This window comes from Physeter macrocephalus, chromosome 19 (genome assembly GCF_002837175.3).
Source record: "Physeter macrocephalus isolate SW-GA chromosome 19, ASM283717v5, whole genome shotgun sequence".
Lineage (NCBI taxonomy): Eukaryota > Metazoa > Chordata > Mammalia > Artiodactyla > Physeteridae > Physeter > Physeter macrocephalus.
Genome location: NC_041232.1, coordinates 9,103,773 through 9,156,867, shown reverse-complemented (window position 1 = coordinate 9,156,867; position 53,095 = coordinate 9,103,773). Strand labels below are relative to the sequence as shown.

General features: G+C 50.9%; 1 protein-coding gene and 1 non-coding gene across 13 annotated transcripts; both read right to left on the bottom strand.

Moving 5' to 3' along the window:
* Window positions 1-327: 327 nt before the first annotated feature.
* TRNAG-UCC (transfer RNA glycine (anticodon UCC)) lies at window positions 328-400 on the bottom strand. The gene has a single exon. It is a non-coding gene; the product is annotated as a tRNA-Gly (tRNA).
* Window positions 401-23,843: 23,443 nt separating this feature from the next.
* Window positions 23,844-48,483, bottom strand: SSH1 (slingshot protein phosphatase 1). 12 transcript variants are annotated; one of them, XR_008615888.1, is made up of 12 exons: window positions 48,341-48,483; window positions 48,092-48,160; window positions 46,946-47,011; window positions 44,211-44,405; window positions 42,948-43,041; window positions 42,090-42,218; window positions 39,581-39,627; window positions 37,972-38,118; window positions 36,212-36,412; window positions 33,344-33,887; window positions 24,728-30,073; window positions 23,844-23,933 (listed from the first exon to the last, which is right to left on the bottom strand). XR_008615888.1 is itself a non-coding variant. In XM_028480325.2 (11 exons), the coding sequence occupies exons 1-11, from the start codon at window positions 48,442-48,444 to the stop codon at window positions 28,847-28,849; spliced, it is 2,823 nt and encodes a 940-aa protein (XP_028336126.1). In that variant the 5' UTR covers window positions 48,445-48,483; the 3' UTR covers window positions 24,101-28,846. The 12 variants fall into 12 exon arrangements, 1 of the variants encoding a protein (XP_028336126.1); XR_008615897.1 differs by having other exon boundaries at window positions 23,846-23,933; window positions 27,953-30,073; XR_008615896.1 differs by having other exon boundaries at window positions 23,859-23,933; window positions 25,143-30,073.
* Window positions 48,484-53,095: the final 4,612 nt, after the last annotated feature.

Here is a 53,095-nt window from a genome sequence, read left to right as displayed (position 1 = left end):
AATTGGGAGATTAGGATTGACATGTATACACTGATGTGTATAAAATGGATAACTAATAAGAACCTGCTGTATAAAAAATAAATAAAATAAAATTCAAAAAAAATATTGTGTTAATTTCTACTGTACAGCAAAGTGATTCAGTTATACATATATACACATACTTTTTCATATTCTTTTCCATTAGGGTTTATCACAGGATATTGAATATAGTTCCCCGTGCTATACAGTAGGACCCTGTTGTTTATCCATTCTGTATATAATAGTATGGGATGCCTTTTTTTTTTTTTTTTTTGGCCACGCCACAAGGTGAGGCATGTGGGATCTTAGTTCCCTGACCAGGGATCGAACCTGGGCCCCCTGCGGTGGAAGCGCAAAGCCCTAACCACTGGACCACCAGGGAATTCCCTGGGATGCCTCTTTTTAAGTAAATGTTAGATTTTGAGATAACTGTAGGTTCACATGCAAATATAAGAAATAATACAAAGAGATCACATGTACCCTTTACGAGTTTCCCCCAGTGGTTAACATCTTGCAAAACTATAGTATAGGGAGACACGAGAGGGAGGAGATATGGAGATATATGTATACATATAGCTAATTTACTTTGTTATACAGCAGAAACTAACACACCATTGTAAAGCAATTATACTCCAATAAAGATGTTAAAAAAAACTATATTATATAATATCACACTCTGGATATTGATATCTTGATACAATATACAGAACATTTCCATCAACAGGAGCACCTCTCACACCCACACCCATAGCCACACCCACTTCCTTCCGGCCCCCATCCCCTCCTAAGCCTCTGGCAACTGCTCATCTGTTCTCAGTTTCTATAATTTTGTCATTTCAAGAATGACAAATGAAGTCATATAGTGTGCAACCTTTGAGGACTGGCTTTTCTCAGTGTAAATCTCTGGAGATGCATCAAGGTTGTTACACGTTTGTTCCTTATTATTTTTTGTTGCTGTTATCTTTTCATTTTTCTTTTGTTCTTTATTTTTTTTAATTAATTAATTTATTTATTTATTTTTGGCTGCATTGGGTCTTCGTTGCTGCTTTCTCTAGTTGCGGCAAGCAGGAGCTACCCTTTGTTGCGGTGCGTGGGCTTCTCACTGCGGTGGCTTCTTTTGTTGCGGAGCACGGGCTCTAGGCGCGCAGGCTTCAGTAGTTGTGGCACATGGGCTTAGCTGCTCTGCGGCATGTGGGATCTTCCTGGACCAGGGATCCCCGCCCCCCGCATTGGCAGGCAGATTCTTAACCACTGAGCCACCGGGGAAGTCCCTTTTGTTCCTTATTATTGCTGAGAAGTATTCCACAGATAGAGCAGAGTTTGTTTAACCCTTCACCCATTGAAGGACATCTGGGTCGTTTCCAGTTTGGGGCGGTTTATTATGAACAAAGCTGCTATGAACATTATACACATTCATGTACAGGTTTTTGTGTGAACATAAGTCTTCATTTCTTTGTGAAAAATGTCCAGTAGTACTTTTGCTGGTTCGTATGGTACAGGCAGACCTCAGAGATATTGTGGGTTTGGTTCCAGACCACCACAATGAAGAAAATATCACAATAAAGCCAGTCACACAAACTTTTTAGTTTCCCAGCACATATAAAAGTTATGTTTACACTATACTATTGTAGTCTATTAAGTGTGCAATAGCATTATGTCTAAAAAACAATGTACATACCTTAATTTAAAAACACTTTATTGCTAAAATATGCTAACCATCATCTGAGCCTTCAGCGAGTTATAATCTTTTTGCAATAGTCACATCAAAGATCACTGACCACAGATCACCGTAACAAATATAGTAATAATAATGAAGAAGTTTGAAATATTGCAAGAATTACCAAAATGTGACACAGAGACATGAAGTGAACAAATGCTATTGGAAAAATGGCACTGTAGACTTGCTCGATGCAGGGTTGCCACTCACCTTCAATTTGTAAAAAATGCAATAAAGTGAAACACAATAAAATGAGGTATGGGTGTAATTGTATGTTTAATATTTTAAGAAACTGCCAAACTCTTCTCCAGAGTGACCACATCATATTACAGTCCCACACACCTGCAATCTATGAGGGATCCAGTTTCTCCACATCTTCACCAGCCCTTGGTGTTGTCGCTATTTTTTATTTTAGCCTTTCTGATAGGTATATAGTGATACCTCCTTGTGGTTTTAATTTGCATTTCCCTAATGGCTAATGCTGTTGAAAATCTTTTCATGTACTTATTGCCATCTGTATATCTCTTCATGTCTTCTGCCATTTTTACTTTTTATTATTTTTTAAAATAAATTTATTATTTTATTTTATTTATTTTTGGCTGCACTGCGTCTTTGTTGCTGCACGCGGGCTTTTCTCTAGTTGCGGCGAGAGGGGGCTACCCTTCGCTGCGGTGTGCAGGCTTATTGCTGTGGCTTCTCTTGTTGCGAAGCACAGGCTCTAGGTGCGCAGGCTTCAGTAGTTGAGGCATGTGGGCTCAGTAGTTGTGGCTCGTGAGCTCTAGAGCACTGGCTCAGTAGTTGTGGTGCATGGACTTAGTTGCTCCGCAGAATGTGGGATCTTCCTGGGCCAGTGCTCGAACCCATGTCTCCTGCATTGGCACGTGGATTCTTAACCACTGTGACACCAGGGAAGCCCTCTTCTGCCATTTTAAAATGGGACTGTTTGGTTTTTTTACTGTTGAGTTTTGAGCACTATATATATGTATATATTCTACATGCTAGTCCTTTGCTGGGTATGTGGTTTGCAAATATTTTCTCCCAGTCTGTAGTTTGCTTTATGTTTTTCCATCCTCTTAATGGAGTCTTTCACAGAAAAAAATGTTTTCAACTTTGATGAAGACCAATTTATCAATTTTTCCTTTTAGGAATCATGCTTTGGTGTTAGATCTAAGAATGCTTTGCATGTATCCCAAAGATTTTCTCCAAGGCATTTTTTTTTTTTTTGGCCGCACCACACGGCGTGTGGGATCTTACTTCCCTGACCAGGAACTGAGCCCGTGCTCTCTGCCGTGGAAGCACGGAGTCTTAACCACTGGACCACCAGGGATGTCCCTCTCCTATGCTTTCACTAAAAGTTTTACAATTTTACATTTCACATCTAAGTCTGTGATCCATGTTGGATTAATTTTTGTCCTACTGGTGTTGTGGGAGCATCCATGAGAAAATCTATGAAGAAAATGCAACTTGCGTGCTTGGCTTAGGGCCTGGCATGTGCTGGAGGCTGAGTCCATGCACAATAGCCCTGCTGAATTGAGTTGATGGTAGAAGCCCTGATGTAATGACTGGCCCTGCCACTTCCTGGCTCGGACATCTTGGACAAGTTATGTTACCTCCCTGGGCTTCAGTTTCCTCATCTCTTTAATGGGGAGAAATAATACTAACCTGTGATTGTGTTTGTGAGAGTACCTGGCACAGATCTTTAATACAAATAAACACTATGATGGAGCTTGTGCTTAAGTACTTAGTCCTCACAAGGCCCAGTGTTACTAACTTGCTAGGCACTAACTCTTTGAATCCTCATATTAAGCTGATGGGAAACAATATGGCTTTTTACATTTTTTATTTATTTTATTTATTTTTGGCTGTGTTGGGTCTTCGTTGCTATGCGCAGGCTTTCTCTAGTTGCAGTGAGTGGGGGCTACTCTTCATTGCAGTGCGTGGGCTTCTCATTGCAGTAGCTTCTCTTGTTGCGGAGCATGGGCTCTAGGCGTGCAGGCTCAGTAGTTGTGGGGCACGGGCTTAGTTGCCCCATGGCATGTGGGATATTCCCGGACCAGGGCTCGAACCCATGTCCCCTGCATTGGCAGGCGGATTCTTAACCACTGCGCCACCAGGGAAGCCCTAATATGTCTTTTTTAAATCAGCATTTTACAGAGGTGGAAACAGAGGTTTGTTACACAGCAGGAACTAACTGATACAAACTTGACCTCAGAAGAGGTATTCTACTCGGGCTCAGTAATTCCACTGTCAGAAATTTATCCTAAGGCAATAATCATGGTGACATGCAAAGATACACTCAATTCTCATTATTCTATGTAGTTATATTCTATAAAGTCAACAGAAACACTGAGCAAGTGAATATTGAATCATTGCTCCTAGGGGAAATAAAAGGTTAGGTTTCTACAGGCTTCTGGCCACATTTTTGCCAACCAATCAATATATAACCTGGTTTTTTGTGTGCTTTAGTTTAAAGACACCTTATTTAATATGTACTGTACATTGCTGAATTTTATACATATATGTATTTGATTCGTTAACATTGAACTCACAGCCAACAGCACCATAACTCACGTCTGAATGAAGCTAATCTAACACATGTATTTCCTCCATAAGGCACATCACAGCCTTCTTGTCCTTAGGAACCCTAGACAGCACTTTATCACTACACTTAGGCGCCATTTTAAGTAGCTAAGTCATGCCAAAACACACAAAGGCTAAAAATGTGGCACTAAATATACCGGGAAAGGATACTTGTTTACAGTACAAGCTGAAACAAGAAGACAGAGCTTTGCCTCATTCAACCTCAGCTGGCAATGTGTGCACTGGGTGACAAATTTTTCTCCACTCTGTGCATGCACATGCCCACAAATGACTACAAAAGGACCGCAAGTATGGCTTTTGGGGTCACAAATTTTAACGAGGAGTTGTTGAATTTGCAAATAATGAGGATCAACTCTATATGTGGAAGGACGTTTATCACACCACTGTCTGCTAGGGAAACAGCCCTCGACACAAACAACCAGAGGAGATGCATTCCAGGGCAGGAACTGGACAGAATGCGATAAATGAAGGATACGATCAAAAAGATAGATGTGACTAGGCACAGGAGAGAACGCACAGCAGCCAAAAACGTCAGTACCTCTCCCTGGAGGCAAAAATGACTTCCCAGAACCCAAGCACTACCTTCTCCTTTCATGGGATCTGTGATCTCTGCCTCCATGTCTCCACGTAACTCCTGTACAGCACGAATCAGGGAGTGTGGCCTCATCCTTTTCCTCCTATGAATCCTGACTATTTCCAGGCCTCCAGGAGTCACAGGAAGTTTTTAAGCAGGAAAAATAAAAGAATTTCATGGAAGAATATTTGTTGCTTAATGATATGTAAAAATGTTCCAGATGCTGTTAGATGAAAAAGGCAGGCCAGAAAACAGTATGTCCCATTTTTATAAAACACACACATACACACACACACGCACACACACACACACACACACACACATACACACATATTGTAATAGTATTTGGGGGGACTTCCCTGGTGGCGCAGTGGTTAAGAATCCACCTGCCAATGCAGGGCACACGGGTTCGAGCCCTGGTCCGGGAAGATCTCACATGCTGAGGAGCAACTGAGCCCGTGCACCACAACTACTGAGCCTGCACTCTAGAGCCCGCGAGCCACAACTACTGAAGCCCGTGTGCCACAACTGTTGAAGCCCGCGTGCCTAGAGCCTGTGCTCCGCAACGAGAAGCCACCACAGTGAGAAGCCCGCGCACCAGAACGAAGAGTAGCCCCCGCTCACCACAACTAGAGAAAGCCCGTGCGCAGCACCGAAGACCCAACGCAGCCAAAAATAAATAAATAAATTTAATTTAAAAAAATAGTATTTTTGCGTCTGTTCGTCAATGATATTGGCCTCTAATTTTCTTTACACAGGTTGTAACAGAAATCATCTCTGAGTGACAGGATTCCAGTTATGGGTGAGTTTCCTTTTTCCATTTCCTGTCCTGTGTTTTCTACTTCTTTTGCAAAGTGCATTCAACGGTATAAAATTGGAAAAAAATTCTCTTTTTTGAAGGCGGAGGAGGAATTCTATCAATTCAAGGTGTTCTATCAAGACCCCAAGCCCAATGTCACCTTTTGACAACCTCAGCAGAACCTAGCTGGAAGAACATCCAGACAATGCTCCTGTGAAGACTTTTCAAAATTTAAACATGAATCTTGGCACAAAAAGTGCTCACTCATCCGCGTAAATCTCATTATTGATAGTAAACCTTGCAACTGTCTGCAGCGGCATGAGCTGCAGCTTTCAAAGCTCAACCTGGCTGCCCCTCCCAAATCAGATGCCTCAGACTCACACAAAAAGGGAATGAGTGTTCATTAGTAACAAGAATAAAGGCTTAGACCAGAGGTTCTCAACCGGGGGCAGTTTTGCTCCCCACCTCCCCCTCCAAATGTCCCTCCACAGGGACATTTGGCAATGTCTGGAGACATTTTTGGTTGTCACCACTAGGAGGGTGCTACTGGCATCTGGTGTGTATAGGCCAGGGATAGTGCTTGATATCCTGCAATGCACAGGACAGCCTCCATCCCAGTCCACAACAAAGAAATCTTAGGTCCCAGGAGTTGGTAGTGGTGAGACTGAGAAACCCAGGGCTCAGATATATGGAGCCTTATTAAGTCTAGCTGGGCTAGGGGCTTTATAGGAAAGATCTCGTGTAATCCTCACAGCAATCCTAGGAGATAGGGCCTATTACATGCCAATCTTACAGAAGAGGAAACTGAGGCTCCAGGAAAGGAGGGAACTTGAGATTATGACTCCATCTTGCAGAATCAAGATCCTAAGATCCCGCAAGCTGCACAGCGTGGTCAAAAATAAAATAAAATAAAAAAGAATCAAGTTGAGTTTCTGACTTGATGGAAACAAAAGAAACCAACCGCAGGAGGCCCCATGCTTCCCCTCTCCAGCATCAGGGCTGCACTTGGAATTTCAAGGACACCGTGCTCTCCTACGGAATCAGGAATCCCTGAACACGCAGAGAGAAATCACACCAGACTGGGGTCCTCAGGGCCATGGGACCCCCTCTGTCAAGTGGTTTGGATTTTGTTCCCTTTCCATTTACAGGTTTTGATCAGAGCCCCCATCAGCTGCTGCCCTTCCCAGCAGAAGAGGTGGGTGTAAGATCATCTCTCTCCCCAAGGAAGTGCACCTCCTTTTCTGAGAGGTGATAATAAATGGCTTTTCCCAAAGGGAGGCTGAGATGGGAGAACGAACGCTCTGAAACACAGACACTCTTGCCACCAAAATTGCGAGTAGCAGGAAGGAACCGTGAGACGTGGGAGTCTAGGCAGCTCTCCCTCCGCGTCTGCATGATGCTGAAATTCTTAAGGGAATGGGTGGCAGTAGCTTTTATTCAAGCAAATGCTTTCTGGTTTCTACTTTGTGCCAGGCTCGACTGTGTTCAGTCTAGGACTTCAGATGACAAGCTCTTCTTTGAAAGGAGACCAGACCTTCAAGGTGGGACAGGAGAAATGGGGTTTGTAACCCACATAGAGGCTTCTATGAGTCCCTATCCATGACTGTACTGAACTACATTTTCTTCTGAGTTGGGAAAAGCAGCAGAAGGGAAAGCTATGAACGTGAGCTTTGGAATCAGCCCTGGGCTCAGAGTCCAGCTCTTTCACTCTAATTAGCTGTGTGGCTCTAGGTAAGTTATCAACCTCTCTGAACCCCAGTTCCCTCATCTGGAAAGTGAGAATTGTTCATTCAACATGCTTTGAGCCCAGAGGTGCCAATAAATGATTTCTATCATCTTAATTACTGTTCACAATCCCATCATTTTTCATTTGTTCTTCCCAATATCTCTGCCAGGGCCACTGTGGTAGATGTAAAAATGCAAATTATTCTCCTCCATCTAGCCATGCCCTGTGGAGCTAGCTGCTCTCCACTCTGGCTCTGGCTTTGACCATGTGACTGGCCTTGGCCAATGGGACATGAGCAAACACAACACATGGAAATGCTTGAAAACTGTGTGGAGCTTGCCTTGTCTTGTTGTCCTTGGATCCCAGCCGCCCAGGAAGAAGCAGCTAGCCTGCTTGATGGTGAGAGTCCCAAGGCCCAGACATCCCAGCCAGAAGCTGCCAACCACCAGACATATGACTGAGGACATCCTAGACGATCTAGCCATGAGCCAACCTTCCAGCTGACCACAGATGCAAGCACAAACCTACAGCCACCCAGCCCCCAGAATGGTCACCTAAATAATATATATTGTTTTAAGCCACTAACATTTCGGGGTGGTTTGTTATACAGCAGTAGGTAACTGATACATAGCCCTCATCCTCCCACTTTCCAGACAAAGAAATTGAGGCTCAGAGAGGCTTGCCTGAGGTCATGGAGCCAACACACAGTCTCTTTCCCCTACACCATGCAGTGAGGCACCTTCTGACAACCCTGGCCCACTGATGCAGGACCAACTTTTTTTTTTTCCTTTGGCCACGCCGTGTGGCTTACGGGATTTTAGTTCCCTGACCAGGGATGGAACCCAGGCCCTCAGCAGCGAAAGCTCGAAATCCTAACCTCTGGACTGCCAGGGATTTCCCATAGGGCCAATTATTGATAAGACAGCTGGCAGGGTGACAGCTGTGTTCACTGGGTCAGCTCAGTGGTCTGCTGGGAGAGCTGGGCCATGCCCTTGGCCTCATTAGCATGGAAGACCTGTAATCAGCTGCTCAGAAGCTCTGGAGAGATATGTCTAGACTGGTGCATGGGGTGGACACCCACACAACAAGCTAGAGGATGTAAACTCTTTGAGACCCCACCATTCACCGGGGGACCCTCAAATGTTCACCAGTCCCCTCTGCATCCTAGCCGCCTCTTCTGTGTGTCTGATGGCAGCATTAGGGGGACGTATGACCTTTCTAAAATATGTATGAATGAAAAAATACTTTGCTTGTACAAGATGGAATAAAATAGCAAAAAAAGTACCCAGCAACGCCCTTTACAGGGCATAACCTATGTTACAGACTCTGGGTACAGCTCTCTTTATGCGTTGCCTAATTTTATCCTTCCCTAAACCCCACCATCTGGATCTAAAGCTACAGAGTTAAAAGAGCACTGGCTGAGGACTCAGATTGCCTGGGTTTAAATCCTGGCCGGGCCTTTTACTAGCGAGAGATCTAACTTCCCTGTGCCACACCTTCCCCATCTGTAAAATGGGGGTGTGATAATAGCAGCTGCTTCATGGGGCTGGTACGAAGACTAAGCGCATTAATGAATATAAAGTACTGAAAACAAGGTCCGGCACGTAGCTGGCACTCAGTGCATGCCAGCTGTCATCCTTAACACTACTTTACAGATGAAGTAGTGATGAGGCTCAAAGAGGTGACTGCACTGATTAATTTCACTTAGCTAAGTCGATGGCGAGCCAAATCGTGGACCCTAGCCTGACAGACTCTGATGACAACGCCATCATTACTGGAAGTTCCAGGACCATCTGCCCACCACCCAGGGTCCTGCCTCTGCAGCCAGAGTTCCTGCCCTAAAGTCAAATGAGGACTCGCTCTTGAAGTTCCTAGTTACACAAATGGATTGCAGGATGGTTCCTCAGAAATCCACACCCAGCCTTCAAACCCCAAGGGAAAGACCTTGTTACAACATTTATTACACTGCGTTGCAGTAATTTGCTTTTCTGATCATCTTCCCTCACAGAGATAGTACCATATACTACGGGTCTCCCGTGTGCTGAGTGTCCATATGCAGACATTGCCTTATTTAATCTGCACCACCACCCAGCAAGGTACATTGATTATGCCTAGTCTACAGGTCAAGAACTGAGGCTCTGAGTGGTACAAGCATTTGATCCACAGCACACAGTTGGGATTCAAAGAGGAGTCTGTCTTATTTTGTGATGTGGGCTCATTTGAGGCACTGCAGGACCCTTTACTACTAACAGTAATAAACTCAGTACTTGTTAGACTCACAGACATAGAGTACAGACTTGTGGTTGCCAAAGAGGGGAGTGGGGGAAGGATGGATTGGGAGTTTGGGATTAGCAGATGCAAACTATTATAAACAACAAGGTCCTACTGTATAGCACAGGGAACTATATTCAATATCCTGTGATAAACCATAATGGAAAAGAATATGAAAAAGAATGTATATATATGCATAACTGAATCAATTTGCTGTACAGAAGAAATTGACACAACATAGTAAATCAACTATACTTCAATAAAATTAAATATACATACACACACATATATATATGTATATGAGTCTGTCGTATTTTGTGATGTGGGCTCATTCGAGGCATTGTGGGACCTTTTACTACCAACAGTAATAAACTCAGTACTTGTTAATTCATGCCAGGATCCAGGTCCAGTACTGTTTCATAGGCATATCTCATTTAATCCTCAAACCATTGCAAATAAATACTATTATCTTTTCCTTTTAGAAGAGGAAATAGAGTCTCAGAAAGGTGCAGAAACCTGTCCTGGGTCACAAAGTTTGTAGACAGGCTAGCTGGGATTTGAACCCAGTACAAACTATAACAACTGTGGACTTTTTACTCCATTTGCTGCCTCTGTGAATAACTTCAAGCACAAAAACTATAACTTACACTCCTTTGAATTGTCTCAACGGTGTCTGAAATGTTAAATAAATATTTACTGAGCATACCAACGACTGAGTGAATGGAGCGCTTGGTATTTCTCCAAGCTCTCAGGCAGGTTCCTCGGGTCTGTGCATCACGTGGGAAATCTTTTGAGCACATGTGCCAGAGAAATGGAAGCCGCCTTGCCCATGATAACCCATATCCTGGTTGCATGGTCTCTGATGAAATATTCCTTTGCGAGCCAGATGTTTTTGCTTCCACTCCTTAAAAAGCTTTTGAGAATCCAGAGAAAGCAAGGAGCAATTCACTGACAACAGACTGGGCTTTCTCTGCTGCCTGGCTCAGGTTATTAGATGGTTTAGCTGGCCACAGAAGCAAGCTGTGGACATCTCTCCCTGGAAGGGCTCACGGCCACAAATCAAAAACCAATCTTCACATGGGAACAGTTTGGAAAGGGCTGTTGGTCACATACGGGGCTTTCCAAATATACTTCACATGCCCAGAGCTGATAGGATCTCCTATCAAGAGGTCACTTTAGACCACCAGGTCAATTACATGTCAAAGTAAGTGCTGACAATCTGGCAATATAAAAAGGAAAGATGGGGACTTCCCTGGTGGTCCAGTGGTTAAGACTCCCCGCTCCCTATGCAGGGGGCCCGGGTTCGATCCCTGGTCGGGGAACTAAGATCCTACATACCGCAACTAAGCACGCGCGCCACAACTACTGAGCCCATGCACTCTACAGCCCGCACGCAGCAACTAGAGAAGCCCGTGCACCGCAACGAAGACCCAGCACAGCCTAAATAAATACATTAAATTAAAGAAAATAAAGTATATGGTAGCTATACCCCAATAAAAATTTAAAAAAATAATAAGAAGGAAAGAAAAAAATGGCATTCTGCATCATGAGTCTAAAGAATGCTCTAGTCTTTGGTTTAGTATATCAGTTATCTACTGCTGTGAAGCAAATCAACCATAACATATTGGCTTAAAACAGCAAAATCATTTATCATATCTTGTGGGCTGGGGATTTGGAAGCAGCCTCGCTGCGTGGCTCTGGCTCAGGGCTTCTCATGAGGTTGCAGTCAGATGAAAGCCAGTGCTGCAGTCAGCAGAAGGCTTGCCTGAGACCCCACTCCCATTTCCAAGTTGGTCCACCTGCATGGTTGACAAGCAGGTGGGGCTGTTGGTGGGAGGCCTCAGTTCCTCCTCAGGTCTGATTGAGTGTCCTCAGACATGGAGGTTGGCTTTCCCAGATTGAGAGATTCAAGAGACCAAGACAGAAGCTCCAATGCCTTTTATAACTTAGCCTTGAAAGTCACACACTGTTATTTCTGTCCACTCAGGCCAGCAAAATTCAGTATGGAAGGCGACATTAAGGGTGTGAATATTAGGAGGTGTGGATCGCTGGGGCCCCCCCTTGGAGGTAGGCTGCCATTTCTGAGAACCGGGTCTAAGGAAAGACGGCAGGTGCTACAAATGCTTTAGGCATGAAGATATTCATCACAGCATTGTTTACAACAGTAAGAAATCGTAAACAAGCTATGTGTCCTTCTACGTGAGATTGGCTGAGTCGACTTCAGCACAGCCACGCAACAGAATAATGATTACATATGTGCAGATGCCCAGAGGAAAACTGGGAAGACATCATCCCACTCTGAGCGATGGTTATTTCTGTGGGCAGGCATGGGACTGAGTCACAGGGGAAGAAAACTGAGGTTCAGGGTGTCCCAATGTGGGACTGAGTGAAGCAGGAAGGAAGCGAGCTCTTCATTTATAAGTCCATCCTGCCGGGTTCTTTCTCCTCAACACCCCCAGAAAATTGAAGCTGAGCACCTTGGTTTCCGAGTACCTGTGTGGCTGAAACACCCTCTTAACCAGGCTATCATTCCAAACAGAGGTTTAGCAGCCAGCTATAGGGTTTAATCCCAAGTAGCAGACTGCCCAGCTAGATGTCAGGGGTCAGCTCTCATTCACTTCTCTAATCCTCTCCGTCACCTACACCAATTAAGACACTGAGGGTCCTCTCCAGCATCCAGGGTAGGAAGGGCCATAGGAGGCTCCTTCTCCTGTTAATTACTAACAGACGTTCATCCCCTGCTCCCTCCCCCTCCACCGGTTCAGTGGAAAATGATCAGCCACTTTCTTGATCCCCCGACACATTAATTATCCAGGGATGGCAAAGAAAATGAGACCATTTCTGGAAGGAATCTATGGCCCCACGTGTCCCTATTTCCCTACCACTCCTGGATCTCAAAAAGCTTTTAGTGGATGCAAATACAGGTTTCTTCCAGCCAGATTGCTGCAGTCTCCCTGCAGATCAAACTGAGTCCTATCCCAGAGCCTGGGACAATTTTATCCCTAAAGAAGAGGCTGATAGGGTGAGAGAATTGGATGCCAACTCTTCCTCTGCCTCAGTCAGCAAACCAGAGGTGACAGAGAAAACAAAGAAGCCTTCCTGCTATAATCTGGACACAGATGAAGCAGTCTGGCAAATGAGCACAGGTTTTGGCAGCAGACAGACCCCGTTTTGATTTTTGTCTCTGCCAAAGACATGCTGTGTGGTCTCGGGCAGGTCACTGTGTCTCTCTGTGCCTCCCCTGCTGCACTTGAAAAAGGGTAGAGTAATAAGGCCTACCTCTCATGGGTGCTGTGAGGTGCAACGAGATCACATTTAAACGCCTTGCAAAGTGTATGGCACACGATGAGAGCACAGTGAATGGTCGTCAGGATTATACTGTTGGATTATACAGCCACAGGACACCATATTCGGGAACGCGGTGACGACAGGATATATGTGTTGTAAATTTGGAAATACCAGCACTAAATGAGTGGCATTCCTTGCTCCTTCTCTCTGGCTAAATTATTCCCGCTTGGGAATCGTGGTGCTTGTTTATCACTTTGTGGTTTGTTTAGCCCCAAAGGAGGGAGAGTGGGGGACGTACCCCGGAGTCAGAACCAGAGGGGCTGGACTCAAGACCAGGCCCTGCCGGCCTAGACGGACCCCTTGTGGAATTAGGAGAAGGTGCCCAAAGTGACGGGGGCAGATTGCTGAACCCCCCTGACCTCAGTTTCTTCACCTCTGAAATGGGGATAAATAAGACACAGCCACCTTGCTGGGACGTTGAGATCAACTGTTGGATCTGGTGTAGATGGTCAAGCAGGTTTCACACCCCAATTATTGGACCTCACTGAATTAACTGCACCTGCTCTTTCCCCCGGTCTTTAGCACCCCACCCCCATTTCCCCTTAACCTGTGACCAGGTTAGGGTTTTTCCCATCTCGAGGAAAAAATTCCCTTCCCTCCACCCAGCATCGCCTTCAGTAACAGCCTTAACTCTTTCACCAACAAGCTTCTCAAGAACTGTAGCAACTTCTTCACCTCCGGTCGGCCAGGCCAGTTATCGCTGTCCTCTTCTCTCTCTCCCTCCCATTCTCCCGAATCTTCTCTTTCCAAGGTCACCAGCAACCTGGCTGCATCCAGGGCCTGCTGGTCCTGGTCGACAGGTGCCCGGTGATCCCGGACCTTTCGGCACTGCTCACCCCTGGCTTTGCTGCTGATCCTCGGGCTACCTCTCCGATGTCAGCATCTCCAGGGCCCTCCTCCGGCCCCTTCTTCTTGCATCTGCATCCTCTCTCAGGTGTGCCCATCTATTCCCAAATCTCCGCCTAGCCCACACCTCACTGCCAGCCTCCGGGTCCAAATATCCAATGGCCTCCTGGACATCTCCGTGTGGCCACTGCACCAGCACCCCAGACACGAGCTCGTCCTCGTCCCCCACACCCACCTGCCTCCCTCCCAGGTTCCCATCTTAGGCAACAGCCCCTCCATCCACTCAGCTGCCCAAGCCAGAACCGAGGTGCCGTCCTTGGCTCTTGAACCAGTCACCACAATCTATCAATTCAGCCTCCTGCCGGGCTCCTGAGATCATCCTCTCATCTCCATCCCCATCACCTCACTCTCATCCAGCCCATTCATCCATTCAGTGGGCTTTTATTGAGCACCTGTGGTGTTTCTGACACCATGTCAGGCGCTGGCCACCGGCATCTCTCACTGGATTCCCGGCACCCCATCTTCACTGATCTCCTCCTCCGAAAACATTTTCTACCCAGAACCCCGAGTGATCTCTCCAGCACAGTGCCGTCCATAGAACTTTCTGCGATGGTGAAAATGTCCTATATCTGTACTGTCCAATATGGTAGCCACATGTAGGCACTGAACACTTGAAATGTGGCTAGTGCAACTGAGGAACCGAAGTTTTAATTTAATGAGCCATGTGTGTATTAGTTAGCTTGGGCTGCCATAAAAAAAAATCATACTGGGTGGCTTAAACAAAAGAAATTTACTGTCTCACAGTTCCAAAAGCTGGGGAATCCAAATTTAAGGTGCCAGCCAATTCAGTTCCTGGTGAGACCTCTCTTCCTGGCCTGTAAACAGTATCCTCACATGACACAGAGAGAGAGAGAGAGAGAGAGAGAGAGAGAGAGAGAGAGAGAGAGAGAGAGAGAGAGATCTGTGTCTCTTCCTGTTCTTATAAGGGCACCAGCCCTATAGACTTAGGGCCCCACCCTTACAACCTCATTTAACCTTTATCTCCCCTCACAGGCCCCATCTCCAAATACAGTCATGTAATGACTTAGAGCTTCAACATGACTTTGGGGGAGGGTGGCACAAATATTCAGTCCATAACAATGTGGCTAGTGGCTACCATAGTAGACAGTGTGGCTCAGGAGGGAAAACCAACCATGTCCTTCCACAGTTTGCAACCTCCTTGGCTCCCCAGCTCCCTCGGGATGGAGTCCAGACCCCTGACAATGGCCCACAAGGCCCTGCAGGGTCTGCACCTGGCCCACTGCTGTAGGCTCTACCTGTTATACTGACTGCTTAGAGTCTGTAGAGGCCAGAGTGCTGGCCTCCACCTCTGGGCCTCTGCACCAGCACCTCCCTCTGCCTGAACACTGTCACCTCCAGCTGCGCACACAACCCCCACTTCTTCACCTCACTCTGATTCCCAAATCGGGGGTCCCCGTTTATACTTGTGTGAGGGGCCCTCCCCCATCGTGCGTGGAAGGTTTGGGTCACAGACAGGCTGGGCCGGTGATGCAATGTCCACATCAGCTGTCCGTCCTCCCAAGGATGTTCCCCGGGGATACTGCAGAAAGGTGGTCTCAGCGACCTGAAGGTGGTGACCAGAAACAGGAGCAAGGACCCCCTGGCCATTCCTCTGAGAATCCAGCCCTTGCAGCGTTCAAGGAGATGATCTGAGGAGGCAGTGTTTCAGTGGAAAGAGCAAGGGGCTTTGAACTCAGGCCTGCGGGGGGGAAGGGGGGTGCTGGGCCCTATTTCTGCAACTCTCATCCACCCACTCACGACTCTCTTTTCTTTGGGGGGGGGGAGGGGGGAGTGGGAGTGGCAAGTGGGATTTTAGTTCCCCGACCGGGGATCGAACCCACGTCCCCGGCACTGGAAGCACGGAGTCTTAACCACTGGACCGCCAGGGAAGTCCCAGGACCCTCATTTTCACATCAATAAAATGGGGTAACAGCACCTCCTCGGGAGGGTTACTGTGAGAATTCAACAAGGGAAAGGAGGTTTGTATGGACCAGACACTGTTATCATAATCCCGTAACCTTTCACAAAATGAAGTCTTGTCTTTTGAGTTTTATGGGTGGAAGGTCAAAGTCCAAGCCATGGTGGCAGAGATAAGGAAACTGAGGGTCAGAGAGGGCCAGGAGTTTGCCTAAGTCGCTAGCAAATGGGCAGCAGTACTGAGAATGCAGATGTGAGGATGCCCCCGAGGGATAACTGTCCAGTCTGCAGGTCCGATGGAGCGGAGGGACACCACCAAAGGTGCTCACCTTTTCGAGTGGGGGTTCTGCCTTCCTCCTTTCGGACCTTGGAACTAGCGGGTCCTTCCGTGGGGAATCGGAGGCTGAGATGGCTCCCAAGGTCCCCTGCGGGGTGCACTGGAGATGGTGCACCTGGAGGCCGGCAGGCACGCTGGAGGCCGGGGGCTCCGGGAGGCCCACGCAGCGCGCACTCTCCTGAAGACCTTACACTACAGCCGGTGCGGGTCCCGGTGGGCGTCTGCGTGGGGTCGGATGGCGAGGCTCCAGCCGCACCCTGTGGGCGGGGCCGCGGGAGGCAACGCCCCGCCTCCACCTCCCCCAGCACCGCCTCGCCCCGCCCCGCCTCCGGGAGCTGCAGAAGGCTCCTCGACGTCATTCGCCAACCCTGGGAGGCTTCTGGAACCGGGGGTAGGTGGATAAGGGTGACAGGGCTCCCCCTCCCCATACTTTGTGAGCATCTAATAACAGCCCAACCCTAGATGCTACTGACCTTGTGTCTTTCCCCTACCTCTCCTCCCAGGGTCGGGGAGGCGACTGAACTCCCCAAACCGCGGAACTCAGTGTCCCTCGATTGTCCACTGTGTCTTCCTGCATTCAACAAACAGATCTGAGGCTGAAGTCAAGACCCTTCTTCCCACCACTGTGTACTTTGAGCAAGTGACTTCCCCTCTCTGAGCCTCAGTTTACTCATCTGTAAAATGGGGATGACAGTAATACCACTTCCATCGGTTTTTCGGGATTTGATGAGAAAACAAGTAGGCCCTCAGCAAGGGTGTCTGTTATTCTTGTGCTCTCCTCCACTCCCCCCACCCCCTCAACCCAGGAGACCCCTGCCTGGTCTACCCAGACGCCCAGCCCTGCTGGTTATTTGGGGGGGTTGCACGGGGAGAATGGCTAAGGCCAGAGCTGGAATCAGCAAGATATAGGCTCTGCTACGTTGGACAAGACACTGGCCCTCTGTGGGCCTCAGTTTCCCCATCTGTGCAAGACAGGGGCTGTAAAAACTGAGAGACAGCAGTGCCTGGTGCATTTATGGAGTGCCGATGGTATGCTCCACACTTCACCTGCTTCCCAACAACCCTAGGGGGCTGCCAGTGTCAGCAACAGCCCCATTGTACAGGAAGGGAGGCTCAGAGGGGTGGGGTGACATGTCCACAGTCACACAGGTAGGAGTAGGGGTGCTGGGCTTGAAGCCCAGCTCTCCTGTCTGAGGGGTCTGGGCCCCTGGGAAAGCAGGGCTAACCCTGGAGGGACTTCCTCTCCCCCTCCCTCCTCCCTCCTTGCCAGCCTCCAGTGGGAGGTGTGCCCTGGAGGAGCAGCTGCCACCCCACCTCCGCCAGGCTCAGCACAGAGGCAGGGGCAGGGCTGGTGCTCTGTCTCCACCTCATCGGAAATGGGATGGAAAAACACAGGAGAGTCGGCCTGGAGGGGAGAGCGCTCAGGAGCCGGTGCTGGCTCTCTGGGGCTGCAGCACAAAGAACTGAAACAAGATTCAGTTCCTTCGGGCATCTGAGCACCTGCTGTGTGCCTGGCACTGAGTGGGGCCTGAGGGGCGGGTGGGAGAGTAGGAGCCACCCCTGCCCCCAAAGAGCTCATTCTCCATCACACGAGCCGTCTGTTACTTCACTTACTATAGGGGACTCACTATGTCCCTTCATTCACCACCACTGAGCTACGGGTGCTGTTATCATCCCCACGGGATGTATCTGGAAAATGAAGCCCAGAGAAGGAAAGTGATTTGTTTGAGGTCACATAGATAGTCCATTTCGAAGCTGAGAGTTGAATCCTTTTTTCTTTACAGTGCTGTTTACTGAGCCTCAATTGTTTCTCTACAGTGTTTACTGAGCATCTACTATGTGCAGTCATTGTAGGTCATCTCCAACCCTCCCCACGGAGTGAAACCTCAGAGTGGTTAGGTGACTGGTCCAAGATCACACAGCCAGGAAGTGGCAGAGGAATGATTCTAACTCAGGCTTGATTCTCCCAAACTTCTCCTGGCCTGAGAGGGGGAAAAGAGATCAGCTCCACCATTCATTGTTTATTCATTCAGCAAATATTTATTGAGCATCTACTCTGTCAGGTACAGGCACAGGGTGGATCATAATAAACCTGCCCCAGCCACTGCCCTCAGGGGGTTCATGGTCTTGAGCATGCCCATGGGGTACTCAGACAGAAGAGCCACCTCTTCGAGAACTGGGGCGGGAGGAGGTGCTGCCAGGGATGGCTTCCTGGAGTTGGCTCTGGAGTTCTGTCTACCTTCTGGCTGGGCAACCTGGCCCCAAAGTCATTCACCTTCTGAGTGTCTTCATCCGAAAAACGGTGACAAAGTCCACCTTGTCCAGTGTGGCTCAAGAAATGTCACCTGTTACTACTCACATTAGGGTCCCAACTGAGCCCTCATGGCAGGGCAGAGAAAGTGGGCAGGGAGGGAAGGGGTGTGACACCATCGAGGTCTGGGCCCTGGTTGGGGACAGGCCGAGAGCGCCGAGACCCTGGGAGCCTAAGAACACAGGGCAAACCAGTGAAGAGAAACCCCAAAGGCCTCAGACAGGGAGTGGTTGCAGGGAGTCTAGGGCCAGGTCTGTGACCTCGGGGGGACCGCTGGGACCTCCAGCAGGAATGAGGTCAGGGCTGGGGCCCTGTGATAAGATGGGAGGAAGGGACCCCCCCCATACGTTCGGGAAGCAGCAGAGGGTGGGGGTTTGGGAGGGTGGAAGATTCTGGGCTTAGAGCTCTAGTGTTGGTATAACCTGGGCTCAGATCCCATTGGGTACTCCTTATGGGGCCGTAGGCAGGGGATGGCACCTCTCAGCCTCAGCTTCCTCCTCTAGAAAATGTGTCTCTAATACCTGCATGGCCAGATGGAATCAGATCATGTTAACAATTGTTTTATTTAACAGAAGTGTGTACGGCGCGTACTGTGAGTCAGACGCCGCTCCACGCACTTTCTGCCTGTGTATCTTTGGTGAGAGGTACCCGCTGCTACCACCACTGGGGCAGCTATTGTCACTCCTCTACATCACGTGACTGTGTTACAATGACTGCGCTTGACTTCCAAATCAGGAAAAATGACAATAACAACCAGGGAAGCAAATTCCATCTGGGGAGGAGGCCAGGGCCTGGGGCAGCTCTGGGAGCCTGGCTGTGGGCTGGACCAGGATAAGAATTCGGGACGGCCCGGTCCTGCCAGGGCTGTTCTCCAGGACCTCCAGGAAGAAAACCAAGAATTGGGAACTCTTCTCTATGGGAAATCTGTCTGTCCTGGAAGGCCAACTTGCGTGTGTGCAAGTGTGTGTGCCTGCGTGTGGATGCAAGCCTGTGCATACGTGTGAGTGGCGGGGGGGGTGGGGCGATGTCCGGGCCCTCACCCGTCCGCAGCCCCGCTGCCAGCCGCCAGCCTCAGACGTCTGTTGTGGCAGATGTTTGGCTGTGCCATGGCAACGCCAGAACAGGATGTACCTCTGGATTGCAACAGGGACAAGCCCACACTCACAGGCCGCCCACACCGTTCCCCTCCCCAAAGGCCTGTTGCAAAGAACCATTTGGGTCCAGGTCGGGGACAAATGGTGTTTGTATCAGGAGACAGGCAGAGCTGGCATCCTCCGAGGGGTCGGTGGCAGGGGAGGAGGAGGAGGAGGACGCACGTGCACAGCCCAGCTGAGTCCCTCCTCCAGTGAGCTCGCGTCGGTTTCCCTCTACCCTTCAGAGGATGCTAAGGAAGCAGCGTGGGAAGAGGAGCGGCCGTCAACAGGGCTGGTCTGTGGGCATCGGATCACTGTCTTTCCCACGATTATAGCAACTACTCATGGAGGGAGTGCTTTGTGCCAGGACCTGTGCTCAGTACTTCATCTAGCAAATAATATCTACATTCACAGGTCTTCACTGTGTGCTGATGACACGGCGCTAATCTTTATAGCAGCACTATGAGGTCATTCCTGTTTTTCAAATGAGGAAAAGGGGGCACAGAGAGGTTAAGCCAGTGATCTGGGTCACAGAGTGGGTGAGTTAGGGAGCAAGACCCTGGGCTGTCTTTCTCCAAAGCCCTTGATCAGCGTGGTGACGCTGCCAGGACCGGCGACATAATTTGCAGGGCCCAGTGGGAAATGAGAAGGCCTGGCCCTCATTAAAGAATTAAAGACAGAGACAGCAGAGCATCGACCAATCACGGGGCCCCCGTAAGTTCAGAGTCCTGTGCAGCCGCCCAGGAAGCCAGGCCCCAAGTGCGCAGGGGGTGGGCACAGTGGCCTGGAGAAGCTCACACACCAGGACGGTGAGCCCCTGCCTGGCACCCCTGAGCCTCACTGATCTGAGCGCAATTTCTGTTCCAGGGGGCCCGTCACCCCATCAGAGGGGAGAAGAGACCCTCCCCGCAAAACGCCGTGCTGAATTCCCTAGAACCATGAGCCTGGGAGCTTGGAGGGCAAATTTTAGCTCAATGCCAAAGCATCCTTTTATTAAATCTTTACATTTTCCTTTTTAAGTATGAAAGTAACATAATAATCCTATTGCAGAGATTTTGGAATAGATAAAAGCAAAAAACGTCAACCTCGAATCCTCCCCATCTAACCCCACTGCTGTTGGCAGGTGGTGTTACTTCCTTCCTAGCTTTTACAGATGGGCTTTCCATCAGGACTGCCAGGGGGTGAAACAGACGGGCTCCTCTTTGTCTCGGGCATCTGGCACATGGCAGGAGCACATGAATGGGAGAGGATGACGGAATGGATGGATGTTACAAAGGGGCCTGGTCTGGATGACCTTTCAGATTCTTCTGGTCTCTAAAAACTCAGGATTCTTTGATTCCTGCATAGTAAATGCCTGGTGTTGACCTAGGGCTCAGTCCAGTGTGCCAAGCCCAGTGTGCTGGGGCCCCAGAGGTGTCTGATTCATGTCTCTGTCCTGGGAGAACGTGGTTTAGGCGGTCATGGGTGTCCCCAAGCTTTCCCAGCCTTGGTGAATGAAACTCGGGACCCATTTTCACAGCATATTTCGTTCATTTACTCTCATCCGATATTTACTGAGTGCTTACTATGCACTAAGGGCTGTCTTCTTTGGAGAGAAGATGGTGGGGTAGAAAGTGTATGAGTTTGGAGTCAGGCACCCCGAGCTTCTGTCCCTTCCCGGCTGTGTGGCCCTTATCCAGGTGACCTAACCTCTCTGAGCTTCCACCCCTTCGTTTGTAAAACAGTCACATCTGCTGTGAGGATCAACTCAGCTACACACATGAAACACCTGCGAGTAGTAGATGCTCAGCGCAGTTTACTTCCTTTTCCCCTCCCTCCCCTCCATCCCTCCTGCCAGTACCAACAGTAAGAGCTGCCACTGACTTAGCAAGTGGTGTGCCAGGCAGAAGAGGTTTGCATACATTATCAGCTAATTCTCAAATTATTGCCCCCTTGAGGTAGGTAGCATTGTCCTTCACCCGTTGTGACATCTAATTTCAAAACCAGAGGGAGCTCGGCACCTCCAACCACTTGTGGGAGAATCTGTCTCTTAGGGTCAGGTTCCCGTGCATCCTTTTCTGTGCTGGGGGTTCTGCTCACGCAAATGCCGACACTTTTACCTGCTGAAACAGTTTACAAAAAAAGGAATTCGGGGCTGAAACGGGACCCTTTGCAAGTATACTTCAGGGTGCATGAGCAGCTTCCCTTTAAAGGCAAAATACGATGAATCCAATTTGGGGGAGGGAAACACACCTTGTGCCGCCCAGATAGCCTTCGGAGCACGACGTGGGTCAGATTTCCCAAGGGCTGGAGGTTTCATTTCTGACTCGGATGTTTTCTTGCTGGCACCTACAGGGAGATCAGATGCAGCTTCAGCTTGCTGCTTTCTACTTCTGGGGCGGGGGGGCAGCTCCCAGAGGGTTTCAGGTGGGGAAGGAGCAGTACGTCCTGGCTTCACCACTTTTTAGATGTAACCTTGGACAAGTGACTTACACTCTGCAGGCCTGATTCTTCAACTGTAAACTGAGGGTAACGTCAACAGGGCCTTTGGAGGATTCAACGGGATTCTTTAAAGCGCTGGGTATGCGGAAGGCTCAGAAGTGTGGTTCTGCTCCCTCGCTGAGGGCGCAGGGGTGGGTGGGTGGTGTTTTCTGGGCAGAGCTCACTTTGTGCACTGCGGCTGGACATCTCTGGAAAGGGCTTTCCTACCATGAAGTGAATCCTTTTGAAATGCCACGTTGTCCTCCAGGGTCTGCTTTCTGGAACCTCTTCCAAGCATCTTGCCAAGAGGGGCCTCCCCCACCCACCCGGCATGTAGCTCCTCCCCTGCACAACCACGCCCCCTGCCGGCGAGACCTGGGATCACATTCAACCTCGGGATTGCTACTAGGAGGACGAAATCAGGATCAAAGCAGTCAGTTATAGGAAGGTTCTCTGAGGACTTGAGTGAAAGAGTATCTGATGATCTGGGAACACCCACATTCTGCAAGGGCGATGTGGGTGGGTGTTGTCTCCAGAACGCATGTGTGGAATGTGATTGTAACTAGCAAAGGGAAAGCCTACTCAGTTGCATCACGTTCTTATTTCAACGGTTTCTAAACATGGCATCAGAATTCCCACGGAATCCATGGGAATCATACAGACTGCTGGGCCCCATCCTCAGCCTCTGTTTCACGTTTGCAGCCCGAAGAGAATCTGTTAGGTGTCTCCAGCCTTTCCTAGGATGAGCGTCCTGAACCAGGACCCTCAGTGGTTCAGTTCCAAAAACCTCTTACAGAGAGGGCTGCATTACAGCTTGGTGGCACCAACGAGTACAATCACGCCACTCACCTTCTGCTTTGATTTCCTACTGAATAAGCAATTCCTAACCATACTTTGGCTTCACGTGTAGATTTTCCTAGAAGGGCTCAATGTGGTAATCGGCAAGTGAGAGTAATCTGGTCTGCCTGACGGTTTTAATTCTTTTTGTGAAGTGAAAAACTTGCATTCTGGTTTATCTACTAGTCTCCTGTGAGTCCAGGTGAGGGGCAGAGTTAAGTCTAGGTGAACTAAACAAAGTCTTTTCTGGATCCACAGGCGCTGGAATTCCTTGGGCACATCAAGGCACTAGTGGCAGATGGTCAGTGCTCACCCATGTGACTTGCTCGTTGGAATGTAATGTATGGCACCCAAAGGCGGTGAAGAGGGAACGTGAGTCCCAGGCTCTTTGCCCTGCTGCACGGCTAGATGCACAGAACTCCAAGAAGGCAGGGTTTTCTGTTGGAAGCAGCCTGACTTGGCTTAGACACCAAGCGAGGAGAGCCACCAAAAGCTCTGACCTACACTGGACTGTAGGTGGACTGAGCACGAGATGAGCCTTTGCTGTGTCCAGCGACTGGGATTCCCTGGGGTTCCTGCCTTGGCCATCAGCCACAATGCGCTCCCACTGTCCCCTCTCCCGTGTGAGCAGCTAAGGTGGTTCTGTTGAGCACACCTCTAGCTTTAGAGCTTGTGCAGGGAGAGATGCCACCCCAAGTCCAAGTCCCACCCTGGGTGGTGAGGTGGAGGGACGGGACAGGTTTTTTTGGTATACAAATGACCACCCACAACTGGGCCTGCTCATCCTTACTGGCAAGATCAGGAGGAAAAAGGATGATTCCTGCAGGAGCTGACCTTCTTCCCCTGGTTCTTTCTTTGGTCTCACCTGTCCAGGTGTTTAGCATGGGGCCCAGCATACGGCAGATGCTCAGTCAAGACCGGCCATCTTGGTGACGAAGCTGCAACCAAGTCTCCTGGCAAGGGCTGAAGAGGCTGTTGCTTTTTGGCCCAAGTTTGGAGGTCATCAGGCATTTATAAAGAAAAAGTTTATTTTCATCACAAGAAGCACACAGACTATATACAGTACACACCAACAGAAGTAAAAAAAAAAAAAAAGTGCATTATGCATCTTCTACTGCAAATTCACAGTACAAAAGATACTGCCTTTTAAATATATAATATAAAAAAAAACCAAGAAGAGAAACAATATAATAAAAAAAATCATTGATATCATAACGCAACACCCTGGAACCCACTGGCGGCTTCTGAAAACCAAAGGGCAGCCCATCTTGTGGAGCTCCTGATGGCGGTCTGTACCTGCATTTTGCTGCAAAGAGCTCAGGACACCAGCAGAGAGGAAAACGGGGGGGCCTAGGTGGTAATAAAAACTCTACGGAACAGGAGTACAGTTGCGTGATGGGGGGACAGGGGAGGGGCTGGGCTGTGGTCCAGGGGGAACCTGGACTGCGCCACCCCCCGGCTGGCCAGCAAACCAATCCCGTTCTTTCCTTGCTTACTACGGACGGGGCCGTGGCTGAAACCATGCCTGCCTTGCCAGCAGAAACCGCCAGCGCCGTTTCTAGCAACGCTCCTGGCCTGGCTGCGGGCAGGTGCGAGAAGCCGCACAACAGACCAGCACAAGTACGGGTCAGGCAAGCTCCAGCCCTAAAACGCCAACCACTACTGACGAGGCAAAGTATCCAATCACAGAAGGCGAGAGCTTAACGGTTGCCCATAAATACACAGTATTTGTAAACTATTATTAAGGCACTCGATTGTAAAACAATAATTACAGTGTCAGGAAGGAGGGAGGGAGCGGCCATCTCCTTGAGCAGTGCGGCTGACAGAAAGGACAGCAGAGGACCGGGGGTCTGGTTCTAAGACTCCTGCTAAGAGACCGACACAGGCCGGGGCTGCAGCACCCACTGCAAGACAAAGACGAGGTGGTCCCATCCACACCCACCAAGGGCAGCACCGCACGGCGTTGCTCCAGACCGTTCAAGGTGACCCGCTTCATAGCTCGGGTGACACGGCGTGCGTGTACGTGAGGGAGGAGGGACGCACGTGATGCTCTGATTCAAGTGATAGATAGATAGATAGATTCAAATACATATACATTTGTGCAGAGTGAACTCACACACATACGTATTCAACTGCAGAGCAGACAATAAGAAGACCAAGTAGCTGAGCACGGGGGTCCAAAAGTACCTTCATTTGGCATGCCGCATCGGGGAGACGCCGGGGGTGGGACAGCAGCCGGTGACCCTGCACCACGCTGTCCCGTTGTCACAAATCTCCTGCCCGCCTGGCTCCCCTGCCGGAGGTGAAGGGGCGGCCGTCACTGTGCCGGCCGTGTGCGTGCGGGGAAGCCCTGCCGGGTGGCGAGCCAGAGCCGGGTTCTGGGAAATGTGTTCTGGCACCAAGTGTTTCCAGCCAACAGACAGCAAGTCGCTCTTTGGACACCTTGGGTGAGGTCACTCACATGCTCTCGACTAAATGACAGCATTTCCTCTCACTAGGGAGCAGGGGCCCCTGGGGAGCAGGGGATCCATCAGCCTCCTGGGACGGCACCTGTGCACAGTGCTGACGAACAGGGTTGTCCTGACGATGTTAATTCTATGGCCTCTTTGGCTCCATCCCAGGCATCCTCTGGGCTTATCCAGGAGGGAAAAGGCTTTAGAAAGGGCTGGAATGCTTTTTAGCTGGAGAGGGTGGGATGGAGCGGAAGGGAGTTGGACAGAGTTAACCTGCTTGCCTGATGGACCGGGTGCCTCCACCCAGCAGAGAGCTGTCTGGCAGCCGAGAGGTTGGCACTCGTGCCTGCACTGAGACCGAGGAGGCAGGGGAGACTGGGGGCAAGAACCTTGTTCTCAAGAAGTTCATGGAACGATGCACATTGCTCCAAGGCCCTGAAGTAGCTACAAGACAAAGACATGGAAATCGGCAAGGTCAAGTCCCGATCAGAGGGCAGCACGGTTTCCCCTCTCTCTGTGACCACTTCTCCTCTTTGACTCAACAAAACTTTGAGATGAGAAGACCTCCCTGTATCAATGCAAGAGGAAGACCTAGAGGAGTTCACTCTAATTTTGGCATGCCACGTGAATGAGAGTGCAAGTGAGGGAAAGGTGAGGTGGAAGAGGAAATGCAGCTGAATTCACAGGGTATTGAGCTGATTTAGAAAGTTTTTGTTCTCGCCTAGTTCGACAAAGGCATTCCACGAAGATGGCAGTCACCAAAATCAATGACTTTCACAGCATAAACCACTGCTGCCTACATTTGGAATTTCCCCCATCTGCTAAACTTACAGATGAAGCACTGGTCAAGATGTGGCACAGCTTATGGTGTAAGCTTTCTTTTCAGAGACCGGTATGAATCTGTCTTTGCCAAGGTGTCTCCAAGCCTGGTAGAGTGCTCTTGTCTTGTTAGTATAACATTTAAAATAGCAATCTGCCATATGTTTGTGCGCCACTGATCTGGGTCTCAGAGAAAAACCTTCACCCTCTTCTCCAGGCTACAGTGTCATCCATCAAGAATGCTTCATTTTGCTCTGATGATGGGCACCGGGGCCCTGGTCTGTTTAGATACTGATAGACTAGCTCCTGACAACGAGTGGATAACTTTGCCAAAAGTCAGACCCACTAGTATTCGTAATCCTCCTCCCACCCTTTTAACTGGATAAGAAAAATTATGGCTTTCAAAATTAAGGTCTTCAAAAATATATCATACCCAGGCATGGTTAAAAAAAACCAACATAAGCCTGGCATCATCAAATCTAACGGATTATTTTGACACAAAAGGTGATCCACCACATGAAATTTAATTTGGCAAAACACTGAACCTGATATATTTTTTTGAGACCGTGCTCTTGTTGGCTGAGAGAGAGGAGGAAACCCAACTGGGTTTTCCGGAATAGGTGGATAATCACCTTTTAAGCTGATTTCAATTGACAGTGGTGGGAAAACAAATTCCGATAAGGTAAAATAACGTACACTTTAATAAAAAAAAAAATAAGGCCAGGGAGAAAAAGTTTCCGGAGAGAGGGTTTTTGCAAAAACTCTACCCACTAGTTGAACTAGGGACTAGCCTTCTTCCTGAAGACCCTGCCTGGGCTACTCTTGGGGGCCCAGTTCTGACCAACGTAAGATGGCGACTCATTTACGCACGTTTGGAATTTGGCTGGCCCTTGAAGGATTTCTAGTTTCACTGGCCAGGGCTCGGCAAAGGTTTTCTATAAAGAGCCTGATCGCAAGGTAGCAAGCTTAGGCTTTGCAGGCTACATGGTCTCTGTCGCCTATTTGTTAATTTTCTGATAATCCCTTAAGACTGTAAAAAACAATCTTAGCTCTTGGGGCCGTACACCATGGTTTGCTGACCCCTGAATTAAACTTAACTGACCTCTTCTCTCTCTCCAAAATATTTTAACATCCTGTCTTGCCGGCCAACATCAGAGGAGTCCCTCCACTCAAGATCCTTAGAGGGACTACTCCCAGAGCCACTCAGGACCACGTGCCGTCCTGCCCACTGGGAGGAGCCGCAGAGAAACAGGAAGCAGCGTTCTCACCGCAGGAAAGGGAGACGGTAAGCCTCTGCGAAGGCTTCCACCAGTCCCACTTCTCAGAGGAGCTGCTGCTAAGTTGTTCCTTGAGGGTGACTGAGCGCTCCTCACTGCTGAAATCTCCTTTTCCTCCCCAAACATGAGTACATGTGACCTAATGAACCTGAGTGCTGGGGCTCCTGACGGGGCGACCCACATCTCAGAATCCCCGGCCCCGCCAGACACTTGAGTCCCTACGAACCACAACACGACCGCATTGGGTTCCGCAGCAGGTAAGACTCATTGATACTTTGTGGGTCCTTCTCCCCAGATGGGGGACAACTGAAGACTGACCTTTAGCAACAACTGAGGACCCCACACACATTTCCCCCCACCTCACCCCAGGGCCGGCCAAACACACGTCACTCAGCTGTGACGACACGCCAGGACAGGCAAGCCAACTGCTCAGAGGACCTCCACTCACCCTGGAGTTGGTCTGACAACAGCATTTCGTGCCTTCGTGTCACTTTAACTAGCAGTGTTTGGTGCAGGCACCTTAAAAGTCTTAGTACTTTTTGGGGTCCTGACAACCACACAACAGAAAGTTCTCTTTCGGAAAAATCTCTTCTGACACAGCATTTTCCCCTGGGATGAGCCTTGGTCACTACTGGAGTTTAAAAATAAAGAGCACAGGAGGGTCAGAGGTAGGACTTCTACTGCCACCACGAGTTTTCCCAGAAGGGCCTGAAGGAGCTAGGACACGTGCCGTGGTGGCGATGCCAGTGCCACAGCTGTTCTTTTGCAGGTTGTGCCGGAGGATTTTTTGTTTTTTGGCTGTGTTGGGTCTTCATTGCTGTGCGCAGGCTTTCTCTAGTTGTGGCGAGCAGGGGCTGCTCTTCGCTGCGGTGAGCGGGCTTCTTATTGTCGTGGCATCTCTTGTTGCAGGGCGTGAGCTCTAGAGCGCAGGCTCAGTAGCCACGGCGCACGGGCTTAGCTGCTCTGCGGCATGTGGGATCGTCCCGGGCCAGGGCTCGAACCCGTGCCCCCTGCATTGGCAGGTGGATTCTTAACCACTGCGCCACAGGATTTTTGATGCGTGTGCATCGCTGCATAAATGCTCTTCTTAACACACGAGAAGCACCTGAAACACCTCATTTGGAGTCAGAGTCTACTCCCAGGCCACAAAACCAATGCTCCCTTTCTTCTTGTGCTGTATGCTAGGTATTGTCGTTTCTTCTTCTCCCCTTCGCCGCAAGAGGGGAGGAAAAGTAAGGATAACGCCAATTGTTTAAAGGAAATCAAGACAGAAGGGGTGGACCAAAATCCACGGTGAAACTAAAAGAGGGATCACAGAAGTCCAAACGCAGCCAAAGGCGGGTCAGCTTTTGCTCATCCACGAAGGGCTTTTCAAGTTTTCCGGGGCAGATTTCCCTGATGGTTTAGAGGTTGCAGCTGGGTTCCTGGGGGCCGCTGGGGGCTCATGCAAGAAGGAAGACTCGCTCAGCCTGGCATCCTGGGAGTCAGCCACGGTGGACACGTCGGCCTCACTCGACAGGTCCTCCGTCGAGAGGTTGAGGCTCCCAAGCTTGGCGAGGGAGTGAGAGCGTTTGAGCGGGGACGAGACCGTGAGGCCCGCCAGCCGGAGCCGGGTCTCGATCTCCTGCGTTCGCTGCTTCACCAGCCCGGGCTTCCCGCGGACGCTGTGGATGCTGTCGCTGCTCGAGCTCCGGGTCAGGTTGGAGCTCATGGAGGATGAGGTCGGGGTGTAGCAGATGGTCTTCAGGAAGTCTTTTGAGAAGTGACTGGTGTGGTCTGGGCGGCAGAGGAAGAGCGGGGGGCTCTTCAGTGGGGCTCCTTCTGACGGAGGGGGGCCCGCCTCGGGCTTCTCGTCGCCCTGGGCTTGGCCAGGCAGATCCGGGTCCTGGTTCTCCTCGGGGATGCTGGCCTCCAGCCTGCAGGCGGGGCCATCCTTGCAGGGGGCCACCAGGTCGGCCGGCATGCCCTTCAGCCTTTCTAGTTCTTTGGTGTGCTTGCGGACCAAGCCCGCCTTCTGCAGCTGGATGATGGATTCCTGGTGCTGCATCAAGTAGCTGTTGGCTGCCGGTTTCTCGGCTTCTTTACTGAACAGGAGCCGCAGGTCCTTGGCTGGCTTCGGATCTTTCTTGGGTGGCGAGTCGTCCTTCGCTACTTCCACGTTGGGAGCGTTCTTAACACAGTGAGAATTCTTCAAAAGGAGGGACTTTGGTAGGACTTTGTGAGTCTCTCTGGAAGGTTCCAAAAGGCTGCCTGGTAGCTCTGGGGCAGCCCCGGCCCCAGGGCCACTGATGTCTGGCCTCCTCGAGCCTGCTGGTGGTAGGAATGGGGGAGTTTCGGTTGGGCCAGAGGACAGTTTCTCTGAAGCTCGGGACCTGCTGGCCACATGGGCCATGGGGGAAGATGTGAGGTGGGGCAGGAAGGTGGGCTGGGTGCAGATGGCGGGAGCACCGGGGTTCTTGCATCGCTCCCCGAAGGCCTCGGGAATCCCGCTGGCTGCAGGGTACATGCAGTCGGCGCAGGATTTGTAGGAAGGCTTCACTTTGTTAAGGATCCCAAAGATCGCATCATGCTGAAAGGGACAAGAACACCGTGAGGGCGCGACACAAGCCGAAGCCCGAACAATACAAGGAGGGCAGGAGGAGGGGCTGGGGCAGGCACTGGGCTGGCAGTGCTCTCACTTCAGCTGGGGCTGGGATAGGGCCCTCTCAGAACCCAAATGACCGTGACTCAAGCAGGTTAGGGATGAGTTAGAGACACTGAACCGAACTCCCCGGAAGCTATGAGCCCACAATCCTGCGCAAACCTTCGGCCACATGGCCAGGAGCAGGGCCTCCAAGGGCCTCCCTTCTCAGCTCCACCTCCGCCACTTGCACCAAATGACCCTTTCCAGCGCTCTGGTGTTGCCTGGAAACCAGAGTGACTTCGCCTCACCCTTTCCCCTCGCGGCCTCGGTGAGAATTAGTGAAATAACATTTCTGGCACAGTAACTGTGTCTCCCTTTCAGAAGGGGTCTGGGGTCTGCAGCCTGAAGACAGAACCCTTCCTGTCTGGCACAACAGAGCATGGCTCCAAGGAACCACCATCTAACTGTGCTCTTCACAGAGAGGTGGCAAAGGACAGAAACGGTTCGGGAAAGACTCTAATACAGACCCAAACACGGGTGCCCACGGCCCCGATGAAGGAGCCAGGCAGAGGTGGGTTTCATACGCCAGCGGAAAGCACGTCTGCACCACTTCCCAAGAAACACCCCGCCTCTGGTCACCGGGGGTCTCCGTGAGCTCAACGTGGGCCTCTCCATCCCGCCCTCCTCCTGATGGGCAGGGCAGGCCCCCACTCCCTCACACGCCCATCGAAGGGCACCAGGGCTGCTCTTCTGGGCTGAGGCCCAGCCGAGAACCGCAGAAGTGGAGGCAAGAGGGTGACTCTCTTCCCTCGCGAGTTGTTCCGCTGTGAGATTCCTGAGGCGGTTGAAAGCCAAGGCTTCTTGGCAAAAGGTTTCTCCCTGCCCCTCTGTCGTGTCAGGGACTCATACCATCCTGTGTGGCAGCCCGAGGTCCCCGCAAGCTAAGGAGTCCGGGTCCGGTCCAGTCCTGGAGGAGTCAAGGGGAAACCCAGCCCCGATTCCTGGAGGCTTGCAAGGGGGCGTGTGGAGAGCACCTGGTGGGGCAGGTAGGGGGCCGGGTCTCCTGCGGGACCCTCTCCTGGTCAGGATCCCCGGGGCTGGTTTCCAGGTCGACCAGTGGGGCTTGGTCAGCCCTGTGGTGAGGCCCAAACACAGACATTTTCCTGAAGCTTTGACCGAAGTGTCTGTATGTTTGTTTCTTCTAAAAACTTCAGAATCTAACGTTCTAAACCGTGGTGAGATCTACCATGGTGGGAGACTTGAGAGCACCTTTCAGAGCTCATGGGGAGACAAGGGAGGAGGGAATTCATTCATCCAGCTCCTACTTAGGGACCGCGCCTGTCCTGTGCCAGGCCTTGCGCTGGGCGCGGGGGCTTCGAGCAAGACAGTCCCCGCCCTCCGAGGGCCCTGTCTCTGGATGCCTCCTAAGCTGTGCGTTTCGGTCTCCGTCCCATCCTCTGAGCCACCCCCATCTCAGATGCCTGGCTTCCATCTCACCCCATCGGTCTGCCTGCAGACCGCTGCCAGAGGGGCCTCGTCACCAACCACCTAACGCCCTCCCGTGCTTGCCAGCGCCCTGGGAGGAAACGCGCAGGGCCCTGCCATCGTGCCCCGAGGCCCTGCGTGCCCGGCCACCTGTCCAGCTGCGCCTCAGCCACTGCCCCTCAACCAGGCCAAGCTTTCCACCCTCAGGGGCCTGGGGCCCAGAAGATTCTCCTCCTAGCTCTCTGCACGGCCAGCTCCGTCTCATCCCCTCCCCTCCCACCTTACCTGTGTCACCACACCGAGCACCACCTGTATGTTTTCTTTGTTACATCCTTACACGTTTACCTCCCACCTCCCTGCTAAGACCACGTGTGTTGAGCTACCTTACAGCTGTACCCCCTCACCAACCCGGCCCCGGAGTTAATAAACACAGCTTGGACAAGTGAATGGATGCTGGTCTCTAGGTCCTATTCCCCAGATAATGTCACCCATCCACACTCTGGCCAGAAAAGGAAGGCTGGGTCCTTCGTTTATCTTCTTATCCAGGCTTCTCTCGGGGTCCCCATTCTACGACTCACAGCTACGTCATCTCGGACCAACCGAGGCACCGCTGTCCCGGACAGAGAGGTTTTATATCATCTATCTTGATAGGCATTTGCTCTTTAAAGGGAAGGTGAGCAGTGAGGGAAATTCGAGAGTAATTACTGTTCCGTTTGGAATCTGGGTCCTGATTTGGAGTACGGGAGATTTAACTTCCCAGTTTTGTCTGCATTATAATGCGATGAGGGCGAACTCCCTGTACAGGGGGACGCCTCTGTCTGCCTCCCCAGTGCTCTCACGAGAGACTCACAGCTGGCCCGGGAGGTGGGTGGTCAGGCCACGGAAAATGAAGCTTCCTGCCCCCGGGCCAGGGCGAGCCAGCAGCAGAGCGAGGGCAGAACCCAAGACCAGGCAACAGAGGACGTCCCTCCATGAAACCAGCCTCCACGCGTGGGCCACTTGGAGGAGGAAAAAGGCTGGAGGAATTCTTGATCTTCTGAGCGAGTGCCAGGTTGAGGCAAAGGCCCTGTTGCAAATAACCCACCAAGTATGAGAGCTACGAGGGACTGCGGGAGTTAATTAAGCATTAGAGTCTGAGTTGCAAGACTAGATACTTGATGATGTCGGCTTTTTCAAGGTGGCAACGGTGTTATGGTTAGGTTATAAACGGAAGCATTTGGGATGGAAACGACAGAGCTGGGATTTGATTTGTTTCAGGATAATCCAGGGTATGGGAACGTGGATGGGGGGTGAGATGAAAGGAAGAAAAGCCATACACTGGTAAAGGCTGAAGCTGGGTGATAAGTTATATGTTTTGTGGGTTTTTTTTTTTCTTTTTTTTTTTGGCCATGCCTTGTGGCATGCGGGATCTTAATTCCCTGACCAGGGATCAAACCTGGGCCCCCTGCAGTGGGAGCGCGGAGTCCTAACCACCAAGACCGCCAGGAAATTCCCATAAGTTATATGTTTTATGTTTTACATAAGAAAAAAGGAAAAAGACTTTGAAACTCTGCCTCAGACGTGAATGAGGCACCGGGGGGAAGAGGGTCCCCCGTCGTCCACCATCCCCATCGGCCTGCAGGGCTGCGTGCAAAGCCACCCACTGAGCTGGCAGAGGCAGCTGTTGGGGGGGGCTGCCCCCGGGGCAGAAATGGCGTGCGTGCCGCCACCCCCTCGCGGCCCCAGGCCTACCTCGAAGTCGTCCGGGCAGCTCCTCTTGCTGTTGTTGTTATTTAGGTTTTCCCAGTTCAGCAGGTTATTGAGCTCGGTTACGGGCTGCCCCCACTTCCCTGCTCCCGGGGCCTCCTCCCTTTCCATCTCCTCCACCTGCGGCGTCGAGCCACCCCGGGTGTGGGGGCTCCCAAACTCTAGTTTCTTCCTCACTTCCTTCTCACAGAGTCCAGGACCTTCTGGGGGGTGTCCGGCCGGCTTGGATGCCTCTGCCGGCTGAGCGGCTTCTTCCAGCAGAGCATCCCTCTCCAGATCCTCCAGGTGCACCCAGCCGCCCGTCTCGTCTCTGGGGCAGTGCAACAGGGGGTCTGAGAGTCGCCGGAGACAGCAGGGGAGAGCGGGTCCCCCCGGGGCCCCGCTGCCCGGGAACCCAGGCTGGGCGGTGGCGTCCAGGCAGGGCGGCTGGGCTTCTGGGGTGCCGTCCAGGGTCTCCGGCAGGAAGTCCCCAGGCCCTGCTGGGTCATCCGCAGGCTGCTGGCGCCACAGCTTGTTGTGCCGTTGTTTGCTGGGGGAAGGAAGGCAGAGGAAGGTCAGCAGACGCCAGTGCCCAAGGGTCCTGGGAGGAAGGGTGTGCGGAGCCAGCAAGAGGCAGTCCAAGGCTCGGGTGGACACCAGGGGCTCCCCTGGGTAAAGCCTCTCTCGGTTCATTTATCCCCAAGAAATTCGAGAATGACAGAAATAGCCTTAGGACCCTAAGTCATCATGGCTCCCGTACGTATGGCATCCCACACATATGATCCATGTGGGATCACGTAAACAACTTTGTCATGTGATGAGGATGTCACAGACAGGGGAAGAGGGTCTGGACCTGAAATCCTATCATGGTCCTAGTGTGCCAGCTCTCCTGGTGAACCTGGTCATGCCACGGATGTTCCGTCTCCGTTTCCCCATCTGTCAAATAAGAAACCCAATCCTCTCCTACTTATGTCGTAGGAAAATAACGCGGATCAAAGTAGAGAGTCGATAAAGACTTATACACACTAACGTTACCGCGTAAACACGTAATGCACCTGAATAAAGCTGGGGAGATGCCAGAAAATTGGAAATGTTTGTGTAGGTCAGAGAGATTACAGGTCAGTTTTTAAAATAAGTCTTCTAATGCTGTGTTATTACTTTTATAACACATTTTGTAAACGTAAGGGTTAAAAAAAAAAAAAAAAAAAGAAGAAAGAGGCTCAGAGTGAAATCAGGTAAATGAGTCACCTCCATTAACCTCAGAGGATCACCAACATCCCAGGGTTGTGACAGTTAAGAGGAGAAAGAAGTAAACATAAAAGGACATGCAAACTAAGGGTCTGCTGTTGTTCTTCAATGCGAAGGAGCAACACGGTCATTCACGGCCGTCTGCTCTGTGTGCACGTTCCGGTAAACGTAAGGGTTAAAAAAAAAAAAAAAAAAGAAGAAAGAGGCTCAGAGTGAAATCAGGTAAATGAGTCACCTCCATTAACCTCAGAGGATCACCAACATCCCAGGGTTGTGACAGTTAAGAGGAGAAAGAAGTAAACATAAAAGGACATGCAAACTAAGGGTCTGCTGTTGTTCTTCAATGCGAAGGAGCAACACGGTCATTCACGGCCGTCTGCTCTGTGTGCACGTTCCGGGCAAGGCCAAGAGGGCCCTCAGATGGGGCTATAATTCAAGGTCAGTGTTGTGCTGCTGTGAACCTGCCTGGCAACCCCTGGTTAGCCTGCAAACCCCTGATGGCAGCAAATGACTGAAGGGATACCGGAGGCGAGAGCAGGATGTGCCCCTTCCTCCTCCTCTCCGTCCCCCTCGGCCCTGCCTGAGCATCTGTCCAGCCGCTCTCTGGTTGACAGTGAAGGAGTCCAGAGATGTCCGGAGCTGTTCTCCAGACCCGCCAGTTGCTTCCCCAAACGTGGCCAAGAAGCTGGTGGACTTAGCCTGTGGCCTCCTCACAACACCGGGCAGAAACAAGCCAGGGAGGCCTTGGACAGACTGAACAGAAAAGGAAGAGGGGGAGAGTGAGTCCCTAAGTCCAGCAGCGATCCACCTGGGGTCACTGGGGGACCCCGCCATGGGGGCAGGATCACCTTGCACGGGAACCCCAGAGGCTGACCCACCCGGGCATGCCCCCCGATCCCTGGGCCACCCACTGGCTGTGTGACATGGGACACCTTAACCTCCAGCGTCAGTTCCTCACTCACCATAAATGGGGGATCCCCTGTCCTCTGCAGACCTTTTTCATGGTGGGGTGGGTGGGTGGAGGTGGTGGGTAGAGAATTACAAAGCAGCTATGTCAATCACTGACCGTGAGCCGGGTCTAGCGAAGCAGCTGCACGGTGTTCGTGGACACTTTACAACAATCCTATCAGGGGGATTAGTTCTTAACTCGGAAGAGGAGACTGAGGCCGGGGAGAGATTGATGAGCTTGCCCTGAGCTACCAGCTCGTCAGCGGTGGGCCCGGGTCTGCCTCTGCAGTCCCTGGAGCTGCCCTGCGGTGAAGCCTGGCACGGGCTTGGCACAGAGCAGGTGCTCAGGAAACGGGGCAGCCCCGGGCCGAGACTCACACGGAGTCCTGCCTTGGATTAGAAGCCGTGCCCTGCTCCCTCCAGCTGCAAAACAGCTCTATGTGCGTGCCAACACAATAAGCACAGATCCCTCCTGGAAACCACTAATCAAACCCCAAACAATCGTTGTTTTTCTCAAGCCGGCTCCCCCCCACCCCAAGAGGCAGGATTTTGGCTGTGGAAGCCACCGCTGGGCCAAACGGGAGCCCGGCTGGGATGTGGCCGGCAGCCCCAGCCGGCTGGGCGGCAGGGCTTCTGGAGCTCGGCTCTGCCAATTCTTCTCTGCAGACAGGCACCCACCTGGCGTCCAAGATGCCCTCATACTCAGACAGCTGCCTCATAAAGCCCGCGTTGGGGCGTGTGATGCTGCGTTTTTGCTTCACGTAGTTGTAGGCCTTCTCCAGGGGCCAGCCAAATTCCTTCATCGCATAGGCTATGACCGTGGAAGCAGAGCGACTGACACCCATTTTGCAATGTACCAGGCACTTGGAGTGGTTCCTCCTGCAGCCACGGGGGTGGGGAGGAGAGGGCAAAAGTTGATACAACTGCATTCTCTCAGGTCTGGCACAATGGATCTTTTTTTTAAACCCTGAAGTTATCTCATTGCCCAAACCCTCCGAGGTCCTGATGTTTAGGCCGCAGACGTCCACACACCCTCAGTCGGAAATAACTTCACTGCAAAATCAATTAGCGCACAATGGGAAATGGAGATCAACCTGGCCTGGCCTGGCCTGGCCTGGCCAAGTTTTGCAGGGAGAAAGCTCCCCAATCGGGCACCTTCCCAGGTGGCTGGGATCGGCCGGGAGACCAGAGCCCCTTGGGCAGGAAGCAACCGGGCAGCGAAAGGGGTATTTGCACAAGCTACTCACTCAGCTGCTAGAGCAGATGGAGACAGGGAGCAGGTTACTGTAGAGAAACAGGGTCAGCGAACTGAAAGCCACCGGGCCCCTGGCAGAGAGTGTGCCTCGGCAGACAGGAGGGTGAAGGAGCCAGCCTGAGTCCGCAGCACTTGACTTGGCCACCAGAGAAAGAAGCCAAAGGAAACAGATGGGCCGACGGGCTTTTTGTAGGGAGATGGTACCAGCCCAGGCGAGGCTGATTTAACAGACGTGGCAAGGCCAGGAACGCTGTTGCTCTAGCTGTCGCCTGCTCACAAAGGTGAGGGGCACGAGGCTGGGGAGGGCTGCGCCTGTGAAAGTTTATTTGTACAGGAGGTAGTAGGCCGGCCAGCCTGACTGTTTCCACTAGAAGCAGCACACCTGCTCGGTGGGAGCAGGCTCATTTCCTATTCCCCAGGCTTAAAGTTCATCCTCAAACCTCAGGGGTTTTTTTGGACTGCCAAAGTCTATCCCCCAGGGACCCAGGGGAACTAAGATTTGGTCCTACATCATGGAGTTTTGACCTGGGTGCAAAGCAGAAGAGGAGGTGTCTCTTGATAGCATCTCAAAGAGTTGTCTCTTTCTGGTCCTGACTTCAGTGAGACAGAGTTGTTCCACAGGAGAATAAGGTGAGGACAAAAGACAGGTGACAGCAGTGACAGGCTCGGGGCAGTGGGGACCTCTGATGGTCCGTCCCATTCTACGTGAACAGGAGTCACGCTCACTCAGGTGGAGGTGGGCCACAGCTCAGGGCATCTGCCCGAGTAGATTTCTGAGTAGATTTCTCCAGGGAAGCAGCCCCAAAGGTGCTCTGAGTCACGTACGATCCGCCCGCCCTCCTCTCTCCTCTGGCTCTGTGACTCCCCACGGGCAGAGCTCCCAAGAGTGTCCGCCTGGTACAGGGGCCTTGCCTGCAGCCAGTGCTAATGACGAAACGGGGGTCAAACGTCACAGCAGGTGAAAGAGAACGAGCTCATTTGGGGACCCCTGGAGAAGATCAATGACTCGGCCCTTTCGATGCTTGGGGTCCAGCACTCTAAAACCAGAGGCCCATCAGACATCACAGGCCCCTCAAGCCAGGAGGAAGCTGTGTCTGGGGTCACCATTTAATGTCTGCCCACCCCGCGGCTGCCGGTCAGCTTCTTCCCCAGCCTGGTTTCTCTGACTTCTCCGCCCACTTACTTTGCCTTGTTTATAAAATGGTACGCCTCGTTCCAGTGGGCGAGGAGGTCTGTGGTCTCTTCATCATAGACTCGGATGTTATGATACGCAAATAAGCCAGGGAAAAAATTATCTATTTCTCTAGTGACGTTTAAAATGTAGTCAACACTGCAATGAGAAAAAAAAAAAAAAAAAAAAAAAAAAGAACAAATTGGAGAATCAGAATGTGGATGGAAAAAAACCAAAGTAACAACAAACTGAGCAGAGAAAAAATTAAATACACGTTTATAAAGGGTCTGTGTTTTTATGGCAGGACTTCATAGTGGTGGTCTTTGGGGTTTTTTTTTTGGTATCTTCTAAATACCCTCTACACGATGAGAATACATTATATTTACGATAAAAAACAAATTTCTGCCTAAAAAACTTATAAAAAGAAAGCTCCGTCCAAAGCATTGCTAAGCAACATTAATTCTGGAAAGTAATCACACATATTACCTAAATACATTTTTTAACTCCTTTAAAGTTTCAAAATTCGTAACTATTGTGAGTATACAGAGGCTTTAAAAAAAACAACACCAACGTCTCCACTTTTAAGTAGTTAAAAAGCTGAATATATCCATCCATTTTTTATGTCCTTGGGAACTGCCTTAACTCCTTTTTGAAACAAGGCAGGCTGTAAATAAATAAATAGTTGGGAGGGTCTGCTAACCCAGTTAACTCAGGTTCTATAGTTCTCTAACCTGAATACTTACATTCCTGGAAGACCAACGTAATTTCAGGAGTTTGAAAACACCTCAAACAGATTTCATAAGAGCATACTTATAAATGCTTTGGAAAAAAAAGAAAAACCTTTAAAATCATTTATTTATTCCCAGCAAGATAAAGCACAGACAGCATCACCCTATACTTTAAGATCACTTTCTCTTGAAAGAACACATCTTAACCAGTAGTTCTACAGATATATTTTAAGATTTGTTTAGTCTTGACTTTTAAATGCAGTAATTCAACAATGCCATCATGTCAGACCCACAGGATGGTGATTTTGTGGCTGTGTTGTTTTTTTAAAAAATGTCCAGACATCTGTTCTTGAAGGTCTAGGTTTAAGCATTTTTTATCCCTGCTGCCGAATATGTCTCAGATTGAGACAGGCATGTGTTTCTGGCCAACGCTGAGCATTTGGCTGCAAGATTCCCACCAGGCTCAAAAGTACAACCACAGAGAGAACCAGGAGCGGTCCGGGGAGCAGGGCTGCTGACTGGCCCACTGCTAAGTGCGTCCAAACTGGTGCCCTCAGCATCTCTGCAGGGCGGGGTGGGGGTGGGGGGGCTCGTGGCCGCATCAGCATCCAGGCTGTCCTATACCATTTGAGGGTGATTTAGAATCATTCTCCCTGACACACACATTTCTAAACCCCAGTAAAACCTAAAACCCATGAATTATTCAGGAGGTGGCATTTTGAAACACATCTGTTTAGCTATGCAAATCAGGCCGGCAGCTGCTTTGGAGACTGGGGTGGGCAACTCCAGGCAGGGAGGCAGGCAGCGCCAGGGCTCGGCTTCGAATGGACGGCTGAGCTGAGTGTTTCTAAGCTGCCTGGAAGGATGAGGGAAGACAAGGGGAGCAGACTCACCCTGAGCCCTGCAGTTCCTCCAGATTGGATGCATTCCATTCAGAGCCCTGGGGGACAGATCACACAAACCCCCGTGAGTGTCACACGTCAGCCTCAGAGCTGCTTACGGGATGCACGGTGTGCGCTAGCCCTGACGGTGATGGGTATCTCATGGGCCCCTGGACTCAGAGGCCGATAAGAAAGCTGATAGAAAGAGGCCGATATCAGAGCAGGTTCCCCAGGAGTTCGTGGCATTGTCAGGGAAAGGGGCTGGCCGAGGAAACCCTGCCCCCTCTCATCACTCCCTCTCCTAAGACTCCAGCAGGGTCCTGTCACCAGAGGCAGTGACCTCTGACCTCCCACGCGGGAGAGGGCGCTTTCACATACCACTGACTAGAGCAGGAATTGGTTTACCTTTTCTGGGAAGTATTTGGCAATATTAAAAAAGTTCCCACCCTCTGACCTAGAAATTCCACTTACAGAAAGCTACCCTGAGGAAACGCCCAGAATTCACAGAGATATATGTACAAGGGTATTTATGGTTATTTATAATAACAAAACAGCACAGACCACCCAAAGGTCCGACAAGAAGAAATCATATGATGGAGCCGTTAAAATAAATCATACTTTTGGAGGATATTTAATGACGCAGGGAAATACCATATAACGAAAAAAATTTTTTTAAAGCAGGGTACAAAACTATATAATCAAACGGTACAGTTCTTTCCTTTTCTTTCTCTTTCTTTTTTAAGCAGCTATAAATGCATTAAAAAAAAAATCCAGAAGAGAGAAAAACAAACATACCAAAGTGTTAGCAGTAACTGCCTCTGGATTTGTGAAACTGAGAATTGCCTTTAAATTTTCTTCCTTCAACTTACATTTCCTAACTTTCTGTAACACGTTTTAACTTCATACTTTAAAAGTGGTATTAAAAAAGGAAACCCATTTCTGAGCAGGCAAAGAACACGGAAGGGAAAAAAAACAAAGAAAAAAACATCACTTTGCTCTTAGGAAATGCCATCGACACAGAGTCACAAAGAGCAAAAGCACCCTCTTGGTCTCCCTATAAACTTCCTTTCCCAAGAGGGTGGACCGCTCCAGATGCAGGGGCTGCAGGGGCCCCCATGGAGCTGGCAGCATGTGGGCACTAGCTGGATTTTCATATCGGAGGGAGAGGCTCAAACATAAAAATTCCTTTAGTATCTCTCATGGAAAAAGTGACATAAAGCACCAAACCACGCTGAAAAAAATAACAAAAGCTCTGCTAAGCCTGTGAGCATCCTCTTGCCGTGATCACCACCTAGTGGAGAGACGGGCCGAGGTGCCCTCGGTTCTGTGTCCACCAGGGAAAACAATCACCTTCCCGGAGAGGATTAGAGCCGGGGCTGCTTTCAAGATTCAGGCTTCAAATCCACACATCTCTACACATTTAAATATATATACATTAAACATTTATAGATCTATGTATATAGATCAATATATATATATATATATATAACTACGTTAAATATATATTTAATACATTAAATATGTGTCATGACATACACATTTGGGGAACTACTGATTACTTCCTATAGGCAGAAAACACAGTCATTCATGCCTTGGGCAGTAAATACACGTCCTCAACCTTCCCAAGGATGTGCCTTCTGCTCTAACGATGCGGACCGTTTCTGAGTGCCTACGGAAACTGCACTCAGTGCTTTAAATATGTACTAACCGAATCCTCACACTCGCCCCCTGAGGTACAGGAATGAAGGAAAGGAGAGGCCAAGAGACTTGCCCCCGGGCACCTGGCTGGTCAGGCTGGGGAGTGGGAACCTGCCGGGCGGGCCCGGTTTCCATCGCACCGTGCTGCCTCAGTAACCAGTAGCGTGCCTTCCTCTATAACCCCCTGACTTTGAAAACTTGCCAGCTGCCTTCTATGGAGACTTACAGCTTTAAGAAAATGTGAGTGAGGGACGGAGTGAAGAGAGTGACGTGCAGGCCCCGCCGGCCGTGTCAGCAGGGCCTGCTGCCTCCACGGGCTCTGGGAGCAGGGCAGGGGGCAGCCTGGGGACAAGTGGGGGGTGTGGGAGGGACGCTGCGTTTCAGGCGCTTGGTCTGTCTCCTCTGCTGTTTCTCACGTCTCGGGACGAGGAGGCATAATTCTGGGGTTAGGCGCGGGTGTTCCCTTTAGTAACTGGGGTTTTTTTTAGTTCGCAGACCATCTGGAGGGGGTTTCTGTTAGTGACCGATGAAGGCAGAGGGTGGTGTGCATCTGAAAACGGTTGCCAGCTGACTACGCCAGAGAGCTTTCAAACAACTCCCCGCAGCTCAGCTGGGAGCTGCGGCGCAAACATTTGGCTCTCGAGCAAACCCGTAGGCTGCAGGCCAGAGAAAGGGGTCAAGAGGGGAGTTCCCGTAAAAGTCAGGACGGAGGCTCCAGGAACTCAAGTTTCTCCCCCTCTATGACTTGCTGCAAACTCCAAACAAATCAAGGTCTGATTTACATTTCCCAAACCAGACCCTGCCAGTGCGCTGTGCCTCTTACGAGATAAAGATGGTCGAAGATGAGGGAGGGCTTGTCCATCTGTCCCAAGATAAGGAGCATCTCGTTGTCTATGAATTCCTTGAATTCTTTCAAGTTACAGTTCATCTGTTTCTCTAATTCATTACGGATCTGCGGAGTGGAAAATATTAGGAAGGGGGGTTTGTTTAAAAACAAACAAAACGAAACAGTTTCTCCAAAGAAGTAATAAAGTCACAACATGAACTATGACCGTTTTCAAAAAAGTGTTTTTTGGGCTTTTTTCAGAGTAAGTACATATGCATGTAGACACGCTGCACACACGCGTGGGTGGCGGGAATGCAGGCTACTCGGCCTCGATGTGAATCTGACTAGGGGACGTTTATTATTTGAAAGAAGGAATTTGATTCCCTTGGGATCTTTTCTACTGAGTTGAAAAAACTTACGCTTTTCCAGTTATCAAATCTATCACCATGAAAACGTAGAATCAATTTCACCTTGCTTTGGAAGGTATCACGATAGGGTTTATTATGTATTAATTCATAAAAAAAAAGATTGTACATGACTTTTTTAAATGGCAATTTCAACCTCTTAGATCTGCTTAGTTTAAGCTGTTACTACAATTCATTGCATTCCTTGGACAGAGAGCAACAGAAAAGAGAAAAAAGTCATCGAGAAAAACATTAAAAGGCAGTTTCACCTTGCTTTGGAAGGTATCACAATAGGATTTTTTTACATGCACTAATTAATAAACAGATCGTATATGGCTTTTTAAAATGGCAACTTCAACCTCTTAGATCTACCCGACTTAGGCTGCGCTAGGGCAACAGGACACAGGGATACCCATGACCTCTGGCCCACCCAGCAGGGAAGCGCTCTTACTTCCTTGGATGTCACGTTCTCCAGGTCCTGACTCATCATGATGCTCCGGAGTTTGGCTTTGATGAGACGCTCAGTCCTCTCCCCTTCAGTTGGCCTGGAGAGAAATCACATTCAGGAAAGCGCAGAGCCATGGGAAGCCGCATGAAGCCACGGGAAGCCTGCGGTCGGCGTTCACAGAAACCCCAGCTGCTCCCGGGCTACCCGGAACACGGCTTGGGCACGTTCTCAGCGAGAAGGGGAGAGGGACAGGGAAGTCGCCCAGGGGCCACCAGAGGGGACGGCAGACCAAGGGGGCAAACGATGGCTGGGAAGCGGACTCGTCCTGCGGGTCTGGAGAGCCTCAGCCTCTCAGGGCCGGATGCTGGAACCGCCATGCGACATCCCCACAGCCCAGGCCCCCTAGACTCTGCCGAGGACATCACTGTGTCATAGGCAGCCTATGGCCCCAGCTGCATCCGGCTCCCGTTACCTCCTTACACGCTTACACGAAACCAAAATCTACGTGTTTCCCTACAACTTCTACGCATCAGCCTGGTTCTAACCCTGGGGCCACACGGACCACGACAATCCTTCTTGTACGTCACGCCCCTTCATATGTTCAAAGGCATGTATCCTATCCAACGTTCCAGTAATTTCTTTGAGGCCTCATACAACGCGGCTCCCGGTCCTCCCCTCATTCGGGGGGGCTCCCCTCCGTCCACAGCCCTCCTATGTGTGGTGTCCCCAGGGAACATGATGCTCTGGGGAGGAGGGTCCTAACCAGGAGAGAAGGGGAGAGCGGCTCCCTCCTTCTGGAACTAGAGTTAATGGAGTGTGGCCTCAGGCCACGTGGGGCAGCGCTGCTGCCTCAGAGCAGGCCGCCCTCGGCCTGCCTTCGTGCGGTTGTGTTTTGGGACCCAAGGAACCGGATGCCACATCCATCACACTCTTATAAGCAGAGGAAGAGGCTTTGGAAATCAAGACTTTGGACCTGAGAAGGAGGGACCAGAGCACCGGTACGGGGAAGCTGATGAACGTTATGGAGCCGCTCCCCAGAAATGCACTGACACCCGAATTTGTCTATCATTTTAAAAGGCGGCAGGGGCGGTGGTGGTCAGACCCTTCCCCAGCCAAGGACACCCACGGGCTGCAGGTCAGGAACCCCTGCGTGGGATGCTGGTTCTGGGAGACGATGGGGCTGTGACGCCGTGCAGACTCGGGGTCAGGGGGCAGGCTCGGGGTCGGGGACCGGGGCGGGGACGGAGGCTCCGCACTCGCACTCACTTGTCCGCGAACAGGGCAGGCGAGTCGGGCCTCGTGGACTCCAGGTCCTGCATGGCGTTCCACTCGTTGATGCAGCTCTGCTCGGAGCCAATGCAGCTCTCGTAGTAGGAGGCCCAGAGCAGCGCCACGCCCCCGGGGAAGTAGTTGTGCCTGCGTGCCACCTCGCAGGCCTTGTGGAGGACCTGCAGGGCAGACCTGGGGTGAGGAGGGGAAGAGGGTCAGGCCCGGGAGGCACGAGGGGAGCTGGGCAGGAGTCGCCCTTACGTCTGAGGTTACAAGGGGGACTCGTGGCCGTCAGGTACCAGTGCGGGTCTCTGGGACACAGGCACCGACCCCAAGAGCAGAGATGGCGCCGGTCACCATCCCCAACGAGGAAACAACAGAACTTTCTAACTCTCGCAATCGGGCAGGCTCCCAGGTCACTTTACATCCGCTAATGAACTCCCAGGAACTGAGATTCACTTCTGAGGTTGTGGTTACCTTGAATGTGGGAACCGCAATGCAGCCGAGCAGTTGGAAGGAAAGCATCCTCAACATGCAGCAGAGGTACGTGACTGCATTCCCAGTCATTTAATTTCTAGCTCCCTCCCATCAATGTTATAATAGCTTAGATGCTTAGATTGCGTAAGGAAGTGAGAAACTCACAAGAACTAACTGCAGAAGTTCTGGGAGGCAGAGTCGGGCAGGAGAAACAGTACTGAAAAGGTATACATTGGTAACAGCCAATTTACTTATCCTTTTCTTACTTCTTTTTACAAAAATATGGGCTGAGTATTTCTCAGTGAATGGGGTGAATCAGGTATCAGTGGAGGGTGGGCGAGCGAGGTCTTGGACGGAGAAGTTATCAAAGAACCAATGGCTCAACAACAGCGTAAAACCCACTGCACCCCACTTCACTTTCCCCAGTGGTCCACATCTGTCCTAGCTCTAGACTGGGCGAGGGAAGAAACTTGAGCTGAATATTTACGAAATTTTATTCTCGTTCTGAAGTTTTGGAAAAACCCATGGGCCTGTTTTTTCACTCGCTCGTAGAGAAAGAGATAACAAATTATCCAGGGCCACAAAGGAACATCTGGGACGTCTAGAGAATGATGAGTTCATGATTTCCCCCCAAATGATCCTGAACTGACTGCAGGAACAGAAGACATAAAAACGAAGCAACGATGTTAGCACGTGGCCCACGGGAGGATCCTGCATCACTTTCACTGTCCTGGAGAAAAGAGTAATTATTTTGAAACGCTGGGCAGAATTCTTCTCATCAGAGGCCACCGGCTTTCTCCTGAGCCTTTTCCAGATTATTTGAGGGAGACCGCCGTGTGGGGTCTGCTGTATGAGTGGTCTGTGCAGCCCTCCAAGGATGAGGAGGCTCTAGAATGTGTATCGGGTTCAGAGAAGGTCTGGAAGTCGAACACAGTCTTCACCCACAGCTACCTCACCCCCCATGCAGGTGTCCAGGGAGGCCCTACCCTGCCCCGGCCCCTGCACCCTGCAGTAGGTATCCCACAGCCCGGCACCCACCCCTCACTATAACATAGGACTCTGCTCTGGGTTTATGGCCACCTCCCTCAACAGACTTTAAACTCCAGGAGGACAGGAGTTATGTCCATTTTAGGCCTCCGCAGACGCTCAATGCCTAGCAGAGTGCTGTTGCCTTCATGGAGCAAACTGATCACCCTCGGTGTGCCAGGGACAAGGAACCAGTGAATTTATGCTAAAATGACATTTTGTCAGCAGGGACGGTAGAAACATAAAAACAAGGTACCTCCAACAACAAAAAGACCAAACAAACGAATTAAGAGCTGGCCAAAGGACTTGCATAGACATTTCTTCAGAGAAGATATACGCGATGGCCAATAAGCACATGAAAAGATGCTCAAGGCTAATTAATTAGGGAAATGAAAACCCAAACCATGAGATACCGCTTCCTACCCATAAGGATGGCCATTATGAAAAAAAAGCAAAGCATAACAAGTGTTGACTAGAATGTGGAGAAACTGGAACCCCTGTGCATTGCTGGCGGGAATGTAAAATGGGGCAGCTGCTACGGAAAACAGTCTGGTGGTCCCTCAAAAGGTTAGACAGAAAATTACCACATGATCTAGAAATTCCAAAAGATCTGAAAGCAGGGACTCAATCAGATACTCTGTCCACCAATGCTCACAGCAGCTCAATTCATAGTCGCCAAAAGGTAGAAACAACCCAAACGTCCATCAGGAGATGAATGGATAAAAGTAGTACAACCATATAATAAATTTATTGTTCAGCGTTAAAAAGGAACGAAGTATTACAGCACGGATGAACCCTGAAAGCATTATGCTAAGTGATAGAAGCCAGATACAAAAGGGCCAATACTGTATGATTCCACTTATATGAGGGACCTAGAATAGGCAAAGTCATAGGGAGAGGGTAGAATAGAGGTTACCAGGGGCTGGCCGGGGGAGGGGGCAATAGGGAATTACTGTTTAATAAGCACCGAGTTTCTGTTTGGAATGATGAAAAAGTTCTGGAAATGGATAGTGGTGATGGGTGTACAACACTGTGAATGTACTTAATATCACTGAATTGTGTCCTTAAAATGCTTAAAATGGTAAATTTTGTTATTGATACATATTTTTTGCCACACACGCAAAATACACATACTTAAATGTGCTTCTAAGTAGGTGGGGGTTTTTTATTTGTGCTGTCAGCTAGGAAAATATTTCTAAGGCGTTAAAAGTCCCTAAAACCCCACTTACCACATGGCCTGGACAGACACGGGCTTGAAGATGTGCATCCTTCCTGCCGTGCTAACGCTGAATCCACTGAGAATGAAAAACAAAGGACAGCGTGGTGAGAAGTCAGACCCTCCGACCGCATCCCTGCCAGACGGCTGGGGGGACAGCCTGTCGTGGACACCCTGAGGACAAGTGTGTCTCTCGCTGTCTGATGAGGGACCACAGGCCACAGAGACAAGGGCGAAAGCCAAAAAAAAAAAAAAAAAAAAAAAAAGATAGGTTCTTAAATCCGGAAGACTGGCTTTTAACCCGGCAATACAAAGTCAGCCAAAAACTAAAAGCCCAGCAAAGGGTGTGAGGCAACAGTGGCCCTGGACACCATCTCCCTTCACCTGCCTGCACTGTCCCACCCCACCCCCTACCTCCTGTCCCCCACACTCCAACTGTGTTTTTTATACTTGCATAAAAAATACATTAGTGGAAGACAAACGTTTAAAAAGGAAAGATGTAACCATAAGCCCATGCTGTCAATAAATCCGATTTTTATCTTTCCCTCCCAGTTCTATCTACAAGGCAACGTAACTTTTACTGCTGGAATTCAAGTAGAGATAATTTCCTCTCCTGCTTCTTCCCACTTGTGACAGTACCTGAGTATCTCCCCCCAGAATCCAGGCGGCCCCCTGGCCCTGGTCTACCTGCCCAGGCCCACCTGGATGATTCCTCCTCTGCAGCCCCCCAAATGGCACCTGAAACACTGCTGCGCCTGTTGGTTGTGTGTCTTCCCTGCAGCCCTCAAAGACTTAGAGCTCCTGCTGCATCATATTCATCTGTGAACTTGCAGGGACCAGCCCATGGAGGGCACACAGCGAGTGTTCATTTAACAAATCAAGGCAAACGAATGGATGTCTGTTCACTGCTGTTCTTGAACTTCATACAGCAGCAGATATCCCGTAAATGTTTCTGTTGGTACTTCGTGACCCAACTCCCTTATATCATGTCCCAAATGTACCCTGCCTTGTGTGGCTCATGGGAGGGCAATGTTATTTCTCCTGATGTGGTAAACATGTCACACGTGTGACTCTGTTGTTAATGATTATCCAACGATGCCCAAACTGACACAGGTTTCAAAGCCTACAGTGAAAGAAGCCTTCTGAGAGATCTCCTTACCCGTCTCCATCAAGGTGGATTTTTGTGTCGCTCCACAGTCGGAGAACCATCCCAATGGTACAGCTTTTACTACACGGGAGGGAAGAGAAGACGCCTAGAGTTAGGGTCCGCCCGCCCGCACGTGGTCTTCCCTCGCTGTGTCTCCACCCAGCCTGTCCAGCTCACGGGGGACCCACCACCTGCCCTGTGTCCAGCTGCCTAGGTGTGTATCTGGGAGAAGCTCTAAGGCTGTCTGCAAGGACTGCTCACCACTGAATTCCAGAAGATGTGGGTCTGGGATGGCCAGTGACCCCAGCTGAGAGACAGTCACAGGGAACTCTGACCCCAGCCTTCTGGTGTGGCTGCAGCTCCATAAATGCCAGGTCTCAGCTGCGGCTCTAGGGGGCCAGGAGTAACCAGCTGACCACACGCCCACATTGCAGCAGGGCTGAAGCCGCTGATGGCTGGCACACGCCTGGCACGAGGCCACACACAGTCCGGGGGACACAGGCAGGTCGTGGCAGCCACCCCCAGCCTCCTGTCCTGGAGTGACAGGGGAGGGGAGAGTGCCAACACCATGACTGGAGTTCATTTCTGGACCTCTGTTTCTGTACCTTTTGTGCAGCTGCTGTTTTAAAAACTAGTTTAATCTGCTTTTGTTTTGCCCATCCTAACAGTGAAATGATACCTGACCACTTTAGAGCCTGGCGCCGCTGAGAAACACAGAGGAAAAGAAAGGGCTTTATCAGAGGGTCTCCTCGGATCACTATGAAAACTCTTCAGGCATTTGAAAAAGAGTCTGCTTGTGAGAAACAGCCATCACTGCCAAGGGCAGCTCAGACAATCTCCAGGGATCCTGTGCTGACATCTCTGCTACCGCCTAACAGCCCCCCAGGGAGTATGGTTACACACACGCAACTGTGCGCACAGGCAGCTCTGGGGTTCAAGGAACCCGCTCTCCCTCCAGAGCTTCGGCAGCCGCGGGGGAGCTTTTCCACCCTCTGCTTCTGTATCTGTGGGGAAGGTGGTTTCAAGCCCTTTGGGTCAAAGTGGGCTAAGCCTTTTGTGTTGGGCAAATTCTCTGGTGCCACCCTGCAGTCCCACCCATTCTTTTTTTTTTTTACATCTTTATTGGAGTATAATTGCTTTACAACGGTGTGTTAGTTTCCGCTGTATAACAAAGTGAATCAGCTGTATGTATACATATATCCCCATATCCCCTCCCTCTTGCGTCTCCCTCCCACCCTCCCTCCCTATCCCACCCCTCTAGGTGGTCACAAAGCACCGAGCTGACCTCCCTGTGCGATGCGGCTCCTTCCCACTAGCTATCTGTTTTACATTTGTCCTACCCATTCTTGATGGGTTAATGATATTTCCTTTGCAGAGCTGCAAAATAAAATTGACATTGAGTTTCAGAGCCCCCAGAGTTACTCAGCTGTGTCGCACTGGGGAGAGGCAAGAAGGGGGCCGCTGGAAGCCCAAGACAGACATGTAGAAAGCCCAGGCTGGAGGGTGCCCTGGGAGGGTGTGGGCAGACCTGGACACTCGCCCTCTTTCGGCACCGACGACCCACCCCAGGGACTGGAAATGAGGAGAGAAAATGGCACCGAGAGCTACAAGGAGCACAGAGTGGGGGGCCACAGGCCCGGGTCCGGGGCAGGCGGAGACGAAACGGTCCTTAGGAAACCAGGGCAGCATCTAAACTGCCCTCCTCCGTTAAGTGCAGAGATGGGGAAGAGGCTGGTGAGAGCTACACACGGTGGGCAGAAGACCACGGAAGACTTCCGCTCAGGGTTTCAACCTGGAGTCAAGAGCGCAGACCAGAGACCAGGACACGACTGTAACAACTGTGCCAATTCCATCACGTGCCCTTATCTGTTATTGCTGTGAGTCTCCACTAGTCCTGTAGTGAGTGACACTAAGATTTTTACAGTGAAGGAGGGCCTGTGGGTTTATATATATGGGAAGCGGGGATGGGACACGTGGTCAGGGAAACCGGGTCTTTTTAGAGGAAGCACAGGCCTGAAGGATAAAACGGGTGGGTGGGGGTACCTCTAGGGGAAGGAAGCGGTCCCCGGTGTCCGGGGCCGGTGCGGCAGGGACAGAGAAGCCGGCAGGGCCTGCGCGGGGGCTGGAGGCGTAGGAAGGAGACAGGCCTGTCCTTTACGGGCTGCAAAACACTAACAAGTGGAGGACGGTGTTCGTGCTCACAGCACCCACGGTGTTCCCGAATCTGAAACAAAATAACCCCAGATGGCCCCTGCAGGGCAGCTGCTCTGATCCCCAGAGGAATCACGTGTAGATGTGACTCCAAGGGAGAACCCGTGAGCCCGCTGTGGCTGGCGTCATTCCCACGCTCTCTCTTGACACTGCATTTGGACTCCCTCTCCTTGGGGGGAGTCCTTTTGGGGGCACCTCATCTCTCTCTTTTTTTGAATAAGGAAACAAAATCTCATGGCAGGAATTTAGAAAAACAAATGTATCATGCTCTCAGCAGGCCAAAGGCTTCTGGAAGGACCAGGGCTTTGTTTTCAAGCTGGAGATGGATAAAAGCGCCCAGTTCCCGGCCCCTATGCCTGGGCGCGGGGGACGCTGCATCCGGCCCGACAACAGGAAGGTCCATGTGGTTCCCGCTCACCCTCTGCAGCCCCTTGACACATCTCCCCAACACAGGAGACCAGCACTGGCCTTGGAGTTGGCACCTGTGCTCGGGCTGTGGCTCAGGCTGGGACAGCGAGGGGACGCTGGCCTGACTGCAAAGTGTGCAGCAGAGGCGAGAGGACCCAGGGAGCGGGGACACGCTGAGAACTGAGGCTGGCGCCGAGGGGGCAGAGGAGGGGCAGGGTGCTTCAGAGAGTGGGTGAGAATGTGTGTAAAGAACAGCCTCAGGGTGCTCGTGTGTCTAACCTTCGTCCATCTAGACTGTGAGCTCCAAGGGAGCAGAGGCCGGTCTCTCCCACCGATGTAGCCCCCGCGCCTGGCAGGGCACCTGGCGGGGCACCTGGCATACTGAAAGTGCGTGCGAACAAGGGCACGCACCGTGAGGGTACGAACAGACTGGTGAACGAGGGGGTGCAGAGGACAAGGAGTGGGAAAGGAATGAGTGGGTCCACACCACAGGTCTACAACAAAAACCCAATTCTGAGTCCCAGCTCTGTTACTAGGACGGCCTTGGTGTAACCACTCCAGCCTCTTGGGCTTCTGACTCCTTGTTTGTAAAACCTGAGTTACAGGACCGCCTACCCCACGGGGCGAGACGCTTATGAAGCATCATCGGGTTAACTGCTCCGTGCTCTCTGACCAAAGCCACAGAGGGGACCTGGATGGGGGGGCAGCCTCCTATGAGGCCCTGGTGGCTCGGGCTGAGACGATGGGCACATTCTCCAGGGAGGCAGCGTTCAGCTCAGGGCCAGAGAGCACGGCTGGGATGGATGACACACGGTGGGGGACGTCCTGCCCCCGAAGGCCCTCAGAAAGGCCAGCCAACCATTCCGAGAACAAACGTAACCGTAACACCGTTGGACGTCTCTTTGCCTCATGACCAAAAGGATGGAGCCCCGGCCATTTCTGAGGGCACCTGCCTGGGAGCATCCCGACCTGGAGCACGGAGCCCTCTGGTCTCCAAGGAGCTCCTCGGAGCTCACCCCTTAAGGCACATCCTGACACAGATCCTTCCAGATCCAGACTTCCCCACCAGCCGAGGCCACGGGTGCCAGCTCGGACTCACGTCCCTACGTGAGCTGCAGAAACTCACTCAGAATGCTCCTATGTACTGGGAACGAGGCCACAAAGGAAACAGCTTCCCTTTTCGTTCATCTACTTGTGACAAGCAATGGAGTCCTGGTCACGAGTGTGGAACGAATCCCACACTTCTCCATCACTGGGCCCACCACCCCAGGTTCTGGCGATGGTTCCCTCCCTCCCTGAGCTTACAGGCTCTTTGAGGCTGAGAACCATGGTTACTGTTGCTTCTCTGTTTTCCTGGGTTGAGCCTATTGCCTCATACACAGGAGAAGGCAAATCAATGGTTTGCTTAATGAGCGAGAAAATTAATGAATGATGAATAAAGGGCGTCTACTTTAATCCAGTTTTAACAAATTCAGGTTCTGCAATGATCTCACTCGCATTAACTTATCCTAGATGTAAGGAGGGTCGTGACCCTTCATTTCGCACACATAACAGGGTCTGTGATATAACTAACTTGGCCTCCAGTTATTGGGAAATTCCAAACCTCTCCTCAAGCCTCTGACCCAGGACCCATCAACAAGTACTTGGGAATCCACGGGATATTAATACTGCATAAGGCGCTCGATACAACGCCGATCAATCACATACTTCTGTATGGGATGGTCGGCCTGGAGGGCGCCTTCCTGCTTTACCTGGATGGCTCTTGCTTGTCCTGGGGTGCTCGCCACAGCCGTCATCTCCTTCAGGAAGCCCTCCTGGTTAAGGTGCCCTCCTCTAGGGCACCCCTGATAGGACCCAGGGTTAAATCTCTAAGCACAGTGCAGACCCTGAGCTCTCTGAGAGCAGAGACTGGACCTAGCACAGCACTCGGCACACAAGAGCTAAAATCAGGGGCTCCACCGCTCCCAGTGCCTGATCACCCCATCACCTACCATCACCTGCCCCCGTGGATGTGGGACCCTGAAAACCTTCTTCCAGAAGCAACTCTTGCCCCCATCACAGAAAGGAGCCGCCGTCCATCAGACTCACCTTTCCTTACTGGAAAAGTCGACCCCCAGCAGGATACTCTCCTCTGTGTCCTGGCGCCCGCTGCTGTCCACCACCACCATGTAGCGGGCCCGCTCAGCCCAGGCGCTCTCCAAGCGCACGGCCTAGACACGCAGAGATGCTCTTACTGGCCTGCCTTGCCAGATGGTCACCCCCTTCCTTCACCAATCCAAGACCAAAGACTTCTGTTTCTACCTTTCCCCCGTGAGTTTAGGAATTTAGATGAAAACTCCTACGTCTCATTTATATCCCCAGCATGAAGGATGGTACCTGGCTCAGAGGAGACCCCCA

Bases quoted from the DNA above. Each gene is read 5' to 3' on its own strand.
- SSH1 (XM_028480325.2), bottom strand. From the start codon at position 48,444: ATGGAGCTGCAGCCACACCAGAAGGCTGGGGTCAGAGTTCCCTGTGAC. The intron at 44,406-46,945 runs GTAAGTGGGGTT...TCCTCACCCCAG, and splicing joins GTGTCTGTCCAGGCCATGTG to GTCTGCCCTGCAGGTCCTCC. The intron at 39,628-42,089 runs GTAAGAGGCACA...TCTGTCCCCCAG, and splicing joins TCTTCGACCATCTTTATCTC to GGCTCTGAATGGAATGCATC.